The sequence below is a fragment of the Henckelia pumila genome, chromosome 2, assembly GCF_033568475.1.
Source record: "Henckelia pumila isolate YLH828 chromosome 2, ASM3356847v2, whole genome shotgun sequence".
In the NCBI taxonomy this organism is placed as follows: Eukaryota; Viridiplantae; Streptophyta; class Magnoliopsida; order Lamiales; family Gesneriaceae; genus Henckelia; species Henckelia pumila.
In genome coordinates, this window is record NC_133121.1 from 171,706,020 (window position 1) to 171,778,108 (window position 72,089).

At 36.4% G+C, this 72,089-nt stretch overlaps 3 protein-coding genes, 1 long non-coding RNA gene and 1 other non-coding gene across 10 annotated transcripts; 2 read left to right on the forward strand and 3 right to left on the reverse strand.

Moving 5' to 3' along the window:
- The first annotated feature begins 19,825 nt into the window (after positions 1 to 19,825).
- LOC140885917 (small nucleolar RNA R71) lies at positions 19,826 to 19,931 on the forward strand. Its single transcript, XR_012151330.1, has one exon. It is a non-coding gene; the product is annotated as a small nucleolar RNA R71 (small nucleolar RNA).
- A 9,258-nt stretch (positions 19,932 to 29,189) lies between these two features.
- On the reverse strand, positions 29,190 to 37,117 carry LOC140880552 (protein FREE1-like). Its single transcript, XM_073285111.1, has 10 exons — positions 36,060 to 37,117; positions 34,975 to 35,061; positions 34,365 to 34,496; positions 32,706 to 32,837; positions 31,711 to 31,776; positions 31,394 to 31,504; positions 31,023 to 31,115; positions 30,522 to 30,555; positions 29,706 to 29,776; positions 29,190 to 29,612 (listed from the first exon to the last, which is right to left on the reverse strand). Exons 1-10 carry the CDS (start codon positions 36,981 to 36,983, stop codon positions 29,535 to 29,537), a joined length of 1,728 nt encoding a protein of 575 aa, XP_073141212.1. The 5' UTR covers positions 36,984 to 37,117; the 3' UTR covers positions 29,190 to 29,534.
- LOC140880553 (uncharacterized) lies at positions 32,869 to 34,358 on the forward strand. Its single transcript, XR_012149676.1, has 3 exons — positions 32,869 to 33,421; positions 33,496 to 33,533; positions 34,001 to 34,358. It is a non-coding gene; the product is annotated as an uncharacterized lncRNA (long non-coding RNA).
- Positions 37,118 to 39,161: 2,044 nt separating the features above from the next.
- LOC140883870 (uncharacterized) lies at positions 39,162 to 43,387 on the reverse strand. The gene is made up of 6 exons (XM_073290480.1): positions 42,931 to 43,387; positions 40,990 to 41,124; positions 40,792 to 40,879; positions 40,395 to 40,489; positions 39,550 to 39,717; positions 39,162 to 39,476 (listed from the first exon to the last, which is right to left on the reverse strand). Exons 1-6 carry the CDS (start codon positions 43,280 to 43,282, stop codon positions 39,310 to 39,312), a joined length of 1,005 nt encoding a protein of 334 aa, XP_073146581.1. The 5' UTR covers positions 43,283 to 43,387; the 3' UTR covers positions 39,162 to 39,309.
- A 9,290-nt stretch (positions 43,388 to 52,677) lies between these two features.
- On the reverse strand, positions 52,678 to 59,564 carry LOC140880150 (filament-like plant protein 4). 6 transcript variants are annotated; one of them, XM_073284321.1, is made up of 6 exons: positions 59,429 to 59,564; positions 57,532 to 57,663; positions 57,189 to 57,417; positions 54,715 to 57,106; positions 54,002 to 54,047; positions 52,678 to 53,347 (listed from the first exon to the last, which is right to left on the reverse strand). In XM_073284321.1, the coding sequence occupies exons 2-6, from the start codon at positions 57,655 to 57,657 to the stop codon at positions 52,925 to 52,927; spliced, it is 3,216 nt and encodes a 1,071-aa protein (XP_073140422.1). In that variant the 5' UTR covers positions 57,658 to 57,663; positions 59,429 to 59,564; the 3' UTR covers positions 52,678 to 52,924. The 6 variants fall into 6 exon arrangements, with proteins under 6 accessions (XP_073140422.1, XP_073140424.1, XP_073140426.1 ...); XM_073284323.1 differs by lacking the exon at positions 59,429 to 59,564 and adding an exon at positions 59,077 to 59,386; XM_073284325.1 differs by lacking the exon at positions 59,429 to 59,564 and adding an exon at positions 58,562 to 58,986.
- Positions 59,565 to 72,089: the final 12,525 nt, after the last annotated feature.

Sequence of the window (72,089 nt, forward strand, 5' to 3'; positions counted from 1 at the left end):
GATCTGATCACCGTTCTCCAACAATCTCAATGTGCTTTAATCCTTCCAAATTGATTCTCACTTAATTTGGATTACAGTAATTCTGACTGTTTTAGTATCTATCTCGACACTCAAGCACATAAATTCAAAGATCAATCAATCAAATATTCATCTCGTTTCTTCGTTCTATTTCCCAATTCTTAGCAAATCATATCATTAACCCAAATATTTTTTTTTTTCCGAAAAATCGAATTGGAAATTCTATCAGTTACGAGCCAAAAATATTAAAATATACTGAATGTATACATCAAACAATCAATAACTCTTGAAATTCATAATCGGGGAAACTCACTCAAGTCAAGGTCATCCAAAGAACAATATTCTGAATGACAAACTTCTAAGTGAAAACAACTCACTAGCATCTCAACTCAAGATGAGTAAATCAATTCAGACTCTAACAAAGAATAATAGTCCATCAAAATCGATTGAGGTCGAATATCAAAACCTCAGAATAGATATCAAGAATTTCAAAATCATGATTTTATGATGTAATAACTTCAGTAAAATCAAATAAAAGACTCATCTGTAACTGATTTTCATATCGTCATCATCTCTACTCTAAACCTTAAAAGCAGTATTAAATTCATAAATTCATCAACTCACAATTAAATTCCAGTTCACAACTTAAACTAAAGTCGAGAATCTTACTAGACTATATCTGCAATCTCTACTCATCAGCATATCTGTCAATTATGGTTTAGATCATGAACATATCTGTAATCAATCATAAGATATACTAAATCGAAATCAGAGAATCTTAATTCTAGATCCTATATCATATCATCATATTCATATGCACATTATGTTTTTGCTGATCTAATTTAATCGCTTTTATCATCAATCTTTTGATAATCTGTATCAGGTTATTGCATCATCATCTATCATGCAACCTAAACAGATATCTCAAGATGAACAAAATCATGTCTAATTCATTTCATCGAAGCAGTAGTTCCATTCTTCAGTTCAATTCACACAAAATCTCTTTTCAGATACAGAGGTAAGATATAATAAAGCTTTCAGCTATCATATATCTCTTGCACCAATAACATAAACAGACTAAATAAATAAATCTGTTATCTGTAATCTCTTTACCATGTGCATTTTCATTTTGATCCTCTGTTTATTTCTGGAATTATTTTTCATTCGAATTTTCCTCTGAATCTGTTTTACTTCGAACATATTCTATCACATCTGCCTGAACTATCTTTATACTGATTGTTAGAATATCTTCCTCCACAATGAGTGCAATAATCTCTAACATCCTCTGTATTCAGAACTAGACTAATTTGTCTCGGTTCGCTAGAGTTAGAGAATTACTTTCGTATCGTTGACTTCATATCTTCTCTAGAATAGAAATTGCAGCCAAAGTACTGATTATCGCACATACTGCAACATATCTACAATTTCATTCATTCTGCCTCGTCATTCAACTTCAGTTCTTTTAGACAAAGCTATGTCTTTCAGAAAATGTTTCAGTTGTCAACATTTATTCAGACATATTTTTCGAATTCAAGCCATTAAATAATTCACTCAATCTTGAGCGTTTCATCATTTACAATTCAAAAAATCGTAATAGGCTTGAAAATTCTAATAAGGCATTCCTCAAAATTCAAAATATTCAGCTTCTAGAGGGTATATTTTTCTTTCTCATCATTTCTATCTGTTGTGGCAAAGAACTATAACAAAATTCTGTTCTAAGCACTTACCAATAATCAATGTACCTCTGCCTTCTCATCATTTCTTCATCAGAATCCACCAGCTGGTTGCTAGGTTTCGAAGTTTGTATTCAATCAATCTAATACTATATTCATTTGTATCTTCGAAAAAACTGTGATCAACTGATCAAGGTCTTCAAGCCAACTTCTCCCTGCAATAACATCTATTCATTCGCTGATATACTATTCTATTCAATCGAAAATACTTCATTCAGCTGAGCAATACAGTTATGTTCAGTCTGACCATACCATTCTGTTCAGTCTGGCCATATTATTCTGTCAGTCTGTGTGTGCTTACATCACCCAAAGGTTCTCTTCAATTCTGGGTGTTTACACCACCCGGGGAAAATCTTATAACAAAATCAGTAAGAAATTCAAAAATTTACAAATCAGTAAATCAAGCAGTTGAATTTCAACGATAGATCATGCTCACATGCAATTTATCAAATCATCGAATCATCAAATCGAGTAATGCATAATCATGCAATACTATAAATGCATGTGACTGAATCTACCCCGCTCAGCTTCTATCTCAGTCCAAGAAACTTACGCTCTGATACCACCTGTTGTGGGGATCTCGGGTTGCTAATCTCATCTTAGAGCAACTAATGATTAATTAAACAATTAATCAAACATTAAAAGAATAAATAAACCAAGAGCACAAAATATTTTTTTTTAAATTCCATAACCTCGCTCGATCGGTCAAACCTCACCGATCGAGCGAGCTATAAAAATCAAGCTCTCGGGTCTGCATCATTTTTGGTCTTGCTCGATCGGTCAAATCTTACCGATCGAGCGAGTAGGAAAATTCAAGTTTTTTGCCTGATAAAAATAGGCCTCGCTCGATCGGTAACATTCACCCGATCGAGCGGGCTCTTTTTCCAGAAAATGGCAGCAATATTATCTTGCTGTCAAACCTTGCCTCATCAGTTCAAATGCATTCAATATCAACTCAATTCATGGTTTATAAATTCTAAAACATGATATCAACATGTATAAAGTTTCAAGTATCAAATCATGCATTAATACATCAATCGAATAGCGTAAGAACATGAAACGATAAGCTACACTAAGTCTCAAAATTGAGCTTCTAAATCACAAGTTTCATGTCAAATTCAATGCTATCTAACTACCATTCTTCAGCTTAAACCCGAGTCCACACTTGCTAAATCTCGCTCCCGAGCTATCAACGTCATCTCAAACTAGCTCCTGCCCCATTTGTTGCAATTCACACATACAAAACAAAGCAACAGCCGGATAAACTCCGGTGAGAAAACATTCTCAGTATAATTGACATATAAAGCGTTAAATAAATCATATCAACTCTATTTGTAACGACTCAACAATAGAGTAAATAACGCATATCTCGATTAAGAATTGATTCATATTTCATCATTGCTATCAAGATTCGTATCCGATCTTGACATGGATATCCATCTATCGTAGTCATTCTGGACTAGAAAATAAGGTTAACCGCAACCTTGGCATAGAATCAATTCAATATAGCCTCGTATCATAACCGCATCTACTCAAATCAAAGATCCACTACCTGGGATGGATCGACAACATCAAAATCAAATCGAAACATAAACAATTATGTGGTTTTTGCGGGACAACTCAAGAATAATCGATCTTGAGTTTCAAACTCCCTGACTCGCGATGTCTTCATTATACCTTCGTATTTCTTCTGTTTTGAACGCTTCAAATCTGAAACATAGCATCAAAACATTCAATATAATCTTCATTCTATTCAATCAATTCAAAATCTATTCAAAACCAGTAATATCTCTTCAATACAATTCATTTCAACCTCACTTCATCTTCTTTGGTTTGAATTCGGAGTCTTGAGTCGTTAGCTTTCAAAAGTAGTCTGAAACTGAGAAATAAAATTGCTATATCGTCAATAACATCTAGACGAATATCTTATCTCAATTATAGGCTATCAAAACGGCTTCAAAATATTAATCGACGGCATAGCGACTGAAAATCGGTAACCGACAAAATATCGAATTCGAATCTAACATCAATTCAATTCACAAGTCTATTCAAATCAGCAAAACATACTTCTAATATTCATACCACCGGTTATAAACATCATATATAAACTGGAAATCATGCTTCAATACAAATATGATAAATTCTTCGATCCGGTTTCGATATTGAATCGTATAAACGTTGAAGAACATGATCATACAATCCAAAAGCTGATCTTTGCAATATTTTGCTCCATAAAGCATACCGAAGAAATCAGAAACTTACATCAAATCGAATTCCTTGTCGCAAGGATTCCATAACTCTTTTCGGAATCGAAATCGGACGATCGGATCAAAAGTTACGGGGTTTTGATAATCAAGAATTCAAAGAAAGAAAAAGGCTTCGGCTTCTGCACTCTAAATTCTGAATAAAATTTGAAGCATACACGTTGACATGCTGATAATCTGATTAGAGATCGATATGTGTTGCATAATTGCAATTTAACCCCTCAAGTCTTCATTAATTGCAATTCAGTCCTCGGCCTTCGTTTTAATTCAATTTCAATCCAAAATACTTTAAGAATATTAGAATTTAAATCGAAACTCTAAATATTACCAAATTAAATATACTTGGATTAGAATTAAATAAATTCGGATTAATTAAATAATCCTGCCTTTTTGCACTGTAGACCTTCAAACTTCAATATTTGCAAATCAGTCCCTGATCGGGTTGAATCCTCAAAATTAATCTTCTTTAATTCCCGAAACATGGAATTTAATCTCAAATTCCATAAATATTCAATTTGAATATTTATTCTTTTAATTTAAGAATTTTCGGAATTTAATTCTCAAAATCCGTAAATTCTCAAATTAAATATTTTCGGCTTGGAAATTAAATCTATAATTTCTATAACTTCTCAAATCAATATTAGCCCATAATATGGAATTTAATTCTCAAATCCCATAGTTAATAATTTAATATTTCTGGGCCTTACATACCACCTTTTGGCATCCCTCTTCAAATCAACCTTCCTCAACTTGGATGGTTTAAGATCATTTCCCAGCCTCCATACAGCTCCCGCGACACAGATGGATTGAATAATAGCATCATAATCAATATCTCCAGACTTATATGCAACATATTGATCATTGTCTACTGGCGGGATATGAAATAGAATGTTAATCGCAACCGAATTAAACGGCACCATCTGTCCTCGCACCAATACCTTGAAGTCAACGTGCTTCACCTTCAGATTGGCATAAAATTCCCTCACCAATGAAATAACTGCTTCTTGGGACTGCTTAACAAATTTAAGCCACTGACGCTCTAGCACCTCATCCCCGACATTACACCGAATAATCCCATTCGGCTCAAATCCAATTGTCGTATCGAACCCTCTCTCAGGCAAAATATTCTTAGTTAACAAAGCATGATAATTCTCTTCGGCCTGTTTGTCCCAGAAATGATGATTATCGAAAGTAGGGGCCGAAGAAGATGATTCGCCCAACTTTGTTTTCTTCTTTGGAGCCATATGTCAAACACTTCGATGGCACAATAATAATTCTTAATTCAACAAGAATAGATCAACAACCGTGACGCCCCCAAACTTAGCAATTCAAGTCACAACACGCTCTTCTCTTCAAAGTGAAACGAGCACCAACAATAACTCAAGAAACCCCACAACTCAGATTCAAATCCACACCACAATCTCCACTATCTCGACAACCCAATAAAACGGAGAATTTACGAACCCTTAATCATAAAGACTTACCAATTAAACGAGAGCGATTGCAGCACGAGCCAGAAATAAATTTCGTTGTTCCCTAGCCTGTCATCTCCCTTGTGGCTGAGAAGAAGGATGAGAGAAAGAAGGAGAAGGATGAAGAAAACAAAACGAGAGAAAAAAATTTAGATTTGGAATGGAGATTTGGAGAATAAAGTAAAGGAAAGAGAAGGAAAGATAGGGTAAAATTAGAAGAGAGAATAAGAAAAGAAGGAAAGAAATCGAATCAGAAGAGAAAATAAGAAAGGAAGGACATGAATTGGTGTTTAGATTCAGACGGGGCGGGCGCGCATGGAGCACTGCTCAAGTAATATATTTCTACGCAAGACGATGCGCGGGCGCTCCAGAGTGACAGGCGGGCGTGCATAGAGCTCTGGAATTTCAAATTGTGCAGACGGTTTCATGCGCGGGCGCGCCAAGTTCATGCACGGGTGCGCATAGAGCTCTGGACCATTACTTTGATTTCTGTATTTTGAACGCGCGGGCGCGCCTAAGGACAGGCGGGCGCGCATAGGATGCTGGAATTTTGTTCCTGAAAAAAAAAGACTCAAAGCGCGAAAATAACAAAATTAAACGCAAAAAAACGAAATAGAATTTAAAAACAAACAAAAAGAAAATATGGGTTGCCTCCCATTTAGCGCTTGGTTTATAGTCCTCAACCGGACTTGCACCAGTTTTTAAGCCAGGTCTGTGAGTAGAGTACTCTCAGTACTGCGTACTTCGGTGCCAAAATAATGTTTCACCCTTTGCCCGTTTACTTTGAATACCCTTCCATCTGTACATCGAAGCTCAATCGCACCGTGCGGATACACCTTCTCCACCGTAAATGGTCCAGACCATCTGGACTTCAATTTTCCTGGAAACAATTTCAGACGGGAGTTAAACAATAATACTTTCTGACCTGGTTCGAATTCTCGGGGTACAATATTTTTGTCATGCCATTTCTTTGTTTGCTCCTTGTATATCTTGGCATTCTCGTATGCCTCACTTCGAAACTCATCCAATTCCGTCAACTGTAATTTACTCAACTCCCCAGATGCTTTGATATCCATATTCAGCTTCTTGACAGCCCAAAACGCTTTGTGCTCTAACTCCAAAGGCAAATTACATGCCTTACCAAACACCAACCTGTAGGGCGACATCCCAATCGGTGTTTTAAACGCAGTGCGGTAGGCCCATAACGCGTCATCCAGCTTGATTGCCCAATCTTTCCGATTTGTCTTAACCGTTTTCTCCAAGATTTGCTTGATTTCCAGGTTAGATATCTTCGCCTGGACATTGGTTTGAGGATGGTATGCACACGCCACCTTATGCCTGACACCATACTTAGTGAGCAAGGTATTAAAAATCTTATTGCAAAAGTGCGTACCTTCATCACTGATTATTGCTCGTGGAGTTCCAAACCTCGTAAAAATATTCTTTTGCAAAAACTTTACTACAACACGAGCATCATTAGTAGAGGTGGCAATGGCTTCCACCCATTTCGAATCATAATCAACTGCTAATAAAATATAAGTGTACCCAAAAGAAGGGAGAAAGGGACCAATAAAATCAATACCCCACACATTAAACAATTCCACTTCTAAAATATTTGTGAGGGGTAATTCATGCCTTCTAGAAATATTTCCCGTTCTTTGACACTTATCACATGATTTCACTAAGGTATAACTATCTTTAAACAATTTAGGCCAATAAAAACCAGATTGTAATACCTTAGCAGCAGTCCGGGTTGCTCCAAAATGTCCTCCATATGGTGCTGAATGACATTGTTCCAGAATTTCATGTGCATCTTGCCCCGCCACACATCTCCGAATCACTTGATCAGCACAACGTTTGAAAATGTAGGGATCATCCCATAGGTAGAACTTAACGTCATGGAAAAACTTCTTCTTCTGATGTCGGTTCAACTCTGGAGGCATAACACCACAAGACAAAAAATTTGCAAAATTAGCAAACCACGGAATGGAGGAATTTACCTGAAAGATCTGTTCATCCGGAAATAATTCCTTTATGCTCTCCTCCTCCTTAACGTCTTCTAACTCCAATCTTTACAAGTGGTCAGCAACTTGATTTTCACTACCCTTCTTATCCTTGATCTCAAAATCAAACTCCTGTAACAGTAGAATCCACCTTATCAAGTGTGGCTTGGCATCCTTTTTGGAAAACAAGTAGCGAATCGCTGCATGGTCAGTATAAACAACTACTTTAGTACCAATTAAATATGGACGAAATTTATCAAAAGCAAAAACTACTGCAAGCATCTCTTTTTCTGTAGTAGTGTAGTTTTGCTGCGCGACATCCATGGTGCGACTGGCATAATATATGGCTCAAAACATCTTATCTCTCCTCTGGCCTAAGACAGCACCGACTGCATAGTCACTAGCATCGCACATAAGCTCAAAGGGCTCCTTCCAACCCGGTACAACCATGATGGGTGCTGTGATCAACGCCTTCTTGATCTTCTCGAAGGCCTGCAAACAATCATCATCAATTATGAATGTAGAATCTTTTTCAAGCAAATTACACAGGGGTTTTGTAATTTTAGAAAAATCCTTGATGAATCGCGGATAAAACCCTGCATGGCCTAAAAAACTTTGGATGCCTTTGATATTCTTTGGAGGTGGAAGCTTCTCAATGGCAACCACTTTAGCTCGATCCACCTCTAACCCATTTGATGATACTTTATGTCCAAGGACAATGCCCTCTTGAACCATAAAGTGACATTTTTCCCAATTTAGCACTAAATTCTTTTCCTGGCACCTCTGCAAAACAAGAGACAGATTATGCAAGCAATGATCAAAAGAGGAACCAAATACTGAAAAGTCATCCATAAAAACTTCCATCACTTCCTCCACCATATCCGCAAAAATCGCCATCATACACCGCTGAAAAGTTGCAGGTGCATTACATAGGCCAAATGGCATCCTCCTGAAAGCAAACGTGCCATAGGGACACGTAAAAGTAGTCTTCTCCTGATCCTCCGGTGCGATAGCAATTTGATTATAACCTGAATAACCATCTATGAAGCAGTAATAGCAATAAACAGCAAGTCTATCAAGCATTTGATCAATGAAAGGAAGTGAAAAATGATCCTTACGAGTAGCTTTGTTCAACTTCCTATAATCTATACAGACTCGCCAGCCAGTTACTGTACGTGTGGAGATTAACTCATTATTTTTGTTTTTAACCACAGTAATCCCACCCTTCTTAGGTACCACTTGAACAGGAGATACCCAACTACTGTCAGAAATAGCATAAATCACTCCCGCATTCAACAACTTTAAAACCTCTTTCTTAACTACTTCTTTCATAGCGGGATTCAACCGTCTCTGATGATCAACATAAGGGGTATAAGACTTTTCCATCAAAATTTTATGCATGCAAATTGTTGGACTAATACCCTTAATGTCAGAAATTGACCATCCTAAAGCAGTTTTAAAATTTCTCAGAACTCTCAACAACTTATCTCTTTCTATAGCAGACAAATGAGCAGAAATAATAACAGGACAAGTAGAATTTTCACCAAAAAATGCATAACATAAGTGTGCAGGCAATTCTTTAAGATCATGAGTTTCAGTAGATACCTCTGGTGCACTTTTTCCAATGCTTAAGATTCCTTAGGTCTTACCATTTTTTCTTTTGGAGCGCTGTCAAGGAATGCTTTTTGCTCATGTAACTCCCAATCATCTTCCTTATAAACCACCTCTTCCACCACCAAACATCTTTCGAGTGGATCAGTAATTCCTGCACATGAAAAAGAATTATGAGAATCAACAATTTCAATATTTTACATGTACTTACCTCATTTGGTCCCCTCATGGTGTGATAAATATTAAAAATCACCGCTTCACCACCAACTCGAAGTGTGAGCTCTCCCTTGTGGACATCGATCAGTGCGCGTGCAGTAGCTAGAAAAGGTCTCCCAAATATCAAAGGAGTTTCTTCATCTTCATCCATGTCTAAAATCACGAAGTCTGCTGAAAATATATACTTGTCGACCTTCACCAAAATATCCTCCACAATACCCCGTGGATATGTAATACTTCGATCAGCCAACTGTAATGTGATGGTGGTCGCCCTGACTTCTCCGAGCTCCAAAGTCCTATATACAGAAAAAGGCATCAAATTAATACTTGCTCCTAAATCACATAAAGCTCAATTTCCCTTCGAACCACCAATAAAACAAGGGATAGTAAAACTCCCTGGATCCTTAAGCTTTTTGCAGGATTGCGCTACACTCTTCTGTCAGATTCACCACTTCATTGTTTTGCAGTCTCCTCTTCTTGGACATTACATCTTTGATAAACTTTGCATAGTTAGGTATTTGTTCCAAGGCATCTGCAAATGGAATATTGATATGTATCTTCTTGAAGATGTCTAAGAACTTGGAAAACTGCTCATCAAGTGCCTTCTTCTTGAATCGCTGAGGATATGGAAGTTGTGGCTTATACATCGGTTTTGCTTCAGTTTCTTTCTTGGGTTCTTCAACCACAAGTTCTTCAACCACTGGTTCTTCAACTTCCTTGGTTTTTCTCTGTTCGTCAGCCTCTAACTTCTTACCACTTCTTAACTCCACCGCTTTGCACTGCTCTTTTGGGTTCACTTCAGTATTGTTGGGAAACTGTCCTCGATTTTGATCCTTCAACGCATGTGCAAGCTGCCCAATCTGTGTTTGCATAGATTTCATCATAGCCCCCAAACTGCACATATGTGTCTCCATGCTGTCCATTCGAGTTTCAGTCCTCGACATCTGCTTGTTAGATTCCGTAACAAATGTAGACACAACATCCTCCAAAGACGCTTTACCTTCACCTTGATTTGTATTGAGAATCCCGGAGGGGGTTTCAACACATTTTTGTTGTTGGCATAGGAAACGTTTTTGTGGTTACGTAAACCAGGATGATATGTATTGGGTGGAGGGTTACCTCGATAATTTCCATAGCCTCTGGGATTGATATATTGAGCTTCCTCAGGTGGATGAGATTCTTCTATGGAAACCGACACACCTGCAGGTTCTGCGATATTCACCTTATTCAGAGAAGCAACTTGTGTACTCAACGCAGACAGCTGTGCAGTGATGGATGTGAGAGGATCCACACTGTACACTCCCTTCTTGACTCCCATATGTTCAGACGGCCATTGATAACTATTGATAGTCATTTGTTCAAGCATATCATAGGCCTGAATGGGGTCCTTGGCAAAGATAGTACTTCCAGCAGCAGAATCCATAGACATCCTTGTGGGCGTATTAAACCCATTGTAGAAAAACTCTATTTCTTCCCAATCTCAAAAATTATGTGAGACCTCGGTTCTAAACATCAATCTTGGGATTAAACAACACTAAGACAAACAATAACCAAAGGTTAAAGCAATTAAAAGAAATTTTTTTTTTTAAATAGTGCCTCGCTCGATCCGCATGATCTTGCGGATCGAGCGAGCAACTTTTGCCAAAGCTACTGCCCGAAAAACCCAGCCCTCGCTCGATCCGCAAGATCTTGCGAATCGAGCGGTGACAGAAACAGAGCAAAACAGCAGAAATCATGCTAGAACTTGAGTCCAAAACCAACAACATTTTATCATGCATTTCAATCACAAGTTCTCCAACTAATACATGAAATTCTAGGATTACACAACCGCTCAAAAGTATTGGATTTGTAACGACAAACTTTCAACACAGCTCGCATAAACAATACAATAACATAACAAAGTTTGATATCTAAACATGTTCAAATACAACTATGTAGACATGCCGACACGACTTCTAAACCGAGTCTCACTACTAGCTCTCCCTCTTGTTGCTAACCAGTCCTTCGCTGACTTTGTCCTGCCCCACCTGTTGCCAAGTACACATACAAAACAAAGCAACAGCCGGATAAACCGGTGAGAATGACATTCCCAGTAAAAACAACATAACAAGTAATGAATATACAACATGCTATCAAAACAACATATTCAAGTCGAAGCTAATGATATGCATGTCTTTAAAACCAGGATATCAATTCTGATAAACAAGGGAGTGCTGCTCTGCTTTTGGGATCCCGAGGATGAGATCACGTAACGACTCACCGACTCTCCCAATCGAGGTGGTGCCACGCATCCCACTCCTCTAGACTTTGAGCAACCATAATGAGTATGCTAGCACTAGGCGAAATACTACAACCTAGGCCACTCAATCATAGTTCCCAAACGTCTAAACAAAAAGGGCGGTTCTGCCCGCTGAAATCAAAGTAGGCTCAAGATGAATGCATAACAGAAACATAAACATAAGCCACATAACAAAACTCAATCAATCAACAAAAATACAAGTTCCACATGCTAGAACAAGTATCGATGCAATATGTGATTTAAAAAGGGAAACTCGAGAACCAACAGTCCGAGTATGCTATCCCGCTACGATGACTGCTTTTACCTTTCAAGGCAGTAGTTCCAACTTCTAGAAAGCTACAACAAAATATTGAATCAAAGTCTAACCAATCTAAACAACAACAAGGCTCAAGGTAATTCTCTATACCGTTCTTCATCCAACTCTTGACGAACAAGGCTGCTAACACGGGCTTGACAAACTCCAAACGAATCTGTTCAGATACAAATCAAAGATCAATTACCATGATCAACTTACAAGCCAAGTTCAACAACTCAAAAACGGTTCGAAATCCCAAAACTCAAACCGATGGCATAACGCCTAAAAACTGAACAAATCGGAAACGCAGACAGTAGTTCAATACTGATATCAACTCAATTCAATGCTAATACAACAACAACAAGGCAATCCCAACAAATCTCAAAACCCACATTTTCGAAAATGGCTTCCAAAAATCATAACAAATCCGAACGTTGCTCTAATTCAAAACCGACAGATAATAAACGATCAGAACTCTGTCTAGAACAACATACTCGAATCTCGAACGATTCTAACAACATCCAAAAACTAGAATGTATCCGATCGTAGAAGAACTTACAATATAACGGAGCTCTTACTGCAGTGATCGATAATCTGCCTTCAGAAATAAATTTCAACGGCCGGATCGAGCTCGGACTGAAATTTGGGAGCTTGGAAATGCTTGGAGGCATCTTCAATGGTGGATCTCGGTTAGGGGGAGGAGAAGAAGACTTTCCCAATCCATTCTAAGTGTAGATAATATATAAAAATCAATATTTGCGTTTTAGTCCCTGAAATTTCCAAAATTTGCAAAAAGGACCCTGATCAAAATCAAGTCGGCTCGTGAACTCTGCAATCTCCGATTAACTCAAATAAACTCATTTAAGATAAAAATGGGGCGTTACAATTCTGCCCCACTAAGAAGAGATTTCGTCCTCGAAATCAACGAGAACCACAACTCATAAGATAGAATAAAGAACTAAAGACAGTAAGAAGAACTCACGTCATCCGAATAACTCCGGAAATCGCTGTCTCATGTCAGATTCTGTCTCCCAAGTCGCTTCCTCGACTCCGTGATGGCTCCACTGCACTTTCATCAACGGAATCAACTTGGTTCTGAGTTGCTTTTCTTTCCGATCAAGGATCTGAATCGGTTGTTCAAAATAGCACAGAGTCTCGTCTAACTCGGCTTTATCAGGCTGAAGGATATGAGAAGGATCTGGATGATACTTTCGCAGCATAGAGACGTGAAAAACGTCGTGAATTCCAGATAAGGACGGAGGAAGTGCAAGTCTGTAGGCAAGATCGCCTATCTTCTCGAGAATCTCGTACGGACCAATGAATCTCGGAGATAACTTTCCTCTCTTCCCAAATCTAACAGTGCCTCTGAAAGGTGAAATCTTAAGGAAAACACGGTCTCCCTGCTCGAAACTCAGAGGTCTACGTCTGACGTTCGCATACTTCGCCTGTCTATCTTGAGCTGACTTCATTCTGTTCTGAATGATCTTAACCTGCTCTGCCATATCTCTAAGCATCTCCGGTCCCAAATCTGGTGACTCGGACAAATCATCCCAAAACAACGGAGATCGGCATTTCTTACCGTACAATTTCTCAAAAGGAGCCATACCGATACTTGCTTGGAAGCTGTTGTTGTAAGAAAACTCGACAAGAGGCAAAGAATCCTGCCAACTAGTGCCAAAGTCTAGCACTATCGCTCGCAGCATATCCTCTAACGTCTATATAGTCCGCTCTGACTGTCCATCCGTCTTAGGATGATAAGCTGTACTCAGATGCAATCGAGTACCAAGTGCCTCCTAAAGACTATGCCAGAAGTGCGAAGTGAATCTAGGATCTCTGTCTGAAACGACCGACTTCGGCACACCATGCAATCTCACAACATTGCTAACATACAACTCAGCCATATGATCATAACGATACGTCATCCTTTACGGAATAAAACACGCAGACTTCATCAATCAGTCGATCACTACCCAAATAGCATCGCATCCTCGAACGGATCGTGGTAGCTTCGTGACGAAATCCATGGAAATGTGATCTCATTTCCATTCAAGAACAGATAGACTGTGCAACAGACCTCCGGGTCGCTTCCGCTCTGCTTTTACCTGCTGACAATTCAAACACCGAGATACAAACCTCGCTACGTCGCTCTTCATTCTCTTCCACCAAAACTGAATCTTCAGATCGTTGTACATCCTACGACCTCCAGGATGAATACTAAACCGACTGCAATGAGCCTCTCGGAGAATATGCTGTCTCAATTCCAAAATATCAGGCACAACAACACGGTTATTCACAAACAAAACATCATCTCTAACCTGGAATTCAGACTGATGTCCCGATCTGACTTTCTCTACTAAAACCTGAATGCTCGGCTCAGACTTCTGTGCTTCTCTGATTGCAACAAACAACTCCGGCTAGGCTTGAATAGCAAACACTCTGATAGTCTCCCTATTTGTTTCAAACTCTAAACCAGAAGTGCAACAATCATAGATCAACTGAGAAACACCAATAGTAGAAAGAGATAAAGAACATAGCCTTCGGCTCAAAGCATCTGCAACTGCATTTGTCTTTCCCGGATAATACTTGATTTCACAGTCGAAATCCTTCAACAGATCTAACCATCTTCTCTGCCTCATATTCAGCTCTGCCTGTGAAAACAATACTTAAGGCTCTTATGATCAGAAAAGATCCCGAAAGACTCACCATAAAGATAGTGACGCCAGATCTTCAGAGCAAAGACGATCACAGCTAGTTCGAGATCATGAACCGGATAACGAGTCTCGTGCGGTTTCAGCTGCCTCGATGCATACGCTATCACATGCTTATGCTGCATAAGAACACAACCCAAGCCTCGGTTAGAAGCATCACAATAGACTGTGAAACCTCCAGTACCCTTCGGAATAGAAATAATCGGAGCACTGGTCAGTCTTCTCTTCAGATCAACAAAGCTAGCCTCACAATCTGCAGTCCAGACAAAAGACGCATTCTTCTGAGTCAGCTGGGTAATTGGCTTGGCAATAGACGAGAAACCCTCAATGAAACGACGGTAATAACCAGCTAAACCCATGAAGCTTCAGTTCTCCGGCACTGAAGTAGGTCTATTCCAATTCATAACTGCTTCAATCTTGTTGGGATCGACAGAAATCCCATCTTCAGAAATAATGTGACCGAGAAAGACAATTCGATCTAACCAGAATTCACACTTAGACAGCTTGGCAAACAACTGCTCAACTCGCAAAATCTGCAATACGGTCCTCAAGTGCTCTGCATGGTCAGTACGATTCTTTGAATAGATAAGAATATCATCGATGAAGATAATGACAAACTCATCTAGATAGCGCTGAAAGATACGGTTCATCAATCCCATAAAAACCGCAGGAGCATTAGTCAAACCGAATGGCATGACTATAGACTCAAAGTGACCATACCTTGTTCTGAATGCGGTCTTAGGAACGTCTTCCTCTCGCACTCTCAACTGGTGATAACCTGACCTCAGATCAATCTTAGAGTAGATAGAAGAACCCTGCAGCTGATCAAAAAGGTCATCTATTCGGGGTAAAGGATACCTGTTCTTAACTGTAGCCTGATTCAATTGGCGGTAGTCGATACAGAGCCGCATAGAACCATCCTTCTTCCGAACAAACAGAATAGGAGCACCCCAAGGCGATACACTAGGTCTGATGTATCCCTTGGCAATCAAATCTTCAAGTTGCTCCTTCAACTCTCTCAGTTCAATAGGTGTCATACGATAAGGAGCTTTGGAAATAGGTTGAGTACTTGGCACCAAATCGATGCTGAATTCGATCTCTCGAATAGGTGGCAATCCAGGAACATCTTCCGGAAACACATCAGCAAAATCTCTAACCACCGGTAAATCTACCAAAGCTGGGCTAGATTTCAGTACATCAACTGCATAAACAAAAAATCCTTCTGCACCTCTCTGTAACAAACGAGTCATAGATAACACTGAAATCAAAGGAATTCTAGATCGAGAACCCTTACCAAAGAATTTCCACTCGTCTGCCATTTCAGGCCTGAACATGACAACTTTCAGAAAACAATTGACTGTTGCCATGTAATTGGTTAAAGCATTGATACCGACAATACAATCAAAATCTGACAGCCCAAGCACAATACAGTCGAATTCTAACAAATTCCCCTCAAAACAAAGTTCACAGTTCCTGACTAGTCTGACAGAAATAATTCCTCCACCCAACGGTGAAGTAACAGCTACTATAGTAGGCAACAACTCAGTAGGAAAGGCATGCAATAACACAAATTTCTCAGAGATAAGGGAATGGGAAGCACCTGTATCTATCAAAACATGAGCAGAATAACCGAAAATCGAACAGTTACCTTCTATAACATCGTCAGGTACTTCCTGAGCCTGATCCTCTGTCAAAGCAAAGAATCGTTCCTGCTGTCTCGGAGGCTGGTTCGCACTAGAGTTACCTCCCTGTCTGTTCTGCTGCTGAGGCTGGAAAGAGTGCACTGCAGAAGACTGCCTCTCGGGTTGAGCTGCAGGTCGAGATGAACTTCCACTCTGAGCTCTATCTCTGTTACGCTGAGGGCACACCTTAGAGAAGTGTCCCGGTTGCTGACAGGTGTTACAATTACCGAAGACTCCCACACACTGATCCGGTGAGTGTCTTCCTCCACACTTGCTGCAGTACATGGCTGAATATCCAGAACTCTGTCCTGAACCGAATTTCTTCGAACCACTGGAACTAGAAAAACTGTTCCCCTGCCTCTTGAACAGTTTACCTCTTGCTTTGTACTGATCCTTTCTGTTTCCCCCACTGCTACCACCTTCATACATCTGCTGCTGGTACTGATGCTGAGATGGTTGATTCTGATACTGAGATGGTTGGTTCTGATACTGCCTCTGCTGCTGAGGTGCCACCTGATTACCTCTTTGCCTCCACAAGCCTGCTTCTGCTCCCTTTGCGTGATTCATGGCATCCGCAAAGTTGTTAGGCCTGTTGGTGTTAACCAACGTGAAGACGTCGGGGTTCAACCCATTTATGAACTGATCTGCCTTAGCTTCTTCATCTCCAGCAATTAGCGGCGCAAAACGCAACAGACTATCAAACTTAGCCACGTACTCTTCAATGTTCAGATTCCCTTGCCTCAGGCTGGCAAACTCTGCTCCCTTATCTTTGCGATACGAGATAGGGAAAAACCTCTTATAAAATTCAGATTTAAAAAGAGTCCAAGTAACTTCCGTACCTCTACTCTCAAATGCTTTCTTTGTCATGATCCACCAGCTCTTAGCACCACCACGCAGCTGATGAATTACTAACCTGATTCGGCGGTCATCGGTGTAGTCAATGGAATCAAACAACTGATCCATATCATCCAACCAACTTTCGCAGTCAACTAGATTTTCTGAACCCATCAACAACGGCGGATTGAACGACTGAAACCTCTTCAGCAAGGTTTCCATAGGAGTCGCTGAAGCATCCAACTGATCAACTTCAGTGCTAGCTTGCTCAGTCGTAGGAATAACTGGCGGTGTGTTTTTGTTTATCACTCGACGAGGACCCATCTGATAATCAAAGGTTAGGACACAAGATATCTCAATCGCTACTGTCAGTGCCCTTACAACCGCTTGGAATATCGGATACCAGTCGATAACAGAAATAGTTATATCTCAAGTAGATCATGCTTTATAAATTAAATCACATAACCATGTAATTCAATAATTCTCAATAATAAAGCATGCTTGCATGGAATTAAGTACATAGTTAAAATAATTCAAACACATGCGAGGAGCCAATACACGCAGACTCGATCTACCCCGCTCACTCTAGTTCAACCAAGAATCTTAACTCTCTGATACCACTTAATGTGAGACCTCGGTTCTAAACATCAATCTTGGGATTAAACAACACTAAGACAAACAATAACCAAAGGTTAAAGCAATTAAAAGAAATTTTTTTTTTTTAAATAGTGCCTCGCTCGATCCGCATGATCTTGCGGATCGAGCGAGCAACTTTTGCCAAAGCTACTACTGCCCGAAAAACCCAGCCCTCGCTCGATCCGCAAGATCTTGCAGATCGAGCGAGCCAAAAAAATTTGAAACAGAGGACTGCACAGCTTGCCCTCGCTCGATCCGCAAGATCTTGCGGATCGAGCGGTGACAGAAACAGAGCAAAACAGCAGAAATCATGCTAGAACTTGAGTCCAAAACCAACAACATTTTATCATGCATTTCAATCACAAGTTCTCCAACTAATACATGAAATTCTAGGGTTACACAACCACTCAAAAGTATTGGATTTGTAACGACAAACTTTCAACACAGCTCGCATAAACAATACAATAACATAACGAAGTTTGATATCTAAACATGTTCAAATACAACTATGTAGACATGCCGACACGACTTCTAAACCGAGTCTCACTACTAGCTCTCCCTCTTGTTGCTAACCAGGTCTTCGCTGACTTTGTCCTGCCCCACCTGTTGCCGAGTACACATACAAAACAAAGCAACAGCCGGATAAACCGGTGAGAATGACATTCCCAGTAAAAACAACATAACAAGTAATGAATATACAACATGCTATCAAAACAACATATTCAAGTCGAAGCTAATGATATGCATGTCTTTAAAACCAGGATATCAATTCTGATAAACAAGGGAGTGCTGCTCTGCTTTTGGGATCCCGAGGATGAGATCACGTAACGACTCACCGACTCTCCCAATCGAGGTGGTGCCACGCATCCCACTCCTCTAGACTTTGAGCAACCATAATGAGTATGCTAGCACTAGGCGAAATACTACAACCTAGGCCACTCAATCATAGTTCCCAAACGTCTAAAAAAAAAGGGTGGTTCTGCCCGCTGAAATCAAAGTAGGCTCAAGATGAATGCATAACAGAAACATAAACATAAGCCACATAACAAAACTCAATCAATCAAAAAAAATACAAGTTCCACATGCTAGAACAAGTATCGATGCAATATGTGATTTAAAAAGGGAAACTCGAGAAACAACAGTCCGAGTATGCTATCCCGCTACGATGACTGCTTTTACCTTTCAAGGCAGTAGTTCCAACTTCTAAAAAGCTACAACAAAAGAATGAATCAAAGTCTAACCAATCTAAACAACAACAAGGCTCAAAGTAATTCTCTATACCGTTCTTCGTCCAACTCTTGACGAACAAGGCTGCTAACACGGGCTTGACAAACTCCAAACGAATCTGTTCAGATACAAATCAAAGATCAATTACCATGATCAACTTACAAGCCAAGTTCAACAACTCAAAAACGGTTCGAAATCCCAAAACTCAAACCGACGGCATAACGGCTAAAAATTGAACAAACCGGAAACGCAGAAAGCATTTCAATACTGATATCAACTCAATTCAATGCTAATACAACAACAACAAGGCAATCCCAACAAATCTCAAAACCCACATTTTCGAAAATGGCTTCCAAAAATCATAACAAATCCGAACGTCGCTCTAATTCAAAACCGACAGATAATAAACGATCAGAACTCTGTCTAGAACAACATACTCGAATCTCGAACGATTCTAACAACATCCAAAAACTAGAATGTATCCGATCGTAGAAGAACTTACAATATAACGGAGCTCTTACTGCAGTGATCGATAATCTGCCTTCAGAAATAAATTCCAACGGCCGGATCGAGCTCGGACTGAAATTTGGGAGCTTGGAAATTCTTGGAGGCATCTTCAATGGTGGATCTCGGTTAGGGGGAGGAGAAGAAGACTTTCCCAATCCATTCTAAGTGTAGATAATATATAAAAATCAATATTTGCATTTTAGTCCCTGAAATTTCCAAAATTTGCAAAAAGGACCCTGATCAAAATCAAGTCGGCTCGTGAACTCTGCAATCTCCGATTAACTCAAATAAACTCAATTAAGATAAAAATGGGGCATTACAAATTATGATTAGGACAATGCCTTAACAAATCTTTGTACTTTTCCCATGCCTCATATAGCTGTTCTGAATCATGCTGTTGAAAGGTACTGATCTCAATCTTCAGCTGGGTTGCCTTGGATGGTGGAAAGAACTTCTCTAAAAATTTCACAGCCATGCCCTCCCAAGTTTTTATGCTTCCTAGTGGCAATTACTGCAACCAGCTTTGTGCCTTGTCCCTGAGAGAAAAAAGAAACAAGCGTAAACGTATTATATCCTCAGAAACACCATTTATTTTTACCGTATCAGTAATTTTTAAAAAGGTGCGCAAGTGCAAGTGAGGATCAGCTGTTGCACCTCCATTGAATTGGTTATGCTGAACCATGTTGATTAATGCCGGCTTCAACTCAAAGTTGTTGGCATTAATGGTCCCTCGAGCGATTCCAGAATAGTGAGCCTGGATCGTCGGCCTGAAGTGATCTCTGATTGGCACTAGAGGATCTTGTTGTGCTTCTTCTTCAGCCATGTTCCTTAATTCTTCTCTTCTAAATCTTCTTTAAGCACGTGCAGTGCGCTCGATCTCCGGATCAAAAAATAAAGAATTCGCACTTTGAGATTGTCGCATAGACTGCAATTAAAAATAAGAAGAAATTAATTAGTACTAAAAATAAGATGAAATAAAAGCTCTAAATTAAAACTTAGACTAATTGGTAACAGGACTAAACAAAATCAAAAATTACTCCCCGGCAACGGCGCCAAAAACATGTTGTGAAAATTACTCGCAAGCGTACGAGTGTCAAGTTTTAATATAGTAAAAGAGAGAGTGTCGATCCCACAAGGAGTAATTTGAAAATATTCAATACTTGTAATTAAAATAGTCTTAATTTTATCTACAAAATCAAACTTTAGAAATTTGCTGAACAATTAAATAAATAGTAAAGTTTGTAAAACGCGCGCACACACAATCCTTAAGAGATTATCAATCAGAGAGAAATAGTCTAGAGGTTTGATTTCACCTGGTCTCGACAATATTCATTCCTAATCAATCTATTTTTCATGAGTTTATTTCAATTTATAACCAATAACACATAGATTATACTATTTTCCTCTCCCGAGTATCAAATAGCATGTATCAATCACAGATCGATTCTAATATCCCTATTCAGAATATACTTGTCATGATATGTGTAAAAAAATGTTCTTTTTAGGCTCTATTAAAGCTAGAAGCTCTTCCGAGTCATATAAACAATTAATAATGTAAATTCTATTGATCTTATTCTAAATCCCCTCTCCCGAGTGTCGGATTCTAAATAAATATGGCAAATCAATTTATGGCCAATAAATTGAAGAGTCTTTCAAAACTAGAATCACAATTAATTTAGAAGAACTCAAATCATTAAAATCAATAATTCATAAATATGTCTTGACCAGGCTACATCAACATCTAGACATAAAAAGTTTAGTTCATAATAAAATTCATAGCAACACAAATCATGTTTAAGAGTTCAAACATCAATTCAACAATCAAAAGAAATAAATAAAGAAGGAATAACAAAGCCGTAGTCTTTCTTCCGTGTCCGGTCGAAAATTCTTCGTCTTCGTTCCAAGCAATTTTCAAATCTTGATCCCAAAAATCTCACGAAAGTGCTCTCAAGATTAATGTGTGTATTGGCGACTAGATAGATCTTCATTAGGTCTGAAAAATCCCTTAAATACTCCCCTAAAATTCGTCCAAACAAATTCCAAAGATATCCAAAAGTTTCCAAAATTACACAAATACCTCGTCACACATACAGCAACGCGCGGGCGCACCACCCTCACGTGCGGACGCGCATAGTCTTCTGTCCCGATAATTCAAATAATTCACTCACGCGCGGGCGCGCGTCAGTCATGCGTGGGCGCGCATAGACTTTTGGACATTTTTCCCTCTTCTCTTCAGCTGACGCGCGGGCGCGCATGGAGTTCTGTCCATCTTCATCTATTCTTCAAAATCACGAACTATCATCACTTGCTTCGCCCTTTTCTTCACTCCTTTGATTCCATCCTTCATAAATTCATTATTTCCTGTATTTCTGACATCCAACAACAACAACAACAATTTCCACGTAATTTCGCTTGAAACCAAGCAATTATCCAATAATATCAACACAAATTAAGTGCATAAAATGCACTTATCATGTGTGCATGTTTTGATTAAAATTTCATACTCAAAGAAAATGTTTCTCGACAGTCCATATGCTAAATTCTCGAAACCCTTCTCCACTAGTACATTGGGCAACTGTGACTCGGTCAAAAGGACTTCTAAGCTATTAATGTAAGGCCTAACTTCTGGCTACAAACGAAGGATAACAGTTCAAAGAAAGGAGTAAGCTAAAATTCAATCATTATTTTTCATCTCCTTTCCTTTCGTCAGACCATTGAATTCACTATTCTTTTCTTATTTATTCTTTCTTTCTTTTCAACAACTTTTCACCTCAATTTCTTCTCTTTTCAGCTTTTTATTCTCAACTTCTTTTTTTTTTTTCAACATACCATTCCACATTTCAATATCACACTTGGAGCATATACAATTTTTACATTCAAAACTTACTCCATTTAAGGTAGGAAATAATGTTTAAGCAATTCAGAAGGTAGTGAATGTAGGACCTTGAAAAGATGCTAATGGAGGTTTATCACACGTTTTCACGCATGTCATTCGTTTTTTCAATAAAGCTCAAACAAGGTACTAAAGATAAAATAAATCAATGGGTAGCTTGAAAGGCACAAACACTTTTATAGAAAAATTGCCTAAATCATTCCTAAGTCACAGTATACCCGTATCTTGCCTCGAAGGGTGTTCGAACTAGTTCTAAACAAGTCTCAATTCACAATCAAATCGTATGAATTTAATCAGTGCGAGAACAATCTAACAAATTTCGAAAGAATATATAAACTGTAATATTATTCATTGACGTGCAAGCTCAAAGGGCAACTACGGATAGAATTCTTTCAAAAAAAATTAGGCCCAAACATATCAAACATTGCCTCAATCATCTCTATGTTTGCATGTTTCAAAATCAGACCCAAGCGAAAATCACAGAGTGTATAAGAAATTATTAATTCAATTGGTTTCACCTGTCCAGAAATGGTTAGAGAGACGGATAATTATGGACACAAAAAAATTCTCATCATTGGCCAATCTTTCCAATTCTTTCTCGACTTTGTATTTACAACAAACTCAACAACTCAAACACAACAACCTTCTTAAATTATCATAACACTAAATTAAATCACACAGTGACACACCACGCAGCTAAACAATAAAATCCTTAATCAAACGCAAGCAAAAACAGCAACTCAACAAAATGCACAAAATTGAACTCCCCTCAAACTTAGGTACAATCATTATCCCAATGATTTAACAAGAAAGAACACGGGACATGTATCTTCGATATTGAGCTTCAGGACTCGGTATCCATATCATCATCATCATCATCATCATCATCTCCACCATCATCAAAACAATAATCTCCAGAAATTGACGTATGTGACCAAGGCGGTGGAGCGGGATAGGCAGAATCAGAGAGGCCCGTGGGAGGAAAACGCTGAGCAAGAACGACATGGAAGTCATGCACATAAGCCATGTGTTGCCTTTTCATCTCCCAATAGGACGTCAATAGTCCTTTCAAAGCATCAAATCTATCAAATACAGCTTGCTCGAAAGGTGAAAACTGATGGTGCTCAGTAGCAGGTAGTGAGGACTGTGGCGGGGGCTGGATTGGCTGCTGCGGGGGATGATCTGGTGGCGGAGGAGGCGGCTCAATAGCAACATGCTGTTCATGTATCTGCATTTGCTTGATTTTTTCTAGCTTCATAAGTGTGACTGGAGGGAAGCATCCGGGGGGCTACAAATTCATGCCAATTATTGGCATCCCGGTTGAGGAATCTTGAACGAAATGTGATCGGGGCTATTTGATTATTGAATTTCCAAGTGGACTCATCCAAGCATAATGTACGAATCACTGTTTCAACGGGAAAGATCCCACTTTTGAATTCCTTATACTCGTCACTTGAATGGACATGCATGTTGTAAAGAGCGGTAATCGTTTTTCCGGTCAAAAGCCACCCTACACCCTCGCACCTTCACTTTGTAGTCATCGTGATTGACCATCATATTTGCATAAAACTCACGAATGATGGACATGACCGCATCTTGTGGTCTTTTTACAAAGGCCTCCCATCCACGCCTTCGGGCTTCAATTCATGTAGGAGCATTATACTCGCTTTGGTTCATACCCCGCTCCCGATGTATGCTTTTTTCAATCAATTTAAAGTAGTTCTCAGCTGCCATGGCGTCACAAAAATGCCTTTTATCGTAAGAAGCCGAGGTAGATGAGGATGCAAGAGCACCTTTTCCTTTCGTTTTAGGAGGCATCTTCTCAATCAATGCACTTCATAATAACACAATTCAACAATTCCCAAACACCCCACAATGCACAATCCACAATTCAACAACTATAAAATCACTCGGACAATTCACCAAACACCTTGTACACAAATCCTAGGGATTTCTTCTTTCCCAAATAACAGCCAACGATTCCAAAATCTCAAGGTGGATAGCCAATTACCTGATTAAGAGAAATCCAACACGATCAAAAGAGCACAAATCCTCGAATTGGGTTGGACTATAATCGGCCTCGTAAGAACCCAAATCCCCTGAATTTGTAAGAGTGCCCTGGATACTTGTATGTATATACAGTAACCACTCGACACTCCAGAAGGCGTCTCGACACGATCAAAAGTGGTGAATTTTGTAACTTCAAAGTGGTTGGACCTGGAGCTTTTGAAGATAAAAAGACACGATAATAAGTGAGAAAGAAAGGCGCCCGTTTATTTTTTTATTTATGCTCAGATGTGGAAATGGCACAGATGTGCTAATGTAGAAGTGTAGATGCGCTTAGTGTCTTAAAAAGCTAGCACTAATGCGCGTTGGGAGAGGCGCAGATGCGCGGAGTGTCTTGCGCAGATGTGCAGTGGAATGAGCGCAGATACGCTTTACGTTATTCAATTCTCTAGAATTATGCGCAGATGCGCGTTGGTGAAAGCGCAGACACGCGTTTTTTACTTCACATTTTCTGGAATTTTGTGCAGACGCGCATTGTAAGAGGAGCAGCTGCGCTTTAACCACTTTAAGGATTGTGAACCTGTACCAAAACAATTTGAAAATAAAATTAATTTGATGTCCAGCATTGCAAAATAAATGAAAAATAAATAAACGAAATTAACGCAATAAACATAAGTTGCCTCCCAAGAAGCTCTTGGTTTATAGTCATCGGCCCGACTTTCACCAGTCTTTATTTGGGGTCGTCGAGCAGAGTGCCCGCAACATGTTGTGCTTCGTTTCCAAAATAATTCTTGACCCGCTGCCCATTCACCTTGAATGCCTGTCCATCTGTACATCGCAACTCAATGGCACCATGCGGATACACAGTCTCCACTGTAAATGGCCCAGACCATCACGATTTTAGCTTTTTTGGAAATAATTTCAAACGAGAGTTAAATAAAAGAACTTGTTGGCCTGGTTAAAATTCTCGTCGCAAGATTTGTTTATCATGCCACTTATTCGTTTGCTCTTTATAAATCTTGGCATTTTCATACGCTTCATTACAGAATTCTTCTAACTCATTCAACTGCAATTTTCGCAACTCTCCGGATACTTCAAGATCCATGTTCAGCTTCTTCACAGCTCAATATGCTTTATGCTCAAGCTCCAATATGATTTATGCTTTTGGAAGAGCATTCAAAAGTATCAAAGCCCGATCTTCATCCTCAAGCTTTACTTCAATATTCTCCAAGTCATCTAATATCTTGGTGAATTCTTTGATCTGGTCTTCAAGGTTCTTCTCATCCTTAATCACAAAGGAATACAACCTCTGTTTCATGTACAGACGGTTAGCCAGGGATTTCGTCATGTATAGATTCTCAAGTTTAAGCCACACAGCCGCTGCAGATTCTTCTCTGGCTACCTCCCGAAGAGGTCTATCACCCAGACAGAGAATAATTGCACTGTGTGCTTTCTTGAGTAATTCATCCTTGTTCTTTATCTCATCAGACATCTCCTCCTTTTTCTTAAGAGCTTCCACCAATCCTTGTTGTATTAGGATTACCCGCATCTTAATCCTCCAGAGCGAGAAATCGTTTTTGCTCGTAAACTTCTCAATATCAAACTTCATTGATCCCACCATCTTTGCTTAGTTTCCCACAGACGGCGCCACTTGTTAGGAATCAATCCGAAAATTTGGTATTCCGAGAAAGTTAACAAGCAACACGCACAAGAACAATAATCCCAGATAAGAACACACAACTCAGATCACACACCAACTCACGCAAAAGTAAAATAAATGACGCAAGTATTTACGTGGTTCGGCAAGGAATTTGCCTACGTCCACGGTAGAGCAACACAACCACTTTATTAACCACCAACAGAACAATCCAAGCTCAAGAACAAAGCTTATTACAGAGATAGACCAGAAAACTCTTAATGCTAGATACAGATACGATTCAAGCTATTGATACTTGAATCTTCCCGTCACAATCTCCACCCAAGTTTTCTCCTCCGAAATCTCTCCTTCTTCTATCTCAATATATTCTGAAGAATTTGATTTTCTGTTATGTTCGTTGCAGCCATCTTCCATCTGCTTATATAGAGAATTACACCGACTTTCATCTTGGGCTTTAGTTCAACAGTAACTTACGACCCAATTATAACGTCAACATGGTCCAACCCAATAAGCCTTCATTCATCAGTCTGATCTGCTCTCGCACTTCGATCTGCATCGATCTGCCTTCAAGCGTATAGCTTCTCGGACACTTCATCTGACTTCTAACCAAGTCACAATACTTGAGAAATCGATCTGCATGAACTCATCCGAAGACTCATCTGACCATCACATCGATCTGATCCCAATATTCGATCTGGACCATGAACTCATCTGAACACCGAGCTCATCTGATATGTACTATTCGATCCGATCTCTTCTCTATTTCCATTCAATCTGATAGAATCATACTTCAACAATCACAAAATTCGTATCTTTTTTTGGCGAGCTATTCATGACTACATCCCTACTGAAAATAATTTATAGCGGCATCACATTCCCTTGAATGGCCAATGCTTATTTTGTGGCTCACCGAATGCATCCGCTGCGTACTGCCTTCTTTTCTGCCTGAGTATTCGTCAAGTATGGAAAGGTACTAATTTTTGGGTAATTTTAAAGAAGTGCAGTTACATGTCCTTTCTTGAATGTGGGATATATCTGTTTGACACACTTTCAAAGTATGATTTTGAGCACTTTGTGATGGGAGTATGGGCTATTTGAAAAGAGATTTGTAGAATAAAACATACTCCTGATCGGCATCTATTTTCGATTAATATTGATTGGGTGCGTCCTTACTTTGAGGAATTTATCAAAGCAAGAAAGACTAGCTTTTTCCTGCCCCGGACTTCACATCACACTAGTGTGGTGAAATGGCATAAACCACTAGTGGGTCACTTCCGTCTTGATGTTGATGCGGGGTTCAATCTTTTCAATGGTTGTGTTAGTGTTGGAGTTGTGATAAGGGATCACCATGGTTCTATTTGTGTTGCATCAGCTATGGAAATCCGAAGTCCAGGGACGGTGGTGGTGGCAGAATTATTGGATATTGTTCATGTGTGTTGCTGGCGACTCAAGGCGCTTTTGTTGATGTTTGGGTGTTCTCCGATTCCTCTTTAGCCGTCCAAGCAGTAACGTCTACTACGAAAATCTAAGCTCGGATGGATGTATTGTGTCGAATATTTCTGAAATTCTCAATTCGGGTAGCTTTCGAAAATTGTGTTTTAATAGTAGAAGTGCAAACAAAGTTGCTCATTGTATTGCGCAATATGTTATCTCTAACCCTTAACCCGTCTTGTAGGTTGATGGTTTCTACCCATCTTGGTTGATGGATGTAGCTTTGAATGATTTGTCTAATGAATATGCTGGTTTGATCCTCAAAAGAAAAATAATGTGCTGATTTCTTAGGTTGAGGTTAAGATCAGTATCCATTTAGGCGATGATAGCCGCCCACCTTCTCGGTTTTAGAAAAAGATGTCCTCGAGTGTTACATTAATCTTCTGTCGTAAGTGGTCTGACCGTTACCGGAAATGGATCCCCTACTGTTGGATCCCCCACAATGGGGGCTGTTGTGGCTTAATTATAGAAAGTAATCATAACCAATTGCAAATCTCAAATAGAATATTGCAACGTAAAGTATTTTTGGGTTTCATTAATATGAGTTTTTTTTAATTTAGTAAAACGTTTTAAGTTTACATTTATTTCTTTTTCTTTTGTTTTTCTTCTCACAACTCGTCATCTTTCTTATTTTCTCTTCCATCCAATATGTAAATTTTTTGTTAAATTTGTTATAAAATAATATGTAGTTTAATATATTTAAGTTAAATTAATGGGAAAGAAAAAGTTAAATTCATGATTTTAATATTAAATATTATATTGTTTCAAAAAAAATATTAAATATTATATTAATAATAATATTTTTTATCATTGAATAATGACTTTGTATCATTTCTCTGAATTTTATATGAGTATTGTCAATTTTTTATGAATAAAATTTTTAACAATATAAGACTAATAACATGTTAATGTTTAAATTAAAATTTAGAACACTTCATCATGCATTATCGGATAAAACTAATAGTAATCACTACACTTCAATAAAAAAATAATAATAATAATTCATATATTTGAGTCTTCATTTTTCAATTAACAATGAAAAAGAACAAAATTTAAACCTAAATATGTTTTACCAAATTAAAAAACTCATAAATAAAGCCCAAAAACAATATAAATTTAACATATTGTTTTATAATAAATTTAACAAAAAATTAACATATTGGATGGAAGAGAAAATAAAAAAGATGACGACTCGTTAGAAGAAAAAACAAAAGAAAAAGAAACAAATGTAAACTTAAAACTTTTTACTAAATTAAAAAAAAAAACATATTAATGAAATCCAAAAATACTTTATGTAACAATATTCCGTTTGAGATTTGCAATTGATATGGTTACTTGCTATAATTAGACCACAGCACCCCATACTGTTGGGGATCCCATAGTAGGGGATTCGTTCCCACCGTTACCTAGACAACTCAGCGCTTAAATATTGTATAACTTTTTTATTTAAATTTTTTTTAAAAATATTATTTGACATATTTGTCCATATCAGATGAAAAAAAGAAATATTCACGATTTTGAGTTTGAATTCAATATAAGGAATCATCGGAGAAATATGGAAATAAATAAAAGAATTAGATAGCGTCTAGGCGGTGGATGACGTCTGCCTACCACCTGCTGATTTTTAGAACACTGGTTAAAGATAAAATGGAAGCTTCAACTCCAAAGCAATAAGCAAACCACGTATAAGTTTAATCAACAAATACACATTGATAAACTTCCATGACCATAGATAGACGTTACAGACATGAACATAGTCCATAACAGACGGGAATATTCACATACAAATACACATGACCAGATCATTGGCGTCGCCCAAAGAACATAAAAAGTAAGACGTGAGGGGGGAAAACAAACTAATTTCAAGTACCCTATAGAAAATCAATAATCAACGCACTTTGAGATAACTTGAGAGTGAGACTAACAACCAGAGACGCAGGGGGGCGGGTGTTTTTGTTATGGTGATCGAGCACACGTGTGATCAGTGGGCACTGACCAGGAAAGGATGCTGGCAGACTCCACATTCTATGGTTTCTGAGCCTGAGCTGGGAACTTGAACCTGCTCCGAATTACACATGGCACAGTGAAATATGTGAAGAAAGATAACTCGATTTCATAAACATGGAAAGCGAAAAATGAGAATTATTTGCACCTGCAAATGGACTGTACAGGTAGGGCAAGCAACCTCTTTCATCCGTCTGCCTGAAACATCTGACTTGGAGCCTGAAAAAGACAAATGATTTAAAAAATAAAGAGGCAACAGTTCGAATTTATGCATCGGAGAGCTAGCATATAAAGATTTTATATATATGAAGATGAAAGCCAACTAATTAAAGATACCAAAAACGAGTTTTCTCATCAACAAAACCAATTTGATAATTCACTTCTCCATATCAGGGATTGGAGGAGTTTTTCTTTCTCCTATCTACTTCGCTTAGATTATTGTAAATGAAGTCAATCTCTAAAACTCCATTTTAAAAATAAAACAAACAAGCAGATAATCAAACACACAAACAGATATTCTCCAGAATTTTATATTAAGTTACTTGCAATACTGAAAGGGTATTAATGAGAATTTTATAGTACTTCCACAGCCTTCTGCATTCATTTTTCCTCAAATTTTCTTATCAACAAGAAACTTCAAAGCATGACTTGGGAAGAAAATGAGGACCAAAAATCATTTTGGAACAAAGGTCAAGAGCAGACGTGCGTACGCGAGTCAATAATTGTTTCTCTGACTAAAAGCACACAATCATATGAGTCACAAAACAGTTAGTGGAGCAAAAAATAAAAGACATGGAACGAAAACGTTCCAGAATACTTGAGCAACAAATTACACTAAGAGCCAATTTATGCCTTGTGGCCACTAAATTAAGCCAATTCATGTGTTGTAGAAACTAAATCGAAATATGACCATTTCTGGTTGTGTTCCCGAAAAAAGTACCGTCAAGGATATGAGCACATTTACCTGATGACACCTTGCAGCTTTTCTCCATCTCCTCCTGTAATAATAATCAACCCAATTGGAAATTATTGAACGAGAACTTAACAATAATGGAAAATTACTACATAATAAAATGCCAAAAAGCTAACTTGCGGCATTATGTAAACCCTTGGTACTTTGGTCAACGCAACTAAGAAAATTAACTTGTTGGAACCCCCGCAAAAGAAACTCTCCTATTTCGTTAGCAGACACATGCCTAAAATGTGAACAACAGATTATTTCTATTTGAAATGTTACAAATGAGAGCATTGGAAACATAATTCACGACTAAGAAAAAAAGACGCCATCACACACACATCACATAATGTTATCAAATGATGATTGAACATAAAACCCATTAAAATCATGTCAATCGATAATATTTTGGTAGATCAAACAACTATGCAGCACGACAAAAGTAGTACACATACAAATATTGTGTATATGGGTATCAACAAGTACAGTGAATGTCAACGTAGTCAACACCTGAAGTTTCTTTGTGAGATCATCGTGACTTTGAATGACAGTAGATCTGCTAGCAGATTCCTTCGCATTACTCAACCTACGAGAAACTTCAGCCTACAAAAACAGCCAATTTTCAAATTATCCTAATCCAGCAGTTCCACAAATCATTTATCTAAAGGAATGCTCATTCTCAAAGGCTGGAGGAACATGCAGATATATATATTTTTTTTTTTTGAGAAAACGAAACTATATAATGATTGCAATTGTTGTGAACATCACCAGCGGATTCACCAAGCAATCACTTCTACATCTAGTCAGCAAAACTAGTGCAAAGAGACATGATAAACAAGTTTTGGAGAAGACCAAATGGAAAGAATATGATTGCCACATACCAAGCATCGATCACAAACTCTAACTACTGGAGCATTCTCCTCAGCAGTAAGAGCAGTTCTACCATGAGTGCACTTGTCACAGAAAATATCTCCACAGTTTCTGCAATGATGCTGTAAAATAGAACCGAAATCACTGTTTTATACATAAAAATCAGAAGTTACATGACACCCATGACAAATCACACACACACAAGAAAACATGCATGTTTTACATATCCGTAGGAAAGTATGATCATACATGGTAAATAACACATTCCAAACACGGAAAAATTAACAGAAATATAAGAAATGTGCATAGAAGAAACAAGAGTACATGCCTTCCGCACAAAAGCATTGAAATCGGACCCACAAGCTGTGCATTTTGTTACTGCTTCGTCGGGAACCTATTATCAAGCCAGAAAATAAATCAGAACCTGAAGCTTCAAATAGAATATGTAAAATTACCAGCATCCATAAAAGATATACTTTCCTACCAGAAATGGTAGAATTGTTTTACATTTTTCATTGTCCAAAAAATAATATTATAAAAAAATTAGAGTTGTGTGATGCCCATAAAAAAGGTAATTCAAAAGGCCAATAGGACTCCAGTCATGTGCAAGATATGAAGGGGGTGAGTAGCCTTTATTTAACAATGGTAGCACCCCTTGGATCATCATCAATAAGTAATGACCAGAATAATGCTTTTGGTATCACAATCAACTTCTTTTTCACACTTTTTTCAACAGTCTCGGCATACATAAATGGGAGAGGGTAAATTATATTTATGTAACCAACATTTCTGTGTAATTTGGAGAGAAAGCTGGCAATTCTCCATCGCATTATTCTAAAGAAATTTAACTGAAAATACAATGAGCAACGAAAAATTGTTAGGAACTAAACTTTCAATCGATCCAAAGCAAAATGTATAACAATAATCTGAGTGAAACACTCAGCCAAAGGATTAAATCCTTTACAAGATACCCTAGCTCAAGGTAGTAGACTCAAAACTGTAAAAACATGAATGAATGTTTCCTTACAAACTCTTCTATTTAATCCCACTCTCCCAATCTAGATTCTTCCGATTATTTCGAGGTATAGGAGGCTTGGGCATCTTCTGGCCTTTTTGGTCTTAGCCCAACATAATTGGGTCCATAACAAAAATCACATCAAATTCTCATAGATTTAATTAAGAAATATCACCTTCTTTCCATTTGTCCAAACAACTAGGTTTCTCAGAGAACTCACAAATAATACATGCAATATTAACAGTTGAAATAGGAAAAAAAAAAATTGGTGGACCAACTCACAAGGCTAACTAAAAGAATAATTTTACCCAGTGATCTTTTTCTTCATTGACAGGCTTTATCATATTCATCCAATCCCCAAAAACTTTCTTTTTCTCTGTGGATTGCACAGCAACCTTGGGAGAGTCAGAAGGCTGGCTTCTTCCATTCATCTCTTTAAACTGCAGTTTCAAAAAGTAATGAACATTTTACAGTCCAAGTTCTTGTTTTAACACATTCTACTTATTTGTTTTAATTTTTTCCTATGAATGTGTCTTAGTTCAATGGTGGCAAAAGGGGCTCAGTAAAATATGCAAATAAAAACCACAACCACAGAAGATAGGTGTAATGACCCGAATCCTTGTTTGACTAAAGTATAATTCAAGATGGGATTAAAGAGTTGTTAATTAAGCATTATTAATTAATCGGGTAATTGAGGATCAGCATGTGGGGATCCACCGAGCAATAATTCAGGTTATCTTATCCCAAGTAATCCAACTAGACGAATGAGATTGTGACATGTGTCAGATAAGATAGAGTCGGGATCTTCTGAACTAATCTGGATCCAGCCTATAAATAAGAGTCGATTTCATTGATTTCCTTCACCGATTTCCCTCGACTTCTCTCTCGAGTTCTAGCCATATACCTTAGGTTTTCTAGCCAGCTCTAGGGCAGTTTAGTGTTGGGAAGCTTCAAAGCTAGTGACAGCTTAAGGAGGGGTCACCATCAGATCGAGTCGTCATCAACGGGCTAAAGACGGACGCAGGTATAACCCTAAAGCCTTCGGTAGTGAGTTTCTGGATCTGGTATGATAGTAATTTCAGTGTTGGTATTGTTTAGGTTCAGACGTGTAGACTTTGGTCAAATTGTTTAGTGAGGTACGTGATATACTGACTGAGATATCCAAGCGTTGTATACATACTTATATGTTGCATATTACATGGTTTACTGCTTTGGTATATTATACATGACATATCATGTTGGACCTGATATCTTTGAGATATACCTCATTGTTGGGGTCATTCAGCCCTGTTCTGTTTTGTGGACGGTTCAACGGTTGGGTATCGAGAGTTACAGTGTACGACGAGACCCGCGAGGTCTGATGACCCTGGACATTGTAGGTCCACGTCTTGTTGTTGAGTGTGGGAGCCAAAACATGCCTTAGGCAGATCAGAGACTACACACTCAGACGCCTCTACACTGAGGATTCTAGACTTGATCCTTGATATCCGAGCATATCGCATTTGCATGCATCATATCGGTTTGTATACTCGTATATTCTCGTATTGGGTGATTTTCGCTCACGTCCTTGTTTTCATCGTGGACACCCCATTCCATGGGACAGGTCTTAGGTTGGGCGGATCGGACGGCCAAGGCAGTGGCTAGAGCAGTTGAGTTCTCGGTGGTGATCCAGTTAAAGTTGTTTGGTTTCTCGTGCAGAGTTCTGATTACTATAGCGATTGTATTGATGTTTAAAATTGAGATTATCATCCGTGTTTTCGTTTGGGGTTGTAAAAGTAGTTAAGTTGTTTCCGCTGTTTATTTGTTGTTGTTAAGTCTAATTATGCATGTTTATTAGTCTGTTTCGTGGTGGCTCGGGTAAGGGCGCTACAATAGGTGTTGGCAACTCAATAATGCTTCAGATTCTGCATAGTTGTCTACAGGTTATTAACACCAAGATTATTTGAACAAAATAAAGAATCACAAACCTGTACAACTGCAGCAGTAACTGTGTCCAAAATTGTGTTGGTGGTATAACTATTAGACTGCAATCTGATACGCCTCGGTTCAATGTCCACCGAGCTTTTTGACCAGAAAGCAAATGTTGATGAATCCAGAGCCTTAATACAAAGAAAACAGCAGTTTATTTGAAATGCAACTTGATCAGAAGATGAAATGAAGGCGCATGAGCTCAAATCAAAGAACCCGACCAGGAGTCCATGAAGCAATTTCTAATGCTATAAATTTTAGGTAAACCAGTCGCGTGTTAAAGCCGTAATTGGTGAGTTATTTTTTAGTTATCCAGAATAAGAATCACTGCGCTTAGTGTACCTCTCCATATACCCATAGGAAGAGTTCACAAGCTCCACAAAAGTATCTTCTAGATTAAGGAAACAACATATTTAAAGAGTATTTATCAGTGCTTAAAATCAGTAAATGTTAAAGCTTGGAAATGTCCACTTCACACTGTAAAGCAATTCCTAAAAAATTGAGAATTGTTGGTCATTCTAGCGGCTGATAAAATTGGATGCACTTAACTTTTCCATGTAAAGCTCATACAACTCCACCCATTAGGAAAAGCATAAATAAAAAACATACTTCACATCTGGTTATTGAGTCGAGAAGATATATTCGCAGTATCCGATTGGTACTTGGGTCCAGCATACGGATTCCATCCAGGCTAACCTGAAAGCAGTCCAAAACAAAATAGTTCAAGCTAACAAACGTGATGCTGCACTTGAATATAGATAAGAAAGAGAACCTTCTTTGCTACCACCACATATAACCAAGTACATTATAAATGTTACATTTTTGTGGGATTGCTTTCATTTACTGCATCGCAAAGTTACAATGTAGCATATTATGAAAGATTTTTCAACAAAAAAAAAAGGAAAAAAAAAGAAAATAATCAAAATTAAGAAAAAAGCCAGTCTTAACAATATAATGCCACAAAGTGACAAACCAATTCATAACTATGTACTCACTAAGCAATGCATTTCAATGAGACAGAGGAGGCCCGGCGAATCTCTGTTGTGATAGACACTAATGTACACATCTTAAAATTTATGATATATGTGAAGAAATATTTTCACTAGAAAAAGTAAACTAATTTGGTGTCTTGAAACGATTTTGGTGTGAAAGAGGGGTGAGAATAATGTAAACTAGAAAAATGTCATAACCAAGACAAAAGAAAAAGGAAGTCCCAACTTCAGCTGCAAAACACTTTTGACTCAGTAACAAGTCCAAACCACCTTGTTAAGAGTTTAGTGAAAAATGTATAGATATTCTTTAAATTTTAAATTTAACTTGCTAGAAGTGGCTCCATAATAATCAACCTGTCAAAGCACCAAACAGTAGCTAAGCAAATGCATAAACCACCAAATTTAAGCCCTATACAGCACCAAACTGCGTCGTGATCAATCACAAATGTACAGAAATACTGAAATAGTGACACTCGGCAAAACCAAAAAACTTTAAGAAGATAAAAAGTAGCATTAATCCATATAAGAGTATAAGGCATTAAAATATAAACCGATTTCAATTCATATTGATTGCCGATGGAGACATTTGTTTTTCCACAATTTTAAACAAGAAAAAATACAGTCCAGAAACAAGTAATCGTATTAAGTACTACAATGAAAAGCAAATGGCGAATCACAAAGTACTTAATTCTTTTAACAAACCTGGCAAAGTACATCCATTGTGCTCTGGCCAACACTTTCCGCCAACAGTTTCACTCTGAACTTTTGAACCCCACTTTTAGCATCCTGCTGTGCGTCGGCCTTCGGCACAGCTCTCACGACCTTCAAACCAGAATTGGCAGGACGCTCGTTCCCCAATGAAGAAGAACGCCCAATGGGCCTGCCGAAATCATCAAAACCAGACCAAGTAGATGACTTTGGAGCTGTTCCCCGAGCTCCATAAGGCTCTCTACCCCCTTTGTAAGCGTAAACTCCCTCGTTGCCCCCGAAGGCACCGTCATTCCCATACGCGCTATATCCACTATCCCCTAGTTTTCCATATATTTCTGATCCCGAAACTGACCTACTCCGACCGAAATTCCCATCAAGATAACCATCGTTTTTGGTAGTATTATCATAAGATGGTTCATATAGTGCGGAATTAAACTGAGGGTATTGAGAAGAGGGTTGAACAGAAGGATAATTTGAATTGGGCGAGACGTGGCTGGGGCTATGGTTAGTGTTTGAGGCATAATTTGGCGTCGGCGTTTGATCGTAAGATTGATAATACGCCGATGATTGAGCTGGGGAGGGAGGTTGATAGGTCCCGTGTGCTTCAAATTGGGGGAACGAATAAGAGAGCTGAGGTTGTTGATACGATGGGGCGGTGGGGACAGAATCGGGATTTTGAGAAAATTGAGGATACGAAGAGGAGCTGTGGCTGTAAGAGGCTGGGTAGTCCGCGGAGGAAGGCGGAAGAGGATTGTAGCTGCTGGTCGAGAACGGTGGCGCGGATGCGTACGACGGCGGCGGGTGATGGATAGGATCGATCTGATTCGGGTTCGGGTTCGGAGTATTGGTTTGAGGGTAGTACTGTTGTTGATTGTTGTAGTAAGGGGCGGCGGAAGTATAATCGCCGTGCTGCATGGCGGTGAGCTGACGGCGGAGAGAGGAAACTCCGGCGGTAGTTTTTGTGTGCAGTGGTGATCGCAAATAATTGTGGAGTGAGGGAGAGGGGAAGAATTGAGTGAACGAGAAGGGAAAAGCGTGGCTTGACTTGTGACACGCTTTCTAACAAAAAATCGTGTTTCGTAATTAACTTTCTCAAATCGTGTATCTATAGTCTGATATACTATCTATCTATTTTTATTTTTATTTTTATTTTTTATTTTCTTTACAGAAACCGGCTAGAAAGGTGTGTGAGAGAGTGTGATTGGGCTAATTGCATCCACACCCCCTGTGAAAAATCTAAAAGGCATAAAACTCTTTAAGAAATATTAATAGGCTAATGCATCCCTCAGTTTTTTAAAATGTAACACATTTCACCCCTATGTTATATAAATTCGGGCACATTTATATCCTCTCATAGGGATTTTTATGCTAACTTTTTTAAAACATAGGGTTTAACATCCTATTAATTTTACACAGGGGATTTTATGTCTTTTAGACTTTCACAGGAGATGTGGATGCAATTAGCCTGAGTGTGACTAGTAGTAACTAAGTCTCTATACAGATATGATGAAATTTTATCTTTAATGAGCATCTCCAGTAATAAATTCAAAAAATAAGTTCATTTTTGTCATGTCAAATATTTAAAACTCACTACTTTTTAAACTTTTTATATCTAATTATAAACCCAAAAAAACACAATTTTTGAGGGTCTCACTATCCAATTACACATTCATTACTTCATTTTAATTTACTACTTTTATTTATAATTTTGTACTTATATATTTAATAAAATATATATTTATAATAGCAATTTTTTATATATATAATTAATTAATTTATCGTATATATTAATTTTTTAATAATTTTATAAATTTGTAAAAAAAATTAAAAAAAATACTAAAACAAAAACATTGGAGAACATGTGATGTTTATTTTTGGAACAATAAACCCACTACTCCCAATGGTAGTGGGTTTATTTTTGCTGGTAAAAAAAAAAAAACATGATCTTAAAATTAGTTTATAAACTATCAAGATCGAGACTTATTTTTATGTTAAAATGTTTGAATAAACTTATTTCAAATAACTTAAAGATGTTGATGTGTTTACATTATAAGATCTAACATTCTTAAAATTGCCAAAAATTGTATAATACTATGATGATATTTTAAATAATTTTTTCTTTCAAGTGTCCACCTATCATGCCCACTACCATGCCACGATGTGGCACTATTCTATTGGATGTGATAAAGATGTGGTCCAATAGAATAGTGTCACATCATTGGTGAGCATGGTAGTGGGCATTATAGGTGGGCACTTGAAAGAAACTCTATATATATATATATATATATTGAAACTAAATGTTAAATATATATATTTAAAAATATGTTTCATATTTTAATTTAGATGAATTTGGAAATTTCTTTTTAAATAATTATTTAATATTTAATGGTTGGAGTACATGATGAAAATTTACGAAAACATACAAGACTATTTGAAAAAATAAAATGTTAAAATAAGATTTTTTAAAAAAAAAAAGAGGATACCAACTTTTTAAAAAATAATTTATAAACGGTCAAATTTCTTATTTTGATTGCTTATAACTGTTATAAGCAATTTTACCAAATTGTTAAAAAGATTAAGTTGTTTTCTAGAACTTGTAAATTCAATCAGACAACCTCAATTATAAGAAAGCTCCTCCCCTATCGAACATTTGTGTATAGAGAATGACAAGGTATCATGGAAAACAAGCTTATACGTTTTGTCCATTGTTCATAAACTAATCTGTCTATCGAACATGTGTGCGTAGAGAATGACCAAGTATCATGAAAATCAAGTTTATATATTGTCTATTGTTTATAAACTCATCTAGCATCAAGACTTCTTCGTTTAAGATATACTCTCGTGTTGGGGACTCGATTATAAGAAAACTCTTCCCCAGTTGGAAAAATAGTTGGAACAGGAGATGAGAAAACGATTTCGAATAAATGGCATGGCAGAGGAAAAAACCAAGAAAGCCATTATAATTTATATCAGATCGTTTTATTCCCCAAATAAATAGCCGGTGTAGATGACAAAATGTCCCAAAAATTATAACCTCGGAGTGGGATATCAAGATCCTGCTCCGTTGCATAGCACAGTTTTAAAAAAGATTAATGAATCAAGCCTGATGGACTTTATCTTTACCACAAGATAGTAATTCACATCCCATTTGCCCAAAAAAGAATTTACTGAAGCGAGGGAACTAATATATTGCAATGAACATCCTGATTCAACCCCATCGAGAGGGCGAATTACGGGACTACTATGGCTGTGCCTGGATTCTGGAAGATGCTCCTACAGCATCTTCCATTCGGGAGTACCAATCACCAATCCGTGTGTTTTCAACCATGTCTCTACCAGATTTGAGATAGCGAATGGGCCTTAAAACACCATAGACGGCAAGGTCTGCCAGGTTAGGCTTCACTCCACCTAGCGAAAAAATACCATTAAAAGTGAGAGAACAGCTCAAGGAATGTGTCGTACAAAAGGTAATTAATCATACCTAGAAAATCTCGACCATTGAGTGCATCCACCCATGTTTCTGCAGCTTCATATAGTGCGGCACGTTCATCTGTAATGTTGTACTTTTTCTTCAACCTCTTAGAAACAAAGTACATTGCAGTAGCCCCAGCATATTTGGCTACTAATCTTTCCGTGAAGCTAAAATTACCTGCACGCATGAATAAAATAACAGGTTCTAAAGTAATGCCATGGAGGGGGCAGGAAGAATGTATCATCATAATGGATCACTGCTAAGAACTCATAATAGCCGATTCAATGGCCTTATTCAGCACTTGGAAAAGAGATTTATAGCTGTCCGCGCATCGATCCACCTATTCAACCCTATTCCCCTGGTCCAAGTAAAAACTTGATCACTGAGCATCAACCAAACCACAACCTTAAATTATGATTATTTTCTTCATGATGTTCCAGATTACTTCAAAAGCTGTTACTTGATACAACAGAATGCGAAAAACAAACAACAAAAAAAGGAAAAAAAGTTGATTTGGTGCATGGACCAGTGATGACATCAAGAACCAAAATAGGCTCTGTTTTCACCATGAAACTGAAATGAGTAGAGGGAACTACGCATGTCATTTACTATTCATGTTTCCAATTTCTTCTTTTTTCACTTGGAGGATTTTCATTTTCTTTTTCAGAGCACAGGGCAGCTGGTGTTCAATATAATAGTTCGAACTCTAAAATCAAGTTAAAATATATGTACTCGCAAATTCCAATGTTAATAATAATATAAATGCATACATCCCCACTGTGTGATCACGTGAGATTTGCAAACTTTCTGAATTCTAACACTTATATAAGCTATAAGTGACAGTAAGATCTTACCATGACTGGTGATATAGTCAAATGACTCAATGGCTTCAGAGGTGCTTCTATATATATTAGGCGATAGTATGTGAACCAAGTGATTGTCCACCCAGCTGCAGTAACAACAATCAACAATTACTTACAAGATGGAAAGAAAAATCCAGGTTTCTCAACAGTGATTCAACTTTACTAGTTGTGGCAACAACTGCGAAAACTTTGATCCCAAGAACTACATAAAAAATAACAGAAAAATGCCAAAGCAACATTTTAATGGAAGATATTGTTACAGAGAAAACTATTGCAAAAGCTTTACCAAACTGTTTCATCTAGCACATCCTAATAACATCCACCAAGGAATACAGGAAAGAGGAAAAGGAACCATAAAAGAGAAGCAACAAGGTCAAGAAATACACACCCTCGCCACTTCTTCTCTTCATCATCTTCAGAGGAAGAATCAGCTGGTGCTTTCAGATTAATCCTTTGGGCCAACTTATTGATTATATCTAGATAGATCAGCAAATAAAGTTACAAAGTTAGTCTTAAATCCTCCAAAAAAAAGAATAAGTACTCTCTACATATAGTTCAGAATTAGTTAACTGAATGCAATATGTACCTGATGAGTCAACCATGTGCTCACCATCAACCGTCAATATGGGCACTTTCTTGTAATCAGACCACTTGATTTCCTTTTTGCTGATAGGGTTGACCTCTATTACTTTGTATGCAATATCATAGTAGTCCAGAAATGCTGTAAAAGACGGGTGCAATTAGTGAGCCAATTCTGTAACTATTATCATGACAAACAGTCTTTCTGATGATGACACATCGAACAAATACTGTCATACACGTGCATCACACCAACATGCAATTCTGAAACAAAAATCCATCCAATTACTTTTGTCTTAGATGATCAAGCAATGCATTCATTCAAATTTCAAAGCACAAAGTAAAACGACATATTCAGGCTTCAGCTTGTATTTAAAAGCATAGCATTTTAGTTGTACCATGCAGGCCTGTCTTATCTAAGCTTTGTTTCATACTCGAAACAAATGAAATACCAAATATTTTATACCGATTATAACTGGAAACTGTAAACTATTTAGTTCTAAAGAAACAACATAGAACCTTAAAAATTGATTTTTCTAAAGAGAAAACAAATTGTTTTTTAACTTCATCGTGTGAATTGAAGCTTTACACCAAAAGATCTTCCACAATTTTATGTCAAGTTTCTATCAAACTTAAATGTTTCATACACATGTATAAATAAGCATAGTTGGAGACTTGTAGCAGATCTAGCCTAATCCTGCATCCAGAGTATCAGAATATAGCACATACAGCACAGCAATTGCGTGAGTATGATAAGGAAATGGATCAATTCAATTCCCATTACAAATTCCGCTTACCGTTTTTGAGTGATGCAATAAAAAAAAATGTCATTGTACATTGCTTTGTGTATTCTGTAATCATATCTAAATTATATTGCATTCTGATGCTTACAAGCAGACCCTCCTCTCACATGGAATTTACTAGAATTTCTTTTCAATTAGTATAGATCGGTAACAAGGAATTACACCCTTTTTTAAAAGTTCACAAATACTGCAGTTCAAACTTGAATGGGCATTTCTTTCTCTGTACAATCCTATGACCAAAATTCCACGGTCCAAAACAAATGAAACAACAATTCTATTTTGTCTATCAAAAGCCACAAATTATATATCATCACCACAATTAGCCTAAATGAAGCTCTAATTAATACTTTAGTATTGCTACCGAATTGCAACATCCACATTTCTGTTAACAAAAAAATAGTCTGTAAATCACATCATTTTTCCTAATAAATTTATCTTGACACAACTTCCACAATGTACTAGAACCTGTGACTAATCTTTAACAAATCTCAGGTACTGACTTATTAATGAGACGACCAAAACTTCAAACCAGACCCACCTTCAAGTGCTTAAACTCCAAAAATATGTCACTTATACGACAAAACCCCAAGCAACAGAGTTTATACAGAAATAGAACAAGTGGCTATATACTCAGAAAACGACACAATTGACTCTGAAAGGCCATAAGTCCGAGAGAATGACCCAAATCCAAATTAGCCACACCTTCAAACTTATCAGCCACCCTATAACTGCTAATTGCTTCTATAGCCAATATGAGATCATAGCATTTCACTGATACGTCCTTGATCACATATCAAAATACACTCTCGCAGTGAGCCGTGCTCCAAAAATACTCAGGCAAAGAGCAAAGCCATAAAAATACAGTAGAACAATGAAGCAGAAGGGAAAATTGAGATTCGGGCAGAGACTTGGGGAAGAAGAAAACTTGAAATGTGTCATTCATATTGAAATGATTGCAGTACAAGTATTCAGAGATGTAACTAAATTAATATAATGCATCAGTATAATTATTGACAACAAACAATTGCTGCTTCAATCCCAAGATATATCACACATTTCTCTTCCCTCAGAAACCTCGTCTTCATCGATAATCACTCAACAAACGCAAATATTAAAACAAAGTGTGAAAAGAAGAAAAGAAATACCTTTAACCTTATTGCAGAACGGGCAAGCTTCGTACTGGTAAAGAACGACATCATTGGGCCGGAACTTCGCCTGGACGGGCTCTTTCGCGTGAACCTCTTCAACAAGCGTCGTAGCGGCGACTGAAAACAGCATGGTCCCAGCCACGGCGTGTGCAGCTGCACGGGAAGAGTGGTCGGAGATCCTATCATACGAGAACCAATGAGATCTCGCCGAGAAATTGTTGTTGGTGGTGCTGAAAAGAGCCACCTGGGACAGACGGTGGTGATACACTGGATTTCCAGCCGCCAACTGCGTGGCGGAGAAGCCATCAACGGCGCGGCGGACGGCGGAGAGCCCCGTAACTCTTCTCATCGCGATCTGGGAGACGACGTCGTAAGATGAGAAATGCAGTTCTTTGTGGTTTATGAGAGGGTTTTAGACTTTGCGTTGGTGTTAATGCCACGCCGTCGTTTTGAAAATCTTATTTTTTGGTGAAGATTGGTTCCGATTTGTTTCAAATGATCCGATATTCCTTTTATAAAACTATGTATGCGACGGTTTTACGCGTTAATTGTAACAGAGTAATATTTATTTTGGTATACGAATTATTGATAAAATGTTAAATTGATATAAAAATTATAGTAAATGGTTCAATTGATAAATAATCAAATTAAAAAAACAAGTTTACCCCATTATGTTTGGAGGACCATTTAAAAAAATGACCTTATTTGGTCTTCAATTTTGGTCAAATGACTTAAAAAAAAAAATTTTAAGTCCGTGACCTCCATCTTGATTAAAAATACATTAATCTTAATTTAGACTTAACTAATTATTGTACTTTATGAAAAATAAAATAAAAAAATAATTATATATTCTAATTAATGCGATTGGTTAAATTTCAAATTTAACGTGTACGTTGGCTCTCTCTCCTACGATTTTCTCTGTTTTCCACAGGTTGATACGTTGTAGTGACCCTTACCCGGATCACCTACTAAACAGAACTTAGGCATGCAATTAACTTAATTAAACAGAAATCAGAATTCAACTGCGGAAACCATAACATTATATACAATCCCAAGAAAAGGAATCTAATAATATCCAAAATAATGTACAACCAAATCGAATAGCTGTATAAACCCAAAACAACAGAATAAAACCTAAACGAAGCTCCAGCTGATCAACCACTGCCTAGCCCCTCTTGGATCCACCCGCCTCGTCCAATCGCAAACCTGCCCCATGAAATAGGGTGTCCAGAAACACAGAGTACGAGACGTGAGCATAAAATGCTCAGCACAAGAGTATGAGTATACATGCATGCAAAGTGAACTCCCTATAAACTCGAGGTCAAGGATCAGATAACAGAGACAGACCGGGCCCTGGTATGTAGCACGTTGTGCCATCGCTGCAGGAGGTGGCACCCATACCAAAATAACAGTGGATATGCCGGACCCAAATCGATGGAAGTCCAACCACTAACACGATAGGGTAGAACCCTACTAACAGACATCTCGAACGAGATAGCTCAATATGAAAATGAATGCAGCATAAATCAATGGCATATAAAATCATGCAGTCACATAATACATGCATACTCAGTCAGGATATCTCGAACAGTACTTTCGTACCTCAAATACTAGGCAAGTGCTATCAGCCCTAGGTCCACGCCTATAATCCACGCTACACTGCCAAATGATACTACTATCATTATAGCGCTCTAAAAGCCTTAACTAAGCTAAAGCATACTCCTAAATATTTTTAGGAAGCAAAAGCTATACCTTCGTTCGTCGTTAGTCCTTTGCTGTCGAATGCCTCAAAACTAGGCCACAGCTTCGCTACAATGCCTGGACTGCTATGCCACTTCCGGATTCCCAACGGGACGCCTAGAACTCCCTAGATCTGAGCTGGAAGGCTAAGGAATCGAGAGAGAAGAGAGGAATTGGTTCACTCAAATGTGAGCTCGGCACCCCCTATTTATAGACGGAGTTCGGATCGTCCGAACTGGACTTCGGAGCCTCCGAACATGTTCGGATCGTCCGAACCCAATATTACATCATTGCTTACATCAGCATAATGACGTCATCCATGACAATTGTCGGCAGCACGATCGGAGCATCCGAACAACTCTTCGGACCGTCCGAACTCGGACTTCGGACCGTCCGAACTCACCAACGGAGCCTTCGAACCTGACAACCCTCTTACCATTATCGAGCGTTCCGAATCCATTTCCGAACTCTGCCAATCCATCTGGGACTCCCTTAATCACGTTTTATTACATCTAAACATGATCGTATTATTAATTACTTGTAAATCGTTAATTCTGGATACGGGTTACTACATTCTCCTCCACTTAAGATATTTCATCCTCGAAATCCGATCTTAAGTACCGAATGTAAAACAACAATCCAAACATTCTTTATTCAACTAAACGATTACAGAGTTCACAACTGATTACAACTCAAAATGAAATCAAAACAACTCAGGATATTCTTTACGCATCCTGCTTTCGAGCTCCCAAGTAGCTTCCTCAGCGTCTCGGTGTTGCCACTGTACTAAAACCAAAGGAATGACCTTGTTGCGCAAGACCTTATCTTTATGGTCCAGGATACGAATAGGTCTTTCAACATAGGTCAAATCCTTATCCACTTGAACTTCAGACCGCTGCAGAATATGAGACGGATCTGCCACATACCGTCGCAACAGAGATACGTGGAACACGTTGTGAATACTGGACAGATACGGTGGCAAAGCCAAACGATAAGCCAAATCGTCAATGTTCTCCAAGATCTCAAACGGACTGATAAATCTGGGAGACAACTTGCCCTTAAGGCCAAATCTGAGAATTCTGCGGAAATGTGACACTCTTAGAAACACTTTCTACCCGACATCAAACTGCAAAGGCCTACGCTTAGTGTTAGCATAGCTGGCCTGACGATCCTGTGTAGTCTTAATCCGTTTCTTGATCTGATCAACAATATCTACTGCCTGCTGAATAAACTCCGGTCCCTCAGCCTGTCTCTCCCCCACTTCTTCCCAGAAGAGTGGAGTACAACAACATCGTCCGTACAATGCCTCAAAAGGTGTCATCCCAATGCTAGTATGATAGTTATTGTTGTACGCAAACTCGATCAATGACAAATGATCCTGCCAGGCTGAACCAAAATCCATAACGCAAGCTCGAAGCATATCCTCCAAAGTACGGATAGTGCGCTCTGACTGACCATCTGTCTCCGGATGATAGGCAATACTCAAACTGAGAGTAGTACCCATCGCACGTTGAACACTCCCCCAGAACCTAGAAGTGAACCTGGGGTCTCGATCGCTGACAATGCTCACAGGCACTCCATGAAGTCGAACGATCTCCTGAACATACAGACGTGCCATGCGATCCACAGAGTACTCTCGACTATAGGCGATGAAATGCGCTGACTTGGTGAATCGGTCCACCACAACCCAGATAGCATCACAATTCCTCGAGGACATCGGCAAATGGGTCAAAAAATCCATCGTGATAAACTCCCATTTCCACTCAGGAATAGGCAAACTGTGAAGCAAACCTCCAGGTCGTCGGTGTTCTGCCTTGACCTGCTGACACACCAAACATCTCGAGACATACTGATACACGCTGCGTTTCATCCCCTTCCACCAAAACTGAGTACGTAGATCTTTGTACATCTTGTTACTTCCCGGATGAATACTCAACTTGGTGCGATGTGCCTGAGACAAGATCTCCTCTCGCAACTCTTCATCCTGTGGAATCACAAGCCTACCAGACAAACACAGAAAACCATCTGACTGATAGTGAAATCCAGATGAGCTACCCTCGTTAGATAGGCGAGCTAAATGCTGGGTCTTTGAATCAGACATCTGAGCATCCAGAACCCTCGAATACAACGCTGGCTCAGATAGTATCGCAAACATCTGGATACTCTGCATACCTTTCTTATGGTCTGATGTGAATTAATGTCGCAGCATGTAAAATTTGATGTCCCCATATAGAAATAAGGAGTTTTGTTCTCATAATCATTGGTCTAAAAATTAGTTGTAGATGTTTAATCAATGATTCAGCTAATCCATTATGTGTATGAACATGAGCAACAGGATGTTCAACAGTAATTCTCATTGACATACAATAGTCATTGAAAGTTTGGGAAGTAAATTCTCCAGCATTATCAAGTCTTATTTTCTTGATTGTATAATCGGGAAATTGATTCTTTAATTTTATTATTTGAGCCATTAATCTTGCAAATGCCACATTCCGAGTTGACAATAAGCATACATGTGACCATCTGCTAGAAGCATCGATCATTATCATAAAGTATCGAAATGGTCCACATGGTGGATGAATTGGCCCACAAATATCACCCTGAAGACGTTCAAGAAATATGGGTGATTCTGTTTGGATTTTAGCTGACGATGGTCTTATAATAAGTTTTCCAAAAGAACATGCTTTACATTAAAACTTATTATTCTGAAAGATCTTCTGGTCTTTCAATGGATGACCATGTGTATTTTCAATAATTCTTCGCATCATTATTGAACCAGGATGTCCCAATCGATCATGCCAATTGGTTAATATTGAAGAACTATTAACCATCATATTTGATTCGATTGGCCTTATATATGTATAATGCAATCCAGTAGGGAGCATTGATAATTTTTCAACCACATATTTCTTTCCTGATTTATATGTGGTAAGACACATATATTTCTGATTTTCATCAGTTATCGTCTCAGTATCATACTCATTAGAGTATATGTCATTAAAACTCAACAAATTTCTCTTTGATTCTGGTGAATATAAAACATCATTTATCAAAACTTTTGTACCATTAGGTAACAAAAAATGTGTTTTTCCACAACCTTCAATCAAGTCTACAAGACCTGATATTGTATTCACCATTGTTTTTGTTGGTTTTAATTCCAAGAAATATCTTTTATCTCGAAGAATAGTGTGTGTTGTACCACTATCGGGTATTCAAACTTCCATGAGATTATTTCCTTGTTTAGCTTTGCTCATACCGTTTTCCATTTTGAACTTCAAAAGAAATTATGCAATAAACAAAATCAAGGATAATATATATATATATATATATATATATGCAAAATATAGCATGTTTCATAAGAATGCATGAAAAATATAGCATGTTACATTTAAGTCCCACCAATATATTAATCAATGTTCTCGAAATCATTTGAAAAATCGGCAGCATTGAAATAAGTTGAACCACTTAAATGGTTACTGTTTTCAACAAGATTGATCTCTTTTTCTTTCCCCTTTATCGATACTTTAAAGAGCTTACATAAGTGCTCAGGGGTATGTGACCAATGTCTTGAAGTGCCACATTTATAACAAACACTCTCATATCTTTTTGAGTGATTTTTATTTTCACTCATATTTTCATGCTGCCTTTTTGGGTGGTTCGTGACGTTCTTCTGAGATTAGTTATTGAAGTAACTATTTTGATTATTTTCATATCCACGACCGTAACCACGACCTCGATCATTTCTACGTCCACGTTCATGACCACATCCTCGACCTCGACCAAAATCTAGTTTATGCCTTTGATTTTGGTTTTCATTTTTTACTTACGACATTTGCTTCTGGAAATGCCGTAGATACATTGGGTCGGGATTTATGATTTCTCATTAACAATTCTTTGTTCTTTTCTAGTGATATCGAGAGCATCGAATTTAAGCTTTGCCAAATTTGACATGGTGGTACTAGAAAAATAACAATGCATTTTATAAGTTAATTTTCATTAATATGACAATACAAAATAATGGATAAACGACGAGTACAAGTATGTTTAAAAATAGATGAAAAGTGTGCGGTGGATAATCGCCGGTGAGTACAAGACTCGTGAGCATGATGATCATAGTTGATATGAAAAATAGCCTTATAAACGCCATCATCTTCATCTTCAAAAAAAGTGAGGAGAAATTATTTTGAGAAAAAAGAGTGAATTTTGCTGTGATTGAAAATGAGTTTGGGTGAACATATTTATAGGGCAAAAAATAGCCGTTTTGTTACCGTTTGTGACCGTTGGGGGTAAGGAAAAAATCGAGTATGTGTAGAATAAAAATTCGTGATAATCATGTGATGCATATAATGATAATCATAATTAAATAATTATGTATATCATAACACATTATTATAAGTTCGGTGTCATAGACAACCTTTTATATAATAATATGAGATTATACGAATATGATTAGTTTATAATACACAATAATATATATCATATCACGTTATTATAAGATCAGTGTCATAGACAACCTTTTATATAATAACATGAAATTATATATTAATACAGTTAGTATACATAATAAATATATATCATATTACGTTATTATAAGGTCAGTGTCATAGACATCCTTTTATATAATAGCATGAAATTATATATTAATATATTTAGTATATATAATAATAAATATATATCATATCACGTTATTATAAGTTCAGTGTCATAGACAGCCTTTTATATAATAACATGAAATTATATATTAATATAGTTAGTATATATAATAATAAATATATATCATATCACGTTATTATAAGGTCGGTGTCCTAGACAATATTTTATATAATAACATAAAATTATATATTAATATATATACATAAAAATATATAAACAAAATAAAATAAATATACTTACTTGTTGAATATTTTTGTCTTCTCTTTGTATTTTGGAGCGTCGGAAATTATAGAGAACTTTCGAGCGATCGTGCTGATAACGTGTTGTGAAAAATTAAAAATTTATGGTAAAAAGTAAAAACTCCAAAACTCAAAATATATCAAACTCTACACTTCACAAAATTTTCTCTCTCAATTCAATTGTGTTATTCATCACAAATGAAGACCTATTTATAGATCCACATTTGAGATTAGTTCAAAAATTAATATATCATCATCTACATCATCACACACTAATTTTCAACATTTTACAACTCAATATTCAAAATTCAATATTCAACAATAATAAAATAATATATTTTTCAACAATAATAATAATAATAATAATAGTTAGATTAAAGAAGATCTGCAAACCTTCAGAAACCTGGCGCTTCTCATTTCCGAAACGGCGACCCATATAATTTCGTGTACTTAATTTTGTCTTAATAGCCAACAAAAATAATAATCATAATATATTATTATACTAATTAATTATTGATTAATGTATGTTTGCTTTTATATCCCTCTATTATAGATGAAATGTGTATACATATTTACTTTTATACCCTTGTACATATGTTGTTAGAGAGAAAGTCTATGCCACCCCAAGGGCGTGGCCCTTGGGGTGGCGTGGCAGAGTATGATTGGTTAAAATCAGTGGGCCCCACGTGGGACCTACTAAATTTAACCAATCACGGATTGCCACCCCACCCCAAGTGCCCTTGGGGTGGCATAGACTTTCCCGTTAACAACGTAAATAAAAGATTGAATTAAAGGGCAAAATTGTAAATTCACAATCGTAAAACTTTGCCCTTTTATTCACTTTTTTATATAGATAATAGATAGATAGATAGATAGATAATAGATATATAATAGATAGATAATAGATGTATATATATATATATATAGGTCGAACATATATCTATCGTAATATCTAAATTTATTATTCAAAATAATATTGAAATTTAAATCGTTTAGAATATACAATAACTGAGCATTGCAGTCTGATCATTTTGCTCACATAAAACATTTCGAATTAAGGGCATGATTGGTATACTTGAATGAAATAGAGTTGGAATAAAATCAACTTTGGAATGAAATACGAATAGGAATGGAATGATAAGTTTATTTCATTCAAATGATTGATACCAGAAAGATAAAATCGTAATAGAATCGGATTATTTTAAATTATCAAATATTGTTTTCATTAAAATCCAAAATAGTAGCTACTCAAAAATATTTATTATAGGTTAAAAAAATATTTATTATAATTATTATTTAAAAACAATAAAAAAAATATAACTATTTATAGCCTATTAATCATTATAAAATTATCTTTACAATAAAACTAATATAATTATTAATCTGAATTTAGTAATAATAATAATAATAATAATTATTATTATTATTTTATTTATTAAAAAATTATTTTTTAATGAAATATAATGTTAGTTATATATTTTATAATATACATTATTATTAAGTAAACGTTTTATTTGTTTATTTATTAATATTATTATCATTATTCATTAATAATTCTATATTTATAAAGGTAGTAAATTAATTTGATAATAATATTATTATTATGTTTATTATTTTAGGTACTTTATTAAACTAAATAAGGTAAGAATTTTATAAATGGAGTAAAATTAGGAGTGTGAATGACCATTCCTATCTAAAATGGATGGAATGGCTATTCCCATGAATATGAGAATAGTCATTCCAATGAGAATGGACATTTTCATTCCAAATCCAAAACAAACATGATTGTAGTAACTGAGATGAGAATGTTCATTTCATTCCTACCTCATTCCCTCGTAAGAGGAAAAATATTTTGAACAAATATTGCTATTTAAAAAAAATAATTTAAATCTCCAATAAGATCATCTCACGGGTTAATTTTGTGAAATGAATATTAAATCCTACCATCTCATGAAAAATAATATTTATTTTTACATGAAAAATATTAATTTTCATTCCAAATATGAAATTCGATTGATTCCTGTCATAGCTAGATATCTCACAAGTGACAAGTGGCATACACCTATTTTCTCTCTCTTTTTTTTTTTTCGGTTATTCTTACTTTATATAAACTATGGTTATTTTTTCCACTTTTAATATAAAACGAATAGACATTTTTTATTTTTGAATAAATTATAATAAAAAGTAGAGCATTTTTTGAATCGCTATTGTAACTTAATTATCCCATATTTGGTTGGTGAAGGTTAAATTTTAAGTAAATATTTGATTGCAACTTGAAACCTAATGCATGGAATAAGAAGCGGTATAAATGTATAGATCTCGCTTCCACGAGATGTTAGAGTAGTTGGAGCACACGAGTAGAGTTCGATTTTACTAATCTACACTTTCTTGGTCGAGTTTTCGTAGGAAGATATGTTGCTTAAGTTTATCCACCTGACGTGGTTTACAGATAATCGCGTTAAGCTTAAAGGTTTACCGATATGTTATCTACTTGTTTTTTTTAACACGTTTTGAGAATGTAAAAATAACCTATAAGGTAAACTTTAAATTACAAATATGTTAAATTACACCATGTTACATTCTTAAAGACTAGTGATTCAACAATAATGGAAAAAATTAATTTGAAAAAAAAATTTAAATAAATATCAAATATTAATATCTTTAGATAGTGTTAGGGATTGTTTCCAATAAGCAATACCAAATACTATCTAAATTCAATTCGAAGAATATCAAAAGCATTTAAAGGATTATAATAAATTTTAAATAATTTGACTTCAAATTACTAGATCCAAACACAACCCAAATATTTAGAAAGCTCATAAAAAAATGTATCAGTAAGAGTAACTTTTATTCGTGTAAAATTGTAAGCAAAACATTATTGTATTATACATTTTTTTTTAAATATATTATATTATACATGCTAAAAGCATGTAATATGTAAACCGACAACACTAGTTTAATTGTTTAAAATTGTTGGTGGGTGAGTTGTGTTCCACGTCGATTGAGTAAATATGTTGAAAGTCCAATATAGACAAAGACAAACAAACCTTCCTTTTTGAGTTAGCTTTTGGGATGAGTTAGATCCAAGCCTATTTATGTGTTGGACTGACGATCATCCGTCCCATAGTTGAGCCACCAGTTAATATCTCCACGCTCCAATCGTTTCGGTATGTAGTTGGGCGAGCCGATTGGACTACGATATCACAAAACTGGTAAAATCCAACATCAAAGTACACCAAATTACAAATATGGGGATTGGGCAAAGGTCTTCATCATTATTATTTACAAAGATAGCTCGAATTCGCATTCGCTGCATCTTTGTTGCATCCTATCAAACTGCTAGTGAACGAATGCTGGAACTACTGACCATTCTTCCCTTTAGAGGAAAAGAATCTACTTAATCCGCGAGTTTGTTTATCTGGTGTGGAAGTAGATGAACCCGAAGATGATCCAGAACTTGTGGGACGATGTTTGTAATGGTTTGATACTGGTGATCTTGATGGACTCATCGGGTAGTCGAATGCATCAAAGGACTCAGAGCCTGCTTCGAGCATATGAAATGAAGAGGCCGTATCCATTTCTGATGAATCTCGGTCTGGTAAATTCAAGCCACTTACAATTGGATCTTCAATGGTGAATTCACCTTTCTGAATCCTCCCGCTGTAATTTGGTGAGCTGAGAGAGTCTGTTCGTGGACGCATGGCTTTCAACTGCTTATCAAGAAGAAATATGGTTTCTTGACACTCGGCCAGCTTTTCTGCTGCAGCTGCCAATTCCTTCTCCTGATGAAAGAAAAGTGATGTTAAAAGTCTTATCTCTGAAATACTAGTCCCAAACGCCCATAAGAAATACGCCTATAACATTCCTCGGTTATTTGGATGGCACGCAGAAAAGAGTGCCAAAACTAGACATCCAAGGTCCATTCGTTTTGTAGGAATTTAGGCAACAAAGGGCCAAAGATATACGGAGAGCGACTAATTAAAATATCAAACAGAATAGTGACAGCAGATTTGAACATAGGACCTCCTCTCTCATACAATGTTGGAAACCAATGGTTCAAAAAACTCGAGCTGATTAAAAATAAGATGACGTTAATTTTAAACTACAGCATCCCAAGAACATAAAATAAAATAGACTTTATGTGGGGGAAAAATTTGTTTTTTGTAGTTTGTTGCAAATTTTCTTGCTGCTTTCGTCCCGATCATTGAGAAGAATCTTCAAGATAACTATAGAACGAGTACAAAAAGATATTTTCAGGAAACTATTACAAGATGATTTTCTATGAACCCAACTTAGAAGCAAAATTACTTTGAGTATAATTATGAAAGCAACTATATGCAAGCAAAACTTTAATAGTGCATCTGTTGCGATGTTTACAAACTGAGAAAGTGAGATAGCTCCATTATAGTGAAAATAAGACAGACTAACAATCTTACCTGGTTAATGTTGTCTTCCCTAATGGCCATTGGACAACAATCAATCCTGACATTAAAACATCAGGCTTAGTTCACAGCATTTGAACAACAAAGCAACACAGATAACCAAAAATATTTAGCAAGATTCTAGTTTTAATGCATACATATATTCAAGTCAGGTGGTTCAAAACCACCAAAGCATTTTACAACACAACGTAACGTGGAGTCAAGTAGTTTTCTTGTTTGGTTGCTTTTTCCTTTCATACTCTTTTTCCCTTCTAACTTCTTTTAGGAATCTTAATTTGGTTGTGCTTCATGGAAATAAGAAAAGAACTAATCTTCAACAAGAACAGAAATTCTTAACCATGAGGAAAAAAAATCATGAGTCTGCATCTGTAAAGACAACCTGGGATGGCATTGAGCATGGTTTCTTGATTCAGTTTTTCTAAAGAGTAAAACCGCATAGAAACAATTTAAAAAAACCATCTAAGACTATTTACAATTCGATTTACTTTAGAGATAAAAAAAAATAATAATAAAAAGATCATGTTTGTAACCTAAATGCTCGTTCTACAAACCTAGCTCCTGAGGTGTATGTATATTAACGGCATAAATGATCATTAATCAAGCCATTCAAGAAAAGGATATATATAGCTATCTTTTTCATCCAATTCACTGATTCAGAAACAAAACTGGTGGAGAAAACCTACTTGAGGAGAATTAATATTTAATACCTTTGCAGTTGTTCTTGAAGATCTTTGCATCTGGTAAGTGCATCTTGATGACTTTTTCTCTCCTCTTGCAGCTCATTATCCAAACTCTCTATTTTCCCTTGTAGGAGATTTACTTTTGTTCGTAATTCTTCTGCCTTTGTTTCAAGTGATTCGTATGATTCTGCCATGCATTTGAGCCGTGTCTCAGCCAAGCTGTTAGCCTTTTGAGCTGATATTAATTGTGACTTAACCTCCGAGAAAAGCTTCTCTGTATCCAGCAACTGAGACTTGCAGCTCTCAAAGTTCTCCATGCACCTACGAAGATCAACTGCAAAATTATCTCTTTCCAATTTCAGTTGTTCAATCTCCTCCACAGAGCACTTACAAGAGGTGGCTGTTGATTCCGAGGTTGGAACAAGACTCCCATCATGTGTAACATCAGGATCAGATGTGGAATCAGGAAAGTGTGCACACCCATTTGTACACCTATCCCCTGTTGAGTCGACAGCTGTTGTGTTCTCAGGTAATGCAATCTTGTCTATACAGTCAGAAGGGCCAGTTTCCAATTCAAAATTTTTGAATCCAAGGACACTGAAATGCAGTTCACTTGCTTTGCTTAATACATGAGAAATGCCTAGAACAAAATCAATAGGATTGATCCTACTTTTCGTAGCATCACTGTATTTTTCAATGAAGATATCGAGTTTCTTATTCAATTCATCTCCACTAGAAGATGCTGTTCCTTGGGCGTTCCTAGCCTCTTCCGCAAGAACCATTATAAAGTCATAAATCTGAGAGATAGCAATTTCCAATTCTTTATTAATTACTTGTGTAGTTTCAGTAAAAGAGTCATCATTTTCAGACAAAGATACACCCTTTGTTCCTGTGGTCATTGCTTCCTCGCCAAGAATCTTAATATCACTCATTGTGCCAGGACAATGCTCAACTTCAACATCAGAATTCACTGTCATGTTATGCGAAGACTTGTGCATATCCTGCATAATATGTCTAATGCCTTCAACAGCTTTTTCCATGTCTTTTTCCTTGGACAACAACTCAAATACCATAGATATTTCTGATTGGAACTTAACAAAGATGGGTGGACCAGCTTCCAGCTTCACGTCTGCAACAGTTATATGTTCCTCCCCAGATGGAGGGTTGATGTCCCTAGACACTTCAAGTAAAGCTTCATGGTCTATTATTTCGGATGCATTACCTGATGCATCTGTATTAGAAACTGATCCATTTGATAGATATGCTAATTTCTCCATCTCCAAAAAGTCATCCATTAAGGCCAGGTGATTTTTATCATCTGACTTGTGTTGACTATCAACATTCTTTTCATTTTTCAAACCCTCAGAAATGACTGAAGTAGGCCATGAATGAACACAACTTACATTATCATCATTTCCATCTTCTGACATGGAGGTAAAACTAGAGGGATTACGAACATTGTGATTATGAAAATTTTGAATTGGTACTGGAGAATTAGATCTCAAAAGACCTTTCTGTTCATCATTCGCTTGCAGATGTGGTTCTAAACTTTGAAGCTTGTTAGCTGTCTGGGCAAACAAACTCCTAGAAGCTGACAATTCACTGTTACGCTTTGCAAGTGCTTCCTTCAACATGATTCTTTCTTCCTCCATCTCCAGTAGGCGTTCAGTTAGAATCTCATAGTTTTTCTGATATTTCGGTGTATTGTCAAGGGAAAATTCAGACAGTTGGGATGGATGACGAGGAGTCCTTGCTGGAGATCTCCTTAAGCGAGTCTCACTATGATCCCGACTCATGTTTTCAACTTCAAGTTTCATCTGTGCTACCGCAGCTGGACCAGGCAATTTCTTCCGAACAAGACCTCGTAATCTTTGACACTCTGCTTCAAGCTTTGCAATTTTCTTCACTCCATCCAGGTGCTGCCTGTTTGCTGCTTCTGCAGACCGCACACTCATATTCTTTTCCTCATTGCGAATTTCCACCTCTTTCCTAGCAATATGAAGTTCGTACTTGAGTGAATTCACTTCCTTTTCGCAGGATTCAATATTACTCTTCAGAATTTCTATCTCGGCCTCAGCTTGTAATTTCTCTTCATTTAGCTTGATCAGCATGTTAGAGCGCTCTTGCAAAGATTGTGAGACCGCAGTATTTTTGGCAGCAGACCTCATTATTTCTTGGTCTAGATTGGATATTTTCAATTCAAGCTCGACCTTCATTTTGTCAAATACCTTGGTCTTGTTGAGAACTACTTCATGCAGTTTTTTATCATGTTCCTCCTTCAAATTTCGTATCTGTCTCATACATTCCTTGAAAGCACCATCTAAATGTGAGGCACGATCTTCTGCAGTATTTTTTAGCAGTGTTACAGATTCCAGATGATTTTTAAATGTCGCAGCCTCTGCCTCTGCCTTTTCCCAACCTATGCAAAATGAACACTTAGGTTTGATGATATTATTTTCTGTGCTCTTAAGAAAGTTAACATAAAAAAAACATCTTTAAACCTGAGATAGCTTCTTCCGCAACTTTAGCGTGTTGTTTCATCATGATTTCTTTATTGCTTGTTTCTGATTGGGCTTCGGATATTTTTTCTTTCAATTCGGTTAATTCATCCTCTAAGGCCTTGACCTTTTCCGCATACGACTTAACTTCATCCTCCAATCCAGTTAGATGTGCATATGATTCCATTGACATTTGAACATATTTTGACTTTTTATTGTTGCCCTGCTTAGCCTGTAGTATAGCACAGTAACACATATGTAAGGCATAGTGAGGTTGGAAAGATGCTAAGACTTGGAAGTTTTGCTCCTCTTGGTCTCTACATAAATATAAGAATAGATCAAAAACCTTGTCTATTTGAGTAGCAACAACATCTGAAACACCAGTAGAGGAGGCTAATGCAGTAGCAAGAGTTTTCTCTATTTCCAGTTTATCAGATGACTTCTTTTTCCAAGGCCAACTCCTTTTATCCATTTAAAGCTGTTGATACAAAAAAGACGAGTAGTGTAAGCTAAAACTATATTCTAGATTATATATATATATTTATATATCACTCAAACAGTGAAAGGCACACTCAATCATGACCAAAAGGAAACAACGGAAAGTCATGCCACAGCAACAAAACTTCAGTCTTTTTTGAGTATCCGGTGCAATCGTATTACAATATCAGTAACCCAATTTCAAACCCAAGTTTATGAAAATTATATACGAGAGCCCTTGTCAGGATTCAAAGTTTTGACAAGATTACCATTGTGTTTAAATCTTTTCATTTATCAAAGTTTTTACTTGACAAGTTGCTGGGAAATTAGAAGTGATCGGTGCTACAAAGTGAATCCAGTCATAAAACATGCCAAAAATCCTGAAACAGTACTTTAGTTTCATTGCAATTAGCGCGCACAAGGCCACACATCAGAAAATGAAGCTTAGTATGAATAGTCATGAGGTACATAGTGAAAAAAGCTTCAGCTATTTTTAATCTTTTCGAACAAGCAAGATATAGCCTCGACAAGTGAGTCCAAACACAAAAGATTATCGACAACTCCACAATTTGTTGAAATATCGATGTGGGGTCATAACACCTCGATATCAAAGGATATTATGTGCATGGTTGTTCATACCTTATTACAAACGATTCAAAGAGTTGCAATTATGGAAAAGACAGGACTCATAAAAAAAATTCACCATTATATTAACATAAAAAACAGATAATGGAGGACAGGTAAACAAAGACAAGATATTTCCCTCAAATCATCAGTACATATTCTAAAAACACATACATCAATTATATTTTAATGCCACCAACTACCTGCTTACTTTAAAATTTGCCCTTGAAGATAAAGAAAAAGACAGGCCACCAGAAATAATCAAAATATACTACTATATCTAAGAAGTTCCTACTATCTTTCACATACAAAAAGAAAATTCTAATCCAGAAAGTCTCCGTCTCATAATGCCAAAATTTGGATTATCGTGTCACTTCTGAATAAGAAAATAAATCACAATCAGATCGCATTATTGTATCCACCTTCAATTATTGAATCCAACAACAAAACCTGACATAATTGAAAATCATGGTATGCTTTACAAGCTATGATCGCAGTACAAGGAACATATATATTCTTGATTTTACAAGTAGAGGGTAAAATTCCATGTCCAAATTATGCAAACCACAGTTGACCATTCATAGATTTCCAGACAACTAAAACAAAAACAAATAAAGAAACCAAATTGGGTAGCAAATTCATCTTGCAAAATACTTGAATCCATGAATGAAGTGGAACAAAAACAAAACAATGAAAAATCACACCAACAAGCCTTAATAATACACCAAACTATATCGAAATCAAATGAGACAACGCAAGTACACAACATAACTAAAGTGGCTTAAATTACAAAAAGTGCTCTGAATTCTGAAACAGAACCACAGCTCAGAAGCAAAGAGGAGACGCCCCGGCCAACACAGACCCAGAAATAAATTGAAGAAGATACACTGGCAGAGGATTTGAGTAAAACTGCGAAATGCTCTCTCAACTTTATGAAGCATAGTAAAATAAAATTTTCAAATGTGAATAATCGAAGAAGACAGAGCCATTTTTGACAAATAAACCAAAACTTAAAGCAAACAAAAAACGAGCCACAGACTTCATTTCATCTGAATCAAAAACACCAAAATATTCATCAAAAAAGTAAAATTAGATGCATCGGAAGATTAATCCATCAACACATACGCACACACCACACGTACCAACAATGCAGTGAGCGATTCAATTCAATTCAAAACAATCACAATCACAATCACAATCACAATCACAATCACAACTCGTCGAAAATGCGTAGCGGATAGAGTAGAGAGTGGGGACTTGGCGGGGGAGATTAATGTTTGGTGTTGCTTAGAAGTTGAAAGGCTCCAAAGAAAGAAAACAACGGCCTATTTAAATTCAGGAGCTTTAATAAATAAATAATAATAATAATAAAAGTTCATTGAAAATGGTTATTTGCTGGGAACACGTTGGCCGAAAACATTAAATTTTTTTTTTTAATTTTTAAATGGTCCTTTGAAGTGAGATATTATTGATCTAATTTCATGTTTGCTTATTATTTATTTATCTATTTATTTTTTTTAACTTATATCAATTAAATCATTAATTATTTATTTTATATCAAACAAATATTGAATATAAATAATTATATTACACTTAATAAATAATATTATTCAAATTTTGTTATTTTTTAAAATTTTAATCAATCAAATCAAACAAACTGTTATTTTATCAATTATATTAAATACTATATTAACTATCATTTTTTATTTATTTATTTTATCATATTAGATTATTATCTCTATATTATTATCATAGGTTTAACTTCAAAAATTACCTAATCTTGAGATACATTAAAAATAACTTGAAATCGATTAAGTTTTAAAATATTTATTAAAAATTTTAAAAAAGAATATGTTATTCTTGAAACGAATGTCTAAGCATGTATCATTAGACTAAAATGGGGCTAATTGCATTTTGATCCCCTGGAAAACATCGAAAAAGCTTAACACCCCTTGGGATAATTTAATAGGCTAAATACATCCTCTGTTTTTAAATCAGTGACTCACGTGCCCCGTCTTGATTTTTCAGATTTTATAATTATATTTAATTTAATTTGGTAAAGAATTTTTTGCTCTTGAAATATTAAATCCCAATAAACTACTATTTTCAATTATCCTTTGACCCATTTCTTGCAGATACCGATTGCTTGAGGCCAAATTCCACCACTTCCTTCATTACCCAATCCAACATCCACTTCGTCCATATCACAAACACTTGGTAGGCATAAAATGCTAACACCATGTTTCAAAGCAAAGTAACCCAGTGAATCCAACACACAACACAAGAATCAACACGAGAGAGGAACACACAGATAACAAGTACTTCGCCTACAATTCTGCACAATTTCCCAGAAACCCACCAAATCAATGGCCTTGTCTGCGAAGGGTTTTGAATGCTTTTCCTTTTCCATCGACAAAATCTCTGGTATTGTCAGTGAAGAGAAATTAGAGGGAAATAATGCTGGTGAGAAAGAGGATAAATCTGGGTTGAAGAGGAGCAGGGATAGGGTTTTGGAAGAAGCAAAGGTGAGCGGCAATCAGTCGTCAAGCTAATGTCAATCAGACGGAGGGAGCCCACCACCGGAGGTTGTCGACGAAGAACCGCCAAATCCCCAACAGCAAATGAACGAGAATAACAAAGGGAAAAGAACTATGAAAAAGATTAAGGCAAAGCTTGCAAACCTTTGAAACAAAGAACAAATGAAAGAGAAATATAAAAGGGCAATTAAGTCACATAACGTGTGAACAGTACCAAATTTTTTAAAAAAAATCGCAGCTACAACGCGTGTACTAACAACAATAATTTCAGGGGTGACTTGTGCCAAAGTTTTAAAAAAAGAGGGTGTATTTAGCCTATTAAATTATCACAAGGGGTCTTACGCTTTTTCGGTGTTTCATAGGGGGTCAAAATGCAATTATCCCGACTAAAATGAGTAGGAATGTAATCAAGTCGAGTTGAGCCGAACGTTTGAGCAGACACGAGCTTGTTCAAGCTTTTATCGAACATAAACGAATTTAATCAATATAAACTATAAATTTTTAGACATCATTAAATTCATTTAAAGTAATTAAGTTTTATATTTAGTAAAAATATAATATTCTTATTAAAATTTGTAATTCTATTTTAATAAATAAATTTAATAGATTTTTATATATGAACGTGTAAATCAATAAATAAAAAAACATATTATTTTTTCATCTAAAAGTTGACTCACGGACCTACTAACGAACATATTCACAAGCTAACGAGCCGAATACTATAAATTTTGAACTCGATTTGTTCATCTTAAAGAGTCTCGTTAAACAAGCGCAAACAATTGTTTATCGAATCGAGTTCGAATAGCTCACGAACGGTTTGATTTATTTACGTCCCTAGTTAGATGTGAGATATTCAAATGAGAATGAAATGTGTATTCCCAGCTTAATTATTTCCTAAACTTATAATGATTGGTATGTACGTTATGTTTATTCGCAAATTCATCGGAGCTGTTATTCTTACCATTTTGTTCAGATACTTCATCAGTGGTTTGATGCTAGAGTGAATATATTACCCTCACTCCAAGTAAAAATTACCTGAGAATATATGATCAATATATTTTTTCGATGGACTTCATATACTCAAATAACTTAATTTGTACATGCTCTTATGGTAGCAAGGAATAATCTGGTAGTTAGGATTCATATTGCACCAAAACCTATTATTATCATCATTATTCATAATCATAAGTAATAATGATAATGGTTGCATGTGATAATTGTCTCTGTCTTAGCTAAAATAATGATTCACACATTGTGTCTAGGTTAATGTACTATATCTTGGTAAAAATACAACAAACGCTTGATTCTACGATCGATGTGATAACGAATGTCACATGTTTCATTCTCATAATTGCATGTTTAATTGTCCGGAGTGAAATTGTTAAGGAACAATTAATAATTTCCCTGTTGTAAGACGTGTCGACACGTTACACTTAGGCTATTATATAATTTTAAAGGATTTAAAGCTACACCACAACTATTAACTATACCGTAACTATTAGATATAGAGCTTGGTAAACAAAAGACATTGAATCATACACCCCAGTAATCATAATCATAAATTTAATATTAATGCTAATATTAACATAGCATGCATGCAAGCTAGTGACTCCACTAAAGATATCATATGTTGGCGCCACAATCATCGTAAAAAAATTAAAACAAAAATTATATGAATATAAAGATAACAGATTAAGATTGAGACTAAAATTAAAATTTGACTTTAATGATAACTATTAACAACAAAGAGGCACATTTACATAACCAATATTTAAAAATAGAATCTTTATGTTAAATAAATTAAAGACATACATATTTTCCAAATGACAATCATATATAATAAACACATTATTCATTTAGATTCTTAATTTGTTCATTATACATGTTGGGTGTAATAAATATCCCTACTAAAAACAATCGTGCGGTATTTAGGATGTTGTATGGTTAAAATATCGGAAAATGATCAATAAATCCCTAATAGAAACTAGAGATTTGCTCTCAGTCCACGCGTCAGAGTTGTTTTGTTGCAACTCCCTGACAAAACACTGTCATGTGTTTAAGCTCCCTATTTGAGTTACATAACGAATTTGCCCTCAAAAAATATGGAAACACATTATTGCCCACTTGAACAAGGGGGAATTTGGAGATAAATCCCCATACACAAACTACACTCTAGGTTCAATCCCCATGTCATAAAATCTTATTTTGCACTCCCTAATACATCAAAAACTTATTTTTCACTCCTTGTTCCACAAATTTATTGATTTTAGCATTAATTTTATTTCTCCTAAATTATTCTCCTATTCTCTTCTTCTCTCAGACAAAACTCACGCCTCCTCCTCTTCTTATTCTTCCCAGGCGAGAAATTTCACGGATCATTCTTCTCCCTTCTAAACCCACGCCTCCTTCTCACGCAAGAAAACCCATCGCGGAAGGAATTAATCTATCTACAGGGCGATGACGAGGGACATGAGTTTTGAATTGGGGCGAGCCAAAGTAACACAGACGATGACGAGGGACGAGCCAAAGCAACATAGGTTGAATTTATTGTCAATTTCTTGTTGATTTATGGTAGTATATTCGATTTGTGTTGGGTTTTTGTTGATTTTTTAGAGTGAAAGAAGAATTTATGTTTATTCGATTTCAGTGGCATATTATTGTTGGGTTGATTCTGAGATATCCGGATGAATTTGGTATCCTTATTCAAAGATTTAGTAAATTCCTCTTGCAGAAAATAGTTCAATTTCAGATTTCTAAGAGCTTTAGTGAAGTCTTCTTGAACACAATAGTTTAATTTCAAATTTCTAGATTATATGCAGCACATTGGTGAACAAGAATTGAGCTATAGTTGCTATTAAAATTGTCAAAACAACTAAATTTTTTTGCTATTTGTGCTTGATTGTATAGGATATATTTTATAGAAGTCTTTTTTTTTTTTTTTTTTTTTTTTTGCATTATATACTTCTACAATTCTTAAGCTTGTGTAGTTAAACGATTAGAGAATATGGTGCAAATTGTAGTTTATATATTCGATTTGTGCTAGTTTTTTTAATTTTCTCTAGTTTCTTTTGATTTATGCTAGTTTAATGGAATCATGTTGGTTCTATTTGAGCTCTTTTGGTGATTTGTCGAATTATTCTAGATTTTATTTGATTTGTGTTCTTTCGACTTATATGTAAAAATCTTACATTCTTATATTTGTACATTATAATATTATGAATGATCTGAAAACAACTAATATGTTCTCCATTTTACAGGGAAAAGAAGATGGGAGAACACATAATTTACAAGAACACATCTACAAGAAAGTGTGCTCGGTCAAGCGGAAGTTTTCTGGGATTTTTTCAGAGTTTTCTCCAATTTGATCAAAGTTTCCTCGTTTTTTCACTATATTTCATGGTAATTTTACAAAAGCTTTGACCCACTTTTGTTTGATTTAATAAATATCTTAATTTACTAAAATGTGTCGTGTCTTTTATTGTCATGATTCTGATTTTGTTCGATTAGTTATGCAAATTTTTTTTTCCTTTTATTTTTTTCTCGGTTATACTAATAAACTTTATGTGAAAGGGATGATGTGAGACGTAGAGATGAGCTCTGCATATTTAGGGAGAATACATTTGAAATCTGGAAAAAAAGATATTGAGTTTACTTGGATTATTTTTTGTATTTTTCAATATTTTATTTTATAATTATGCTGCACATTTTGAGTTTGTGATTATTTTTTATGAAGTCGAGTGTATTAATTTCCATGTTGTGTGCACATTTGAGCTTGTCATCGAACTCTCAAGAAAAACAACATTTAAAGTTGGTTTCAATCTTCATTCTACAAATTGTTTTAGTTGCAGTTATATTTTTTAACAATGTGGGTTATTTAATAGTGTGGTGGTTATATTTAGTTGATGATCACATTTACTAGATTAATTTTGTAAGCTTCTAATTTTGAATGACATCATTTTAGTGCAAGGTGCTGCTTGAGATCCTGTGAATATATCGGAATGCAAACGGCTTATCTCCAAATATTACAACACCATTGGAGTTACTCGATGGGCTCAAGCAAATGGCGAATTTCTTGAGTAGATTAAATGAATTTGATATCAGAGAAGGGAGCGAAATAGGGATTCTTCCGAAACCTGCCATGTCCACAACTCCATTGGAAAGACCTTCAAGAATCGAGGACCCAACCCCACAAGTCAGCTTAAATTGAGCACTCAATCTTTTCATTCACTCTCTGGTTAAATATTTTACACTGGTTTCTCTTTGGTTTGTCCATGTTTTTTGCTTGTAGGTTTTTGTTTTATTTACTGCTAGTTATTGTTCGATTTTCGAGGGGTTTTGTTTGGTTTTGATTAAATTTTTAGATGCCATTCTTGGTTCCATTTGACGCTGCTTTTTGTTTAATTTTCGCATAATTTTACTCCATTTTAATTTTGATTCCTGTTTGTCAACTTTTTATTGATAATGTTCTTGGTTTCTTGCCAGGAGTCAGGGAATGAAGTATGGTACATTGGCAGGAGCCCCATTTTGGAAGCATGAGCGTGCATATATATATATATATATATATATATATATATATATATATATATATATATTATTTGAAGAATGAAATTAGTTATGTATTTGATTATCAATTTATATTAATGACTCAAATATGTAGTACTAGTAGTATTTTATTTTGTTTTTCAGTTTGCATTGATGTACCGATATAATTTCTTGGTATCTTGACCGTGTTGGTCTTATTTGGTTCAGCCACATGTAGTATGATTATTATCATGAAGTAGCATTATTTTGATAATGATATTAGTACCAGGTGCACGTAACTGTAATACTAGTATTATTCATCATAACATCACATTTTTTGGTTTAGCCACATGTACTACTAATATTGTTATGTACGTAGCATTGTTTTGATAATAATATGAGTATTGGGTGAATGTAAAATTAGTACTAATTAAGCTAAAAATAAGAATAATCACAAAAAAATAGAGTAGTTAATAGAACTAATATCATACAAGAATGAAAACCGCTACGCATACATGTGTTTATAGTATCTCGCATTAGGTATTATTGATACCACAATTAAGCTATTGTGTACTACAAATCAAGATATACGTACTATATATTAAAACAATTCGTATTGTTGATGCCACACGAACAAATATCACTAACTCATACATATTAATATGGTACTACGCATTGGATATTATTGATACCATAAATAAGCTACAAGTGTACCACAAATAAAGACATAAGTACTACATAATAAGACCATTCTTACTGTTGATATCATATGTAGTGTATCTGCTACCATATATATTAAGAAAATATATAAGACAACACATATGTCATTTATACTTCTGATAACTTACAAGAAGGGAGATCAATTAGTACGTATACCCGTCGTACCGCACATTGATACATTTAATACTGTAAATAACATATGTTGTACTATTTATTAAGTAAGTGCCTACGAAGACACATATGTCATTAATACTTCTCATAATGTACAAGAATGAAGATCACAAACTAGTGAGTATGCTCGTCGTACCGTACAATGCGTACATATAAACCACATATCGTGTGACTGCTACAATATATGAAGCCATTATATACGACAAAGCATATGTCATTCATACTTCTGATAACTTACAAGAATGAAGATCGACATGTAATACAACGGATTGCGAGTTTGGTACCCTCAATTAAAGGATAAACGTATGACAAAGTATATTTCATTCGTACTGCATATATTCATTACAAGAAGGGATATCAATGACTAATAATTATCACATGTTTATGCATTAAGTACATGATTTTATATCATCAATGATGATTGACACATGTTTATGCATTCTGTGAGGCCTCGGGTTGCTAATCTCAATTTTAGGGCCATTAGTAAATAAACATGATTAAAGGACCAAGGAGAAGAAGCAATCAAAACAATTTTTTTTCAAGGGTAGGTGCGCTCGGTCGGTTAAAAACTGCCAACCGAGCGCCCCAAAATTCTCCAACCTTCGGGTTGGGGATTCAGGGGCTGCGCTCGGTCTGCTCTTTTTTGCAGACCGGGCGCTGCCCTGGGCAAATTCATGCTCTGGTTTTGCAGCTCAAAGTTTGATCCTTCCTTTCCCTCAAATCCATCATAATCAATTCCCAAAACAAGTCTAAATATATAGAACAAGATCTAAACATGTGTACAAGTAGTTGATACATCAAACTAGAGGTTTGGAATTCAACAAAAGCATGAAGTTATACAAAGTGTTCATCAACTTCTCAAGAACATCAACTAAAGTGTTTTCTAACATGCTTGCTAGGAGTATATACATCATTTCACTACAAACAACCCGAGTCCACATCTAATCTTCTCTCATGAGCTACCCTCGTCGACATTGGCCAGCTCCTGCCCCATCTGTCGTCATGCACACATACAAAACAAGAAAACAGTCGGAAACGTCCGGTGAGAATACAATCTCAGTATAATCAACATATATACGCGTTAAATAACAGCATATCGACTCTAGACATTTCAACTCGAGAATAGAGTAAACGCATATATAAAGAATTGATTCCTATCACACTATTTGCCATCAAGATTCGTATACGATCTTGACATGGATATCCATCTATCGTCGTCTCATCAGACTCGAAAATAAGGTCGCCTCAGACCTTGGCATAAGAATCGATTCATATCTCATATCATATCATATTATATCAAATAAAGATCCACTATCTGATATGGATCGACTACATTATAACATAATCAAAATTATAAACAAGTATGTGATTTTGGCGGGACAACTCAAGAAGCTTCATTCTTGAGTTTCAAATACCTTACATGCGATGTCGTCTTATACCTTCTTGTTTTGTCTCAGTTCTGAAAGCTTCAAATCTGAAACACACAATAAGAACACACATATCAAACTCTAATCAACTTCCCAACTCAGTCATCATTCACTCTTCACAGTCGAACAACTTCAAACCTAGCTCAACTTCTTTGTCGGTTAAAAAATGTCAATCTCGAGTTGTCAACTCTTATCAAATGCTGAAATGAAGTGTTCATAAAAAAATATATCAAAAATACATCATATCAAACTCAGCTCAATCAAACAATATTCAAACTCGATCAAATCCGTGCACCAGCGGCGTAACGACTGAAAATCGGTAACCGAAACGATACCGACTTCAAGCCAACAATCATACACCACATATATCAGCATATTAACAGCATAAACCAGCATATCAGAGGCTCTAAATGTCGACACACATGCTGAAAATCATATCAAATACAACCGATATTCGTTCTTTGATTCGACTTTGATACGGTAAGATATACAAACTCAAGAACACAAATACAAGAGCATAATATGATTTATTCACATACAATTTCTTGAAATATGTTGAATAATTAGAATACTTACATAAAATCAAAGCTCGTCTCAAGAGGATCGCAGCACTATGTCCGGAATTGAAATCGGATAACCGGATAAAAAGATATGAAGATTTGAAGATGAGATCTCAAGAAGAAAAGTGAAGTCTCGGCTCTTGCTTCTGAAAAATCTAAATGAATTAGTCTTCTTACACGTACAAAAAGCTGAATCATCAATTACAAAATTGGATAAATACAAACGAAATTGCAATTTAGTCCCTGAAACTTCAGAATTTGTAATTTAGTCCTCGGCCCTTATTTTTATTCAATTTCAATCCTAAATAATTTAAGAATATTAGAATTTAAATCAAAACTCTAAAAATTCTCAAATTAAATAATTCCGGATTAAAATTCAATAATCTCGAATTAAATCAAATAATCCCGAGCCTTACATTTCTCCCCCACTAAGACATGAGTTCGTCCTCGAATTCATAAGCAATCCATATAATCAGTCTGTATAGACACATAATATAAAGACATAACAGAATACTGAATAAGAACTCACATCAGTGGAATAGATAGGGAAATCTTTGTCTCATGTCGTCTTCAGCTTCCCATGTAGCCTCTTCAACTCCATGCCAATTCCACTGAATCTTCACTAATGGAATGGTCTTGTTTCGGAGTTATTTTTCCTTCCTATCAAGTATCTGAATCGGATGTTCAAAGTAGCTAAGATTTTCATCTAATTCAGCTTCATCAGGTTGCAAGATATGAGATTCATCAGGTTGGTACTTTCGAAGCATCGAGACATGAAATACGTCGTGGATACCAGATAAAGATGTAGAAAGAGCGAGTCGATAAGCAAGATTGTCTATCTTCTCGAGTTTCTCATACGGCCCAATAAATCATGGAGATAATTTTTCTCGCTTGCCAAATCTGACTGTGCCTCTGAACGGTGAAATTTTCAAGAATACTATATCTCCCTGTTCAAAACATAACGGTTGTCGCCAATATTTGCATATCTAGATTGTTTATGCTGCGCTATTCTCATTCTCTGTTGAATCAACTTTACCTTCTCAATCATCTGTCTGATCATATCTGGTCTCAATTTAGGTACCTCTGACGCATCATCCCAATACAGTGGTGATCGACACTTCTTTCCATACAGTGCTTCGAATGAAGCCATCTCAATACTAGTCTGATAACTGTTGTTATATGAGAACTCCACAAGTGGTATTGAATCTTGCCATGTAATACCAAAATCCAGTACTACAGCTCTAAGCATATCTTCAAGAGTCTGAATAGTTCGTTCAGATTGTTCGTCAGTTTGAGGATGATAAGCAGTACTCAAATGTAAACGTGAGTAAACGCGTACCTAGAGCTTGCTGTAGACTATGCCAAAAGTGCGAAGTAAATCTAGGATCACGATCAGATACAATAGACTTTGGCACACCATGTAATCGTACCACTTCTCGAACATATAAATCTATCATCTGATCATGACGATAAGTCATTTGATATGGAATAAAACATGCAGATTTTGTCAATCTGTCAATGATCACCCAAATAGCATCGCATCCTTGGGATGATCGTGGCAATTTCGTCACAAAATCCATGGAAATGTGGTCCCATTTCCATTCAGAAACCGATAAACTCTGCAATAAGCCACCTGGTTTCTTCCTCTCAGCCTTTACCTGTTGGCAATTTAGGCATTTTGATACAAATTCAGTCGCATCAGACTTCATTTGTTTCCACCAGTACTGATTTTTCAGATCGTTATACATTTTTCTGCCTCCAGGATGTACACTGAATCGACTACAATGGGCTTTTTTCAAAATATTTTGTCTCAAATCTGAAAGATCGGGAACAACAATTCGGTTATTCACATAAAAAATATCATCAATACTGACCTTAAACTCGGATTGATGCCCTGATCTGATCATTTCAATCGACTTCTGAACACTTAAGTCTGATTTTTGTGCTTCTTTGATTCGAATCAACAATTCAGGCTCAGCACGGATAGCACAAATTCTCATTGGTCTTCTCTCTGTCTCAAATATTAATCCAGAAATACATCAATCTTCAATCAAGTTAGATACACCTATAGTAGACAAGGATAAAGCACATACCTTCCTACTTAGGGCATCTGCTGCTGCATTTGACTTCCCTGGATAATATTTGATTTCACAATCGAAGTCTTTCAATAAATCAAGTCATCTTCTTTCTCTCATGTTCAGCTCAGATTGTGAAAACAGATATTTCAAACTCTTATGATCAGAAAATATTTTGAACTTCTCACCGTACAGATAATGTCTCCAGATCTTCAATGCAAAGACGATAGCTGCCAATTCAATATCATGAATTGGATATCTGAATTTATGTGGTTTCAGTTGTCGAGAAGCATAAGCAACAATATGTCCTTTCTGCATCAAAACACAACCCAAACCTTGGTGAGAAGCATCACAATACACAAAAAAATCACCAGTACCTGAAGGAATTGTCAAGACTGGTGCTGTAGTCAATCTTTTCTTCAGCTCAAGAAAACTCACTTCACAAGCTTCAGACCAAACAAATGGTGCATTATTCTGTATAAGCTGAGTAATAGGCTTTGCAATAAAAGATAAGTCTTTGATAAATCGACGGTAATAACCTGCTAAGCCCATAAAACTTCGATTTTCTGGCACAGATGTCGGTCTCTGCCAACTAATCACTGCTTTAACTTTGCTTGGATCAACTGAAATACCATATCCTGAAATAATATGGCCAAGAAAAACGACTTTCTGCAACCAAAATTCACATTTTGACAACTTGACATACAATTTCTCTTCTCGTAGAGTTCTCAATACAGTTTTGAGGTGTTCAGCATGATCACACAGATTCTTAGAGTAAATCAAAATATCATCGATAAAAATAATCACAAATTCATCTAGATACTTTTGAAATACTTTATTCATCAATCCCATAAATACTGCTGGTGCATTCGTTAGACCAAAAGGCATGACTATGAATTTGTAATGGCCATACGTGGTTCTAAATGCAGTCTTAGGGATATCCTCGTCTCTTACCCTCAGTTGATGATAGCTAGATCGTAAATCAATCTTCGAATATACTAAAGAACCTTGCAATTGATCAAATAAGTCATCTATACGAGGTAAAGGATATCGATTCTTTACCGTTGCTTTATTCAATTGCCGGTATTCAATAAATAATCACATTGATTCATCCTTCTTTCTAACAAACAAAACCGGAGCGCCCCAAAGAGAGACACTCGGTCTAATGTATCTTTTGGCTAAAAGATCTTCAAGTTGTTCTTTCAGTTCTTTCAATTCAATTGGTGTCATACGGTAAGGTGATTTCGATATCGGTTGTGTACCTGACATCAATTCTATACTGAAGTCTACCTCTCGAAACGGAGGCAATCCCGGAATCTCGTCAGGAAAGACATCAGCGAACTCACTAACCACTGGAAAATCAGCCAATTTCGGGCTAGCTTTCAATACATCAACTGCGTAGATAAGAAATCCTTCTGCCCATTTCTGCAATAAATCAGTCATAGAAAGAACAGATATCAAAGGAATTCTTGCTCGTGAACCCTTACCATAAAACTTCCACTCATCAGCCATCTCCGATCTGAATCTTACAATTTTCTGAAAGCAATCAACTATAGCCCTGTACTTGGTTAACATATCGATACCGATAATACAATCAAAATCAGATAAACCGAGAACAATACAGTCCATCTCAATCTCATCACCTTCGTATCGTAGTGTACAATTTTAGACAACCTTCACTGATATAATACCTTTTCCCAAAGATGATGAAATAGACACTACATTAGCTAAGGGTTCAATATCCAATTCATGTAATGCAACAAATCGCTCGGAAATAAATGTGTGTGATGCA

Excerpts from the sequence above, each read along its gene's own strand:
- LOC140880552 (XM_073285111.1), bottom strand. The coding sequence starts at position 36,983 with ATGCAGCACGGCGATTATACTTCCGCCGCCCCTTACTACAACAATCAA. Across the intron at positions 32,838-34,364 it reads TTACTGCTGCAGTTGTACAG|TTTAAAGAGATGAATGGAAG; the intron begins GTTTGTGATTCT and ends TTGAAACTGCAG. Across the intron at positions 29,777-30,521 it reads AAGCTGCAAGGTGTCATCAG|GCTCCAAGTCAGATGTTTCA; the intron begins GTAAATGTGCTC and ends TGTCTTTTTCAG.
- LOC140883870 (XM_073290480.1), bottom strand. The coding sequence starts at position 43,282 with ATGAGAAGAGTTACGGGGCTCTCCGCCGTCCGCCGCGCCGTTGATGGC. Across the intron at positions 41,125-42,930 it reads GTTCTGCAATAAGGTTAAAG|CATTTCTGGACTACTATGAT; the intron begins GTATTTCTTTTC and ends CGTCTTTTACAG. Across the intron at positions 39,477-39,549 it reads CAATGGTCGAGATTTTCTAG|GTGGAGTGAAGCCTAACCTG; the intron begins GTATGATTAATT and ends TTTTTTCGCTAG.
- LOC140880150 (XM_073284321.1), bottom strand. The coding sequence starts at position 57,657 with ATGGATAAAAGGAGTTGGCCTTGGAAAAAGAAGTCATCTGATAAACTG. Across the intron at positions 57,418-57,531 it reads TTGCTACTCAAATAGACAAG|GCTAAGCAGGGCAACAATAA; the intron begins GTTTTTGATCTA and ends GCTATACTACAG. Across the intron at positions 54,048-54,714 it reads CTTCAAGAACAACTGCAAAG|GATTGATTGTTGTCCAATGG; the intron begins GTATTAAATATT and ends TTTTAATGTCAG.